Source organism: Micropterus salmoides, unplaced genomic scaffold (genome assembly GCF_014851395.1).
Source record: "Micropterus salmoides isolate LMB-PRFRI ecotype aquatic unplaced genomic scaffold, ASM1485139v1 Ms_hic_scaffold_12, whole genome shotgun sequence".
Lineage (NCBI taxonomy): Eukaryota > Metazoa > Chordata > Actinopteri > Centrarchiformes > Centrarchidae > Micropterus > Micropterus salmoides.
The window spans coordinates 33,750,405-33,821,971 of NW_024040263.1; the positions used below are offsets into that span (position 1 = coordinate 33,750,405).

The window sequence follows — 71,567 nt, forward strand, 5'->3', positions numbered from 1 at the left end:
CGTTTCAGAGAATTTGACAGTACATCTGTATTGGAACCAGTGTATAGGCTTATTTTCTACGTTCTTAGCATCACCTACTGGTGACTGCAAAAAGAGGAAGTGGGCTAATGGTAAATAGTCAGGATGACAGGAAGTAGTGTTGAGGAACTTCCTTTTCCACATGGGCTCTTAGAGGAAGCATCACAGTTTAACAATTCTTGCAATCCTGTTCCTTAAAGTCTACCAAACGGCTTCATCCGTAAGTCATCTACAATATACAGTTGTATTAACACGTTGATGTTATTATTTCTTGTGTTGAGTGTAGATAAATTATTAATGAATATTGGTGGATGATGTTAGTGTATTGTTGGATTGACATACCTATCGTCAGTACCCGTTAACATTCAGTACCCGTTAACAGTCAGTACCCGTTAACAGTCAGTACCCGTTAACATTCAGTACCCGTTAACATTCAGTACCCGTTAACAGTCAGTACCCGTTAACAGTCAGTACCCGTTAACAGTCAGTACCCGTTAACAGTCAGTACCCGTTAACATTCAGTACCCGTTAACATTCAGTACCCGTTAACAGTCAGTACCCGTTAACAGTCAGTACCTGTTGTGTCTGTATTTTTCTCTAATAATGTACCAGAGACATTGGTTAGTACATACAAGGTTCTTACATGTTTGTATTTGTGTCCTTTTTGCAGTTTTACAAATTACATATTTTCCTTCATTAAATCCTGCCAAAACAACAACCTGCCTGTTCCTTGGAGAATGCAATGCTGGAGAATATAATGTTAAGCTTACTGTATAGCTAAAAAACACGTTGCCTGCAACGTCTCTCGTCTGAGACCAGCCACCCGGACAGCTGCTCCAACAATCGGTTTGCATAACGGAAGAATTTCTGCACAAACTGTCAGGAACCGTCTCAGGGAAGCTCATCTGCATGCTCGTCGTCCTCATCGGGGTCTCGACCTGACTGCAACTTTGCACAGCCGTTGAAGAGGAGTTGACCAACACTCCACAGGCTACAATCAACAACCCGATCACCTCTATGTGAAGGAGATGTGTTGCACTGCGTGAGGCAAATGGTGGTCACACCAGATACTGACTGGTTTCTGGACCCCCCCAATACAGTGAAACTGCACATTTTCAAGTGGCCTTTTCTTGTGGCCAGCCTAAGGCCTTTTATTGTGGCCAGCCTAAGGCACACCTGTGCGATACCCATGCTGTCTGATCAGCATCTTGATATGCCACACCTGTGAGGTGGATGGATTATCTCAGCAAAGGAGATGTAGAATAGAGCCATACTATTCAGCAACCCTCTGCCTATTTCCACGGCAAGGACCCACCCAATCTCACCTGATCTCACTCCACCCATTCCCTTTGTTCTGGCTGGCAGCACAAACCACACATGAGGGCCCTCTGTCTCTGTGATTCAGATATACTATATTCTATGGTTGTGCGTGATAAAGCGAGTTTGTTCCCTTTTTCATGCCTTTTTCATATTTGCTGAATCTTAATGGTTATTTGTAAACTTGATGTGATTGAATGCTTGACTAGTATACATATTAGTAGATGGTATATTCCTCAGTTTGATTGTTTGCCTTGAGACTACAGATATCACATTGTGTGCAGTGCACAGTGCACATGGTTTTTTAATTGTAGTTCTTAAGGAAAGGCAGAAAACAGTATAACTTAACTTGATGCATTTCTTATATTATGTAATTGTTAAATGAATGTCTTTGTTATGTAGTGCTTTATAATTTCAGTAGTGGTAGGCCTACCCTTTCACCCCCTTTGGTTAGAGTATAAATGTTTATTGTTTGTTAGGCGCTTAGTTGTTAAGTGTTATGTTATACATTGGTTTACTGTATTATTCTTGTGTGTTTCCTTGTTTATCATTTTGTAGAAAATCGTAACCGTCAATCATCGCCTCATCATCTCTTGTTGCTCTTCATGTGTGAATAGTGGCAATAAATGTATTAAATGGAACCATTTGTCCCCTCTGCATTCTTATGCTACCATGGCTGCAGAATCTCAGCCCCGCCTTCTTGCACTCCACCATTGGTCGGTCATGTACACGCCCCTGAGCTGCAGAGCTGGTATGGTAGGTGCTAGCGACACCCACATTAGCTCCAAAACACAAGATTGCAGCCAAAGGAAAGAGTTCGTCAGTTAAAGGTGCTCAAAGCTAAACTATGTTTTTGTTTGTTTAACCCCCACCACCCTGCCCCCCTCTTGCCCCTACTGTCCCCTTTTTCGAAAAAGACAAAATATGGTCACCCTAGTGAAGGTGTAAAAACAGCTCACAGGGTTTGAGGGCTGTATTGGCTGCACAAACAAGCCTTCTGAACCTTTAAATGACCTTAAATTGATTCAATTTTAAAGTTAATTGCTGCACTGAGTGTCTCAGAGTGTGTTTCAGCCATGGACGTCAGCAAGCATCAAATTTAAAATGACAAACAACATCTTTGTCATAAAACCAGCAACCAAACATAACTGTCAACAGCGGGTGAGAACATGTGAGTGAGACAAAAGTTTCTCATGTCTGATGAAAAGAGAAACGGAAAAACAATTATTTTATAAATGTGAGTGTGTTTGACGCCTGATGAAGGTCCACGTCTGGGAGACTGTGGTGGTGAGTAAATTCAGCCTTTTTCTTTTATACAATTTCATTTTCCTATGCACCTGTCTGCCAGGTGAGCGTTAGGTAACGCTCTGGGCCCAATTTACTAACATCCCGAATAAAGAGAACTAAATTGCGTGTGCATTCTAAAATATTGCACGTGTAACTGTAGTATCTGTTATGGCCGATTTACTAAGAATTATTGTGTAGATGACAACAGGAGCAAACACAACGGAGGTGGCAGTATTTAAATGAGCGTTTTGCGTGTGTTTAGTTTCCGCCATGGAGAGTCGGGAGGGAAAGCAGCCACAGCGTAAAAACCTTGGTTTGTTTCATTCAGTGCGTCCTGAGTATGTGGAAATCGTCTGTTCCTGCCCATCCTGTCTGAGACTGCACTAAGTACTTGCAACAGCACACCTGAAAAACTGCTTTGGGAAACCCCAGCAGAAACAGCTACAGAAAGCTGGAATGACCCAGACGCCAGGAAATGCCAGCAGATCATGCTTCATCCAGCCAGAGGGAACGACCACCGACCGACCGCCCGGACGCTCCTCCTGGCCCTGTACGCCCCAACGCTGCATTCCCCCTCTGATACCTACAACGGGTTGTGTCGCTGTCACGACCGGCGCGCTGTGAACAGTTGGTGATTGTTCCCTCTGGCTGGATGAACTTTACGCCTGATCCGTGCACCGCTGCAGCTGGGGGCTCTCCACAACACCACTACTACTACTTTCTAAACTCTTCCATCTCACGGAGAAAAGAAGGTCGAAACGAAATTTGCTTCATTGGTATGAATGTTCATACAACAGTGTTGAAAAAGCTAAAAGAAAATACAAATAAAATAATAATTCAATTATATAGTTCATCGAATAAATAAAATAATTCTATATATTGGATATAGAATAATCTTATCTAATATTGTTCATTTCTCTGCGTCTTCTTTCATCACGTCTGTGTCTCCTTCTCCAACCATAACAGCAGCCATCTCTGCAGCTTCCTTTCAAACACAGACGCTGCTGCACTCACAGGAAATTGCCTTTAGGCCGGTTGGATCACACTGCGTGTAGTAAATAAATGTATTTGTAAGTTACGCCCCAAACTGCATATTCATTAAGGCCAAAGTAGTAAATGAACAACAGCTGCTGTCTTGCACTTTTGGAAGACGTCATTCATTCATAAGCAGATCAGCTTACGTGTTGATTTGCTGGTGATATCACGTTTGCACACGTTTTTACTCACGCAGACCTTTAGGAAATCCGGCTCTATGAGGTCTTGTATAAAGAACTTCAGGTGAAGTGCAGGTGAGAAGAAAAGTCTTGAATAAACATAACTTATTTCAGAGCGTCTTCTTCATTTCTGAGATTTATTTTGCTTTTCCTTACCTCTGACGAAGTTGTGGAGCTGAACTGTGATTGGTCGTAGATCCAGCCATGTGGACAAGGTGCTGTGCTGTTTCCTTGGCTGAGGTCAAGGGTCAACGGGGGGTCGTAGACTCTGCAGGAGCTGAAGGAGCCGTCATGCTGACGGGGGATCCTGAGGGCCAGCGCCTCGGGGTCGGAGTTCGGCGACATCCCGTCACCGTCTTCCAGGCTCCTGAGGGCGCAGCGGTGAGGAGGCGTCGCAGAGACAAAGTTGTGCAGGAGGAAGTGGAGGGGCAGGATGGCTCGGGGGATGCACAGGATCAACAGCAGCAGGAACTGGAACTTGGAGAAGCCGCCAACATCGTCCAGGATCTCCTCAAACCTCATGGTGACGAGACCTGTGTCTGAGGACTCGTCCACTGTCTGAACTCGCTCTGCTGTCCTCTAAGGTTCCTCTCAGCCTGGCTGAAGACGATCAGCTGATTACAGTCAGGCAGAAAGAGAGGGAGGTGCTGTGTGTGTGTGTGTGCGTGCGTGTGTGTGTGTGTGTGTGTGTGTGTGTGTGTGTGTGTGTGTGTGTGTGTGTGTGTGTGTGTGTGTGTGTGTGTGTGTGTGGAGGTTGTAGGAGTGATGTCAGATCACAGGTCTTGTCAGATGCTAGGAGGCGTTTAAGGTACTGATGTGCATGAGTATTGATTCGACCCACCCCTCAAAAGTGTGTGTGTGTGTGTGTGTGTGTGTGTGTGTGCGTGCGTGATGAATCTGGCTTGTGTCACATGTGGCTGATGGACAGTTGTCATGTGACAGAGCGTCGATGTTCCCAGCTGACCTGCAGCAGAACAAACAGCCTCCAGCGTCTCCAGAAAGCTCCTGAGGAAACATGATGCTTTAGTTTTAGTTCACTTTGTTCACATTCTGCATCAAAATAAAAGAAAACATCCAAACGAATCTCTCAAACGTTCGTTCCACATGCAGCACAGAGAGCCAGGCTGCACGAAGCTGGAGATAAAACAAGTACGTTACGTTAGCAGGTCCTCCTCTTCCTCACCCCTCACTCTTCTTCCTCACCCTTCACTCTTCTTCCTCACCCCTCACTCTTCTTCCTCACCCTTCACTCTTCTTCCTCACCCCTCACTCTTCTTCCTCATCATTCACTCTTCTTCCTCCTCCCTCACTCTTCTTCCTCACCCTTCACTCTTCTTCCTCACCCCTCACTCTTCTTCCTCATCATTCACTCTTCGTAGTCCTCCCTCACTCTTCTTCCTCACCCCTCACTCTTCTTCCTCACCCTTCACTCTTCTTCCTCACCCCTCACTCTTCTTCCTCACCCTTCACTCTTCTTCCTCACCCCTCACTCTTCTTCCTCATCATTCACTCTTCGTCGTCCTCCCTCACTCTTCTTCCTCACCCCTCACTTTTCTTCCTCACCCCTCACTCTTCGTCCTCCTCCCTCACTCTTCTGCCTCACCCTTCACTCTTCGTCCTCCTCCCTCACTCTTCTGCCTCACCCTTCACTCTTCTTCCTCCTCCCTCACTCTTCGTCCTCCTCCCTCACTCTTCTGCCTCACCCTTCACTCTTCGTCCTCATCATTCACTCTTCGTCCTCCTCCCTCACTCTTCTTCCTCACCCCTCACTCTTCGTCCTCCTCCCTCACTCTTTTTCCTCACCCCTCACTCTTCGTCGTCCTCCCTCACTCTTCTTCCTCACCCCTCACTCTTCTTCCTCACCCTTCACTCTTCTTCCTCCTCCCTCACTCTTCTTCCTCCTCCCTCACTCTTCTTCCTCCTCCCTCACTCTTCTTCCTCACCCCTCACTCTTCGTCCTCCTCCCTCACTCTTCTGCCTCACCCTTCACTCTTCTGCCTCACCCTTCACTCTTCTTCCTCCTCCCTCACTCTTCTGCCTCACCCTTCACTCTTCGTCCTCCTCCCTCACTCTTCTTCCTCATCATTCACTCTTCGTCATCCTCCCTCACTCTTCGTCATCCTCCCTCACTCTTCGTCATCCTCCCTCACTCTTCGTCCTCATCATTCACTCTTCGTCCTCCTCCCTCACTCTTCTTCCTCATCATTCACTCTTCGTCATCCTCCCTCACTCTTCGTCATCCTCCCTCACTCTTCGTCATCCTCCCTCACTCTTCGTCATCCTCCCTCACTCTTCGTCCTCATCATTCACTCTTCTTCCTCCTCCCTCACTCTTCTTCCTCATCATTCACTCTTCGTCCTCCTCCCTCACTCTTCGTCCTCCTCCCTCACTCTTCTTCCTCACCCCTCCTGTGTGGGAGTCTGCAGCGTGTAAGAGGGTTTCACGTGATACAGGGCTGAACAGACGTCATGGGAGATTTCTGTGAATGCCAGTGGTGCGTGAAATAACATTATCTCTGTAGAATCCATTTCTCCAGACTCTCAGGTCAGTTTGTGAGCTGAAAACAAAACGGCTGAGGAAAGCTGGAGTTTACTTACAGTTCACACTTCAGGCAGTCGGTATTAAAAGTGACAGAATAATTATAAAGTCTAAATACTTTAAAATAGCAGAGAGTCTGACAGCAGATCCACAGACACATAACACACATAATATTAAATGGCACAAGGAAGTAAACAGCAATATGATCAATCCCAGCAGACTCACGACTCAAACTCTCCTAATGTAAAATATGTTACTTTGGAAAAGATGTTTTAAATTCACCGTCCTTCACTTTCTGACTTTGGGAGCTTTGTTGGTCACGTGGTTGGATAGGGATTATCTGAATATTCAGTACTCCTGGACAGACGAGGAGGAGTCTGTCCTCACCAGAGAAATTATCCATGATGTATTGTGATGTTGTTATTGAGCTGCTAAACTGGATGCTCGTGTTGACCACCAGCTTCCTTTAACCATAAACATGTAGTTTTAGTTGCCTAAATGTCGCCAACGTCTAAAGATAGAGACAGCAGGTCAGAAAAGGATTGTGTTTTTAAAAGTCCTGACAAACCACTTGTTTTCGTGTTCAAACAAAAGAATTGCCAGCTGCTAAACAATATATCTGTTGGCTAAATTATGGAAGTGCAACTAAGTCTTGAAACTGAAGACACTCGGCTGTTTATAACAGTTTTGGATGTTTTTGTAATCAGTTTGTGGGTCGTAATAAATCTAATAGAGTAAACAGGAATGATATATAAATGGAATGATACCAAAGTTACCTCTTTCAGTTATTGCTTAAATATAAATCTTTTTAACGTTAGCATTAAACTTATTCTCCCTAATACCCCATTTACACCTGAAAAAGGTGATCCCGATTTATATCATGTTTTAAGTCCAGGTGTAATTTCAAGAACACAGGTGTAAATGCAATGTGTGCAGTGTGACCACGTTCTACAGAAAAAAATCCACCCAACAAGGTGAGAGGTCGCTTGACTCCACCTCTAGTTACAGGAAGTAGCAGCAGCTAGCAAGTCTTCTCTCTAAAAACTCCGGTCTTGGTCTTCTGTAACATTGTCGGCCTCCTGCCCAGCTTCCAGAGGGTTTTCTTCTCCCGGTTGACCTTCGATCCTGTTTCCTGGTCGTCCTACGGATCGGGTATGACCTTCGGTCTTGCCCTCTCGCCTCCGCCTGAGAGTACCAGCTCCGCGGACCCCCTCCACCCACTTTGTTTAGTTTGGGACTTTTTTCACTAGCTCCACTGCTCCCTTACTTTGTGTTTTTTAAGTTATGTTTTGTCCTTGTTAGTTATTCATTTGTTCCCCTTCTTCTCCGTTTCCTGTTTTACATTGGTATTTTGTGTGGTATTTTCCTCTCGTTTGGGTTCACTTCACTTTCCCCTTGTGTGATTAAGTTCACCTGTGTCTCCTTATCTTGTCCTCTCTGGAGGTTCTAGCCGGTCTGTTCCTCCTCACTCGGTGTCAGTTCATCAGTGTCTTTTGACTTGTGTTCAGGTTGTTTCCCAGCGTTCGGTTTTATCATCTGTGTTTCCCTTTGACCTTGCATGTTTCTGAACTTGACTGAACTGATTTTGGATTTGTGTGCTCGTGTCGGGCTGCTTTCCTGCCTTTTTACCACTCTGTAAGTTTTGGCCTTGCTCTGCTTTCCTGCTACTAACAGCTGTGATAGTTCAGTCCAGTCTGAGCCGGCTGCTCTCCAGTCAGAATTTCCACAGTATTCAGACATGCTGTCACACACACGTCACGCGCATACCTGCAGATTAATATGCATGCATCAGCCAATCAGAACCAAGTATTTTTGCGTGTTTAAGAATCAGCCCCCAGCTTGAATATAAAGTGAACAGGCAGATCTGTGTGATCTGGTTTCAAGTTGCTCATTAGTTTCAGTCTGATGGAGGAGATCTCTGTCCTCAGTGTGACGGCCTGTCATGAGCTGCCATTACAGTTTTTCTCAATGGTTTACAAACATTTTCTGAAAGAACGCCTCATATTCTCAGAAATCTACACACAAATCAAAAAACACACACACAATGAACAAAACCCCTCAACTCACTTTCAAATGAAACTTTATAGTCAAAAAATTGTTATTTCTTCTCAAAATGGTATTTCATATAATGAAAATGGTATTTCCATCATATGAATAGACATCTATAGGAACCAGTTGAACACTGATGTTCTCAATGTAAAACATCCCAACCAACACAAAGTTGCACATACAGTGGTCTACATACAAAACGATATTATGAAAGATATTACTGTATATAGTTACAGTAAAAAAACTAAAAACTATGCTGCATCCTCTCTTCTGTTTCAGTCTGGCCACAGCATCGACATCACAAGCAATGTTTTCCCTGGCCAAAACAGATACAAAGCTAAAGCTAGATATTTAATGTGCAATAGATAATAAAATTAAAACAAGATTAAAACAATACACATCTATCTGTCAAAGTGCATTACATATGTGAGAAAGAGAATAAAAAAATTGAGCTACATTAAAATACTATAAAAAGAGAATGAATGAATGAAATAAAAGTAAAAATTTATATTAAAATAGAAGATTAACAGAGAAATGTATTGGACTGTGCTAAAAACCTTTGTTAGATAAATACGAATTTATAAAGGTTTAAAAGTTCTGAATGTGCTGAAGTTGTTTAATCGCTCTTTTAGAGAAGCCTGTAAAAATACTGTTACAATAATCCAGTCTACTAAAGATGAATGTGTGTATGACTTTCTCAAGGACCTCCTTTGACATTAGATTCTTGATTTTTGATATATTTTTTACCTCTTGATGCCTGAATTTATTTACAATAAAAGAATGTAAAAATATATTTCTAATGTCATTTGCTTTCAAGTTAATGTTAAAGTAGAAAATGTTAATTTGTCTATAGAACATAGAAAAGATATAAATTCAGGTATGTGATGATATGATGTAGGTATGATGCAAATTAGTGACAACAGGCATAAATGAGAATTGAGTGATTGCAAAAGGTTCCCAGGTACGCATCGAATGTGCACAAACGCCATCTCAGCTGCAGTCTGAAAGGAAGAGGTGTGATGCGAATTTGCGACAGTCTGCGTTAAGGGGTCATTAATGAAAGAGATTCGAGATTAGCATTGTCTTTAAGTCTCCCCTCTTTGGCACCAAAGACAATAAGTTCTGTTTTATTGGTATTGAGTTGCAGGAAATTACAGTGCATCCAGTTTTTAATTTCTTCAGTGCATTTGTTTTGTGAATCAATTGGCCCGTGTCCGACGATGTTGTTATTTTGGACAATTTGGATAACTGGCAACATGTACAAACTAAACAGGAGAGGCCCGAGGATCGACCCCTGGGGAACTCCACGTCATTTTTATTCTCTTAGATGTACAGTTGCTGGTGGTCTCTATCTTTAACATAGGACTTTAACCACTTTAAAACTGTGCCAGACAGACCTACATATTTTCCCAGTCTATCCACGAGAATGTCATGGTCTACGGTATCGAGCTCAGGTCCAAACAAAGAATTATTGTTTTTCCACAATCATGGTTAAAACGGATATCATTTAAAACCTTTCTGTGCCATGATGGGAAAAAAATTCCAGACTGGTAGATATTTAAAATATTATTAAAGGTTAAGTAATTTCAGGTTCAGGATGAGCAAATGGAGACCAGGAGCGTCTGCAGCTTCCTCTCACTGACGAGACAGAAAGAAACTGGTACCTACCTGAGCCGTACTTTAATCTGGGTGATGAAACTGCACACACACAGGTTTTATTAGTCATGGAAACAAATGGCGATTACCAGTTATTACAGTTTTTCTCCATTACTTAAACACTATACACGCTTAGAACTTTATCATTTTTCAAAAAGGAAACCCATGTGTGTGGGACTGTACACAACAGAATAAAAAATGTGTGCAGATGTTTACTTTTGTTGTGTTCATCCTGTGAAAAGGTTTTTGAGGGAAAGAACCACAAGCAGAATTACTTATAGCCAGTTATTGTTTCTGAGAGCTTGTGTGTCCTGTCTGAGGGCAAAGTTTGGTTTTTTTCAGCAAGATTGAATGGTTTTGAGTGGAGAGCTTCATTTTGACCTGAAAACAGGACGTTTGAGGAACTGGGTGGGAAGTTTTGGATTTGAGTTCAAATTTACGGGAAAAAGATGCATCAGAACAAACCGTAAAGACCAATTATTTTACTAAGGATAGTCTGTTGTTCTGTGTGTTGTTGTCAGAACTAAAACATGCCAGTGTCGCCACCTGGATGTTTCTCTCTGCCGGTGCACACGCCGCCTCCATCCCTCTTCTTTTTCCTCCAACACCTCTGTTTTCTTTCATCATCATTGTTATTTTTCACTTCTGGAAGACGAGGACAAACACCATGAGAGCAAATAAAAAAAAATCAATCATCTGAAAAGGGTTTTCACATAGGCTATTTAGTGTCAGTCTAAATGTACGTGTCCAGAAAAATAGAGAGCCAAAAACCTAGGCCTAGATTAAAGTGTGAAATTCACAAAAAATCTAAATCACTGGTGTTTTCTACTGATTACGCCCAATCCACGGCAACGTGCATGATAATATAGTGATTGTGGGCTAAACTCAGGTGTATTTCCTCACTGTGAAGTCTAATCTAAGTTTCCACTGCATACCACACAGCAGAGGTGTGTGTGATGTTGCAGCCTTGCAAAGTGAAGCGATGTGGTTCCTTGAAAAAAGACAACACCATTTTTCAAAGCGTTTCTCTCATAAATGTGTGAATACAGTGTCAGACAATATTCAAGTTTTTAACTTGCAGATTTTATTCTCCACACAGTAGCCTAATCTTGGAAATTCTTTCCCCGGCTCCGCCTTCTTTATTACAATGGACATAATGCGCAGTTTTACATCTTAATGATATTATGATATAAGTGTAATGATATATAAAAAAAGACGTCAGTTAACTCTGAGGAGGTTGAACTCTCTTCGTAGGACACTGGTCTGAGAAATAAAACAGACAGAAACCCTGACGCCTTTAGCTGTTTCAGACTTTAAATCTTCATATTAATGCGTTTGTTGTATAAGATGTGAGTATTTGACAGTGAGAGAGAGCGAAAAATCAAACATCCAAAGATTGTCTATTGACATGATGCATCACTGTGTAAAGAAAAACAACGACATTAGAGCCCTAACTGTAACCCTGACAACATAAAAGACTGAACACCTGATCACTAATCATTAAGAATGGACGCCCTTCTTCTTCACTGTTAAACAAATTGTGTTGCTATTTTTAATCATGTAAAAAAAAGCTTCCAAACAACAACATCTTCAGCAGCCGACATCTCAGCTGTCAGAGCGTCCGTGAACGCACCACCGAGGAAGACTGGTGCTTTAATCTGGGTGACATCGACCACAGGATGAAACCCAGAAACAAAGTAAAGGTGATAGATTATCTAACGTCACAGCTGCACGGAAGGAAGTAGAAATGATCTGCAGCGATGTAACATTTAAATGTGATTAACAGAAAAAGCCTTTGGGAGTGTCTCTCACACCTGATGACCTTAATGCAGAGGAAACAGCTGGAGAGAGACGACTGCTCTGTGTCCTCATTTCACTAACTCTCTCCTCTCGTTCAGACCTCGCCCTGATTGCTTTGGGATAAAGTGTTCAATGGATTTTTATACACGTTTTAATAACAAAAATAAATTCACAGGTGTCATTTACACTGTAGACTTTTTAAAAGCATTTGTTAAAAATGTTCTAAAAATAGCAACAAGAAATGAAACTGCTTTGAGAAAGGTTTATTTGCACAGTAAGAAAACATGTAATAAAAGAAAGAAATGTCCAGAAAAAGTAACTCTTTTACTGGAAGTTTTTTTTTTATATTATATTTTTACATTTTTAAATTATCACCTGCCGCCATAACCTGGAGCAAAATAAATGTCTCCAGAATGCAGAAAATCAAGTGTTTATTGCTTAAACTCTTCTGGGGGAGGACCACTCATATATTTCAGCACTGAACATTTCTTCAAAACAGTGTTAAAATATATTTTCTTCTGGTTCTCGTGACCCCATGCAGTATATCACACCTTTAATCTGAGCCCTTACATCGCCAACACTTTTCAACACAAAGCGTAAAAAAAAAAAGAAGCAACAAAAAGTCCTGCAAGCTCAAGTCTGGTGATATTTTTCTTCTTTTCATCAAATATGGATTCACCCGCAGCTGAAAATAGTCCCCAATGAATGCTCTATTTCCTCCTGTTTGTTTGATGAAAGCAACTGTTTCAGGAAACTACTGAGCCTTATCGGGCTTCTACGCGTGGGAGCTGCTGACAGTGAGGAAAATATAGAATAACAGCAGCGTAGGAGCCGTTTATGTTCAGCAGTGTTATAAAAGTGTTTTCTTGCTTTTGTCATGTATTTGTTTTGTGTTTTATTGTTTTTACACGTGTTAAAGCACTTTGTAACCTGTTTTTGAAAAGTGCTCTACAAATAAAGATTATTATTATTATTATTTCAGACACAGTCTTTAGATGCACAGGGTTGTATATGTTGGGGCATCTAGGTGACAGGAAATGGTAGGCACAGGTAAGAGGAGCGCACACAGTCCTCACCAGACCAGAAGAGACCAACAAGCTACAACCTGTAACCACAGAATGGGGAACAAACAGAGTATGAGACAGTACTGCACTAAACAACAAACTTAACCAGAAATAACGAGGAGAAACCTTTTCTCTCTGGGTACGAGTTCAACAACATGCTGATGATTTTTCAACATGTTGGATGTCCCGAGGAGAGGGTTCGTCCTCTGGGTGCAGAGATCAGGACCAGGTCTGTCTCTGGACTGAAGGACAGCTGAAGCTACTCAAACTAAGGGCTCAAATGAGGGGCGTGACCCCACACTTTGCTCATGAGATGATGACAATAGTTGGTTCACGAAAACAAGACGAGAAGATATTTTAACACTGTTTTGAAGGAACATTTAATGGTTATGCAGCTATGATATGCAGATATGGGAAGTTTTGAGCATTAAATACTTAACTTCCTGCATTCTGGAGAAACTTTCTGCATCAATTTATGGTGGAAATGTCTTTTTTATGTAAAGGGAAAAACAAAACTCGGGTGGTTTTTAAATTCAAAATTTAAAAACGTGATGGAATAATAATAATATAATGCAGGAATCAGTAGCTTGTTTTTTTGGATTGCATTGCATGTTTTCTGTCCCCAGAGTGAATGACTCCAATGCCCAGTTCATTTTTCAATTTGTAGTCAGTTGAGAGTTTGGGGGCAAATATATGTGATGCAACTTACTTATTGACGTGTATTAAAAAGATACCAACAATCGCTGCACGCGGTCAAGGCTGAGGCTGAACGTGACCTTCAGTCAGCATTTTGTGACAGAGTGAGACGTCTGGGATTTCACCTATCTTTGGAGTGAGAGAGAGAGAGAGAGAGAGAGAGAGAGAGAGAGAGAGGTTCAGTCCTGCCAGGTGTCTCAGTCTCCGTCAAACCGAAAATCTTCATCCGTGGATTCACCGTCTCTGATGGAGAAGAGCGAAAACGGAGGAGGAGGAGGAGGAGGAGGAGGAGGAGGATACCACCGGGCGGCCAAGCGGGTCCGGACGGAGGAGAATGCCGGCGCGGAGGAGCTGGAGGACGGGGAGGAGGAGCAGGAATCCACCGGAGAGGAGGCAGCGGGGAGCGGAGGCTCCGACAGCAGGAGCCGGAAGATCGGAGGGAAGGTGGGGGCGGTTTATCTGCGCTGCTGTCTCTCTCTGTTGGAAACAACAAAACGCGTCTGTTTGTGTCGTTTCCACCGTCTGACATTTAGATTCATGTGATGGAGAGCACACACACACAGATCTGTTGGTGTTTTTCCTTTTGTCAAACTGTGTTTTATATTTAAATCTAAGTTTGCAAGTGTCTCAGGGTGAAACATCAGAAGCTCTCTCTGTTCTTATGATTTAAACCTCTGTGAGGACTTTATTATTATTTATTTCCTCCTCTTCACTTCATCCTCTGAGAGACATTCAGTCTTTAACAGTTACTCAGAGTCCTTCAGGAGTGTAAAGATGTTTTCAGGTTTTCTTCAGTATTTTAAGCTTAAAAACATCCACTGCAGCAGACGGTGTGTCACTAAAGCACAGTCTTATCATGCTGTTGATGGTGAACAACTGTTCAAACTTTTGATAATGAGCTAAATTGGAGGTCTTGGAAAGCTGGAGGAGGTTCTAGGCTTCATTTAGGAGGGTTGTAGTTATAAAGCGAAGGCCTGCGGCTCGGGTCTCTGTTAGTCACAGGGTTGTTGGTTTGAGTCCAGCTCCACGTGTCAAAGTGTCTTTGAGCTAAACTCTGCACCCACGTTGCCCCTGATTGACTCAGAATGTTTTCTCTGTTAGAAAATACATCTGAACGTACTCTGGCCTCCTTGTTGTAGCTTCTCTTAAAGTTTCCCATGAGGTGAAAATCGATGTTCAAGTGTTTTTATGTGATTTGCACTAAACGTCACCAACACATCATCTCTGGCCCAGCAATGACAGAAACGTTGTTTTGAAGCTGTTCTTGATGATAAAACACCATCAACACCATCATGACCGTTTGTCATTTTCTGGAAAACAATTTTGAAATGTGGGTGACTCATCCTACACTCAGAGCGTATTAATTTAGCGCCCAATGAAAAACATTCTAAATTTTTTTAAAGCCACCAGAGCAAAGTGTTTCAGGGGGCCAATCAGGCCTCACTGGTGACTGGACAAAAACACAAAGTTTATTCACTGATTTTGTTGAAACTGCATCAGATTTGATGGAGAAAAGTTTTCTCTCTGATGTTCCCCGGCTGCTCTGCCTCAACCCTCTTTTTGATTCAGTTTTCTGATGTATAGGTAGCTTCACTTGCTGCAGAAGTAGCTGCTGCTGCTAACTAGCTGCCATTTCTTAATAGCTCAGTTAGCGGTGCAGCTAACACCTCTACTCTAGCACTGGAGGTTTTCAGGCACAGGGGCGGGGAGACCCGGCAGGGAATGATGGTGCTGGAATGAACACCAGAACCTACGCAGTTCTGGGTGTGTGGTTTGGAAGTGGCGCTCCAGGTCAAACTGAAGTGTGTTTTGTTGCAAAGAATCTGTAGAGGACAAATCCAGCATAACCTGAAATCCTTCTCTGCTCGTACGGTTCTTAGTTAGACTCTGACTTGGACTCCGTCCGTCACAACCTTGTTGGATTAGAAATTGTTCTGTTTTTAATAATATGCTAGCATGTCAGCTAGCATATTATCCAAACTAATAACACGGCTACACGAGTGAGCAGTTGTTGCCAGACGTCCTTTAATTCAGCTGCGACATTTAGGAATCAAGTAAAATTCCAAATATACACAAAAAGGTTGCATGCTTACAGTGCCGTGTGCTGTTCTATTATTGTCTCATCTTTTACTGGAATATTATTTACCCGTCCGAGATCACCATGCTGCTGCAGAGGGTTACTGGAACCTGCAGCACGGCAGGTCTGGTCCCGTTTGTAACTTTTTAGTTTTAGTTTAGTTAGTTATGTGCATTTGCTGCCATGAGAGCCGAGAACACTTCCTCTGATAACACCTCTAACCCCTAACATGCACTTCCCGTGCTCTTCTTCTTCTATCCCCTTACAGTTCTCTTGTATTGATTGCATTTGTTAATTCTTCCCCTAGGTATTTACCTTATTGGCGCTGTATGCACTGTTAGCTCTTACTAGTATGTATTGTCACTTGTAGATCTCTTTCTGTATTGATGCTTGGTTGTTCCTCAAATGTAAGTCGCTTTGGATAAAAGCGTCTGTCGAATGGGTGAATGTAAATATGATTAAAGCTTGGTGAGCTGCACACTGAGGAACAATCTTTTAAGGAGGTGACTTTTGTAGCTCTTAGATATTTGGATATTGGCGTATTATCTTTCATGCCACAGTATGGAACTTAAACAGTGTCAGTCTGGTCTTTGGTCTCTGGCTCTGATCCTCTGCTCAGTGAGAAAATATGGCCTCTGAGGTTTTGGCAGGAAGTGCCTGCTGCGCTCAGCAGGAAGTGAGGTTACCTTGATGAATGAGCCTGTGCTATTCTGAGTGATGCTGTAACCTTCTTAGTGGTCAGATGAGCTCAGAGTAAATTATCAGGGCAGACAAATGCGATCAACACATCGAGACACAGAATTGCATGCACATCCAGGGCACGAAGCTCACGTTCCACCACATCCCAAAGATGCTCTATTGGGTTGAGATCTGGTGACTGTGGGGGCCATTTTAGTACAGTGAACTCATTGTCATGTTTGAAATGATTCGAGCTTTGTGACATGGTGCATTATCCTGCTGGAAGTAGCCATCAGAGGATGGGTACATGGTGGCCATAAAGGGATGGACGTGGTCAGAAACAATGCTCAGGTAGGCCGTGGCATTTAAACAATGCGTAATTGGCACTAAGGGGCCTAAAGTGTGCCAAGAAAACATCCCCCACACCATTACACCACCACCAGCAGCCTGCACAGTGGTAACAAGGCATGATGGATCCATGTTCTCATTCTGTTTACGCCAAATTCTGACTCTACCATCTGAATGTCTCAACAGAAACCGAGACTCATCAGACCAGGCAACATTTTTCCAGTCTTCAACTGTCCAATTTTGGTGAGCTCTTGCAAATTGTAGCCTCTTTTTCCTATTTGTAGTGGAGATGAGTGGTACCCGGTGGGGTCTTCTGCTGTTGTAGCCCATCCGCCTCAAGGTTGTGCGTGTTGTGGCTTCACAAATGCTTTGCCGCATACCTCGGTTGTAACGAGTGGTTATTTCAGTCAAAGTTGCTCTTCTATCAGCTTGAATCAGTCGGCCCGTTCTCCTCTGACCTCTAGTATCAACGAGGCATTTTCGCCCACAGGACTGCCGCATACTGGATGTTTTTCCCTTTTCACACCGTTCTTTGTAAACCCTAGAAATGGTTGTGCGTGAAAATCCCAGTAACTGAGCAGATTGTGAAATACTCAGACCGGCCCGTCTGGCACCAACAACCATGCCGCACTCAAAATTGCTTAAATCACCTTTCTTTCCCATTCTGACATTCAGTTTGGAGTTCAGGAGATTGTCTTGACCAGGACCACACCCCTAAATGCATTGAAGCAACTGCCATGTGATTGGTTGATTAGATAATTGCATTAATGAGAAACTGAACAGGTGTTCCTAATAATCCTTTAGGTGAGTGTATATGTTGTTGGTCTGTGTTTGTGTTTTATCTCGACACACTGAAGGATGTAAGAGAGTTTGGAGAGATCTGATTAAACAGTTGGCTGCAGCTTCCTCCCTCCTCAGCAGATCAGTCAGCGCTCTGCAAACAGAGAGCATCATGGGAAACAAAACCACAATGCATCTCCCATCGGCCTGAGACACCAAACAGAGGCTGTCAGTTTGAAGCTGGTAATGGACAGACCGTATCCTGCTGACCAGTTTTACATCTTTAATTTAAATGCTGCTGCTCCTGGTTTTTAAATCAGCCTCCTCTCTGATGGAGCGAAGCTCTCGAACGTGGACTGACAGAACGAGATTAAAAATTAAAATAATAACCAATTAAATTTCAGTTCATGTGTTTCTAAACACCAGTCAGAGCATTTAAATCAACCCCAGTTTTTATTTTTCTGCCAACAGTGACTGAGTTACTGATGTCTGCAGTGGATTATATTCAGGTGGAGCTCTCTCCGCTACAGCTGACTTCAAAGCTTTATTGTTATAACAGAGATCAAACAGAAATCACCTGTCGAGGTGTGAAGCCGACCCGAGTCATTCAGGAAACCAGCTTCTGGAGAATCAAGTGAAAAACTGCTTCAGTTTCCTTCATTAACTCAGGTAGCTGATCTGAATGTGACACTACATCCATCCATCATCATCCAGTATACATCCATCCATCCATCATCATTCATCATCATCCAATATACATCCATCCATCATCCATCCATCCATCAACTATCCACCCATCATCTATCTATCCATCCATCATCTATACATCCATCCATCATCCATCTATCCATCCATCATTTACTATCCATCCATCATCCATCCATCCATCATCCATCCATCCATCCATCCATCATCCATCTATCCATCATTTACTATCCATCCATCCATCCATCATTCACTATACATCCATCATCCATCCATCATCCATCCATCCATCATTTACTATACATCCATCATCCCTCATTCACTATACATCCATCCATCCATCATCCATCTATCCATCCATCCATCATCTACTATCCATCTATCCATCCATCCATCCATCCATCATTTACTATACATCCATCATCCCTCATTCACTATACATCCATCCATCCATCCATCATCCATCTATCCATCCATCCATCATCTACTATCCATCTATCCATCCATCCATCCATCCATCATTTACTATCCATCCATCCATCCATCCATCATTTACTATCCATCCATCCATCATCTACTATCCATCTATCCATCCATCCATCCATCCATCCATCATTTACTATACATCCATCATCCCTCATTCACTATACATCCATCCATCCATCCATCATCCATCTATCCATCCATCATCATCTACTATCCATCTATCCATCCATCCATCCAACCATCATTTACTATCCATCCATCCATCCATCCATCATTCACTATACATCCATCATCCATCCATCCATCCATCATCCATCTATCCATCCATCATCATCTACTATCCATCTATCCATCCATCCATCCATCCATCATTTACTATCCATCCATCCATCATTTACTATCCATCCATCCATCCATCATTCACTATACATCCATCATCCATCCATCCATCATCCATCTATCCATCCATCATCATCTACTATCCATCTATCCATCCATCCATCCATCCATCATTTACTATCCATCCATCCATCATTTACTATCCATCCATCCATCCATCCATCCATCATTCACTATACATCCATCATCCATCCATCCATCATCCATCTATCCATCGTCCACTATACATCCATCTATCCATCCATCTATCATCTACTATACATCCATCCATCCATCCATCTATCATCTACTATACATCCATCCATAAATCCATCCATCATCATTTACTATACATCCATCATCCCTCATTCACTATACATCCATCCATCCATCCATCATCCATCTATCCATCCATCCATCATCTACTATCCATCCATCCATCCATCCATCCATCCATCATCTACTATCCATCCATCCATCCATCCATCATCTACTATCCATCCATCCATCCATCATCCATCCATCATTTACTATACATCCATCCATCCATCATCCATCTGTCCATCCATCCATCATTTACTATCCATCCATCCATCCATCATTTACTATACATCCATCCATCCATCATTCACTATACATCCATCCATCCATCCATCCATCATCCATCTATCCATCCATCCATCATCTACTATCCATCCATCCATCCATCCATCCATCCATCATTTACTATACATCCATCCATCCATCCATCCATCACCCATCTATCCATTATCCATCCATCTTCCACCATCCATCCATTGATCCATGTTGGTGATTGGCCATAGGCCGACCCTCTGTGTGTCCTGGTTGTGATCAGGTTTGTGGACTGTCCCCTTTGTGTTGCATATGGAAACACCACATCCTGGTGTCCAGTAGAACCTGTTAACACCAGATCCAGGTTTCTGGCTTACGCAGCAGTTGGTCACTAAAATAATAATGTGTGTGTGTGTGAACGTTGTGATGGCGACTAACCAGCTGAGTGTGTAATGCATTATAAAGCAGCTTGTGTTTTCCATTAACCCCGAGCAGCAACGTTCAAGAACACACGGTGTGTTAAACCTCGTTCACACATCAGAGACCTCCGTTTACAGGAGCGCCACGGGGACGCACACCAGAAAAACACAACAAGACATCTCCTCCTCATGTCCAGGCTGCGAGGTTTATAGATGATGAATCATTCTCCCTCGTTAGCCTCGTTAAACGCTCGTTAGCTCAGCGGCTGACCAGGCTAATGTTGCCAGTGAGGCGTCAGGGAGGAAGAAGAGGAGGCGATGAAGATGAAGGCTGCAGGAGGAGGAGGAGGATGAGCTGGGCCACAGAGATGCAGTGGCGGCCTGACAAGAAGGAAGCAGCTCACCACTGAGCGCTCAGCCTCAGGCTCACACACGTGCACACGCTAAATAGACATCCACCAAATAAAATGCTGAAGCTCAGTCACCATGGCGACCGGGCCGTGTGTGTGTGTGTGCTGCACCTCCTCTGCATGAGCGCAGAGGAGGTGCAGCTCCAACACAAACACATTTCCATCTCTGTGTTGTTTCACCGCTGACTCATGAGCACGCCGCCGCCTGTAAACGAACCTCTTTCCCCTCTTTTTCGACGTCGCCGTTGCTGCGGTAACCGAGCCCGGCGCAGGTGCGGCGCAGCGTGGCGCCCGTGTGAACGCGCTGAAGCGACAACTTTGAGGTTAATGCTCGCTGCCATCTCAGTCTGTCACTGCAGCCTGGAAAAGAAAACAAAATAGGCCAAAAAAATGTTTTGGCACGCGAGCTGAAGTGGGACGACAGAGCTGCCGCCACAACGCTTCACTGTGCTGAGAGACACCTGTCACTCAAGGAAAACTTGCCCTAAAACTTGTACAGTTAGCGTGCTGGGATACTCCTCTGTCTTATTTCCCTTTGTCAACATTATTACTGATAGAAATGATGGTGAAAAGTTACTAAACTGAGACCACAGCTGTGATAAACTGCAAGAAATTGCCGCCGAGCAGAAGATTAAAATACCTGAGACGAGGAGTTTGTGGAGACGTGGATGATGTACTGAAAGTAATAGCAGTAAAAGTACACAAAAGTACCATTCCATACATTGAGTATGACTTTTACTATTGGTATTTTATGGTATGGTATATTTTGATGTATTTTTACACTGTGGCTTTGCTACTTTTACTTAAGTAAAATATCTGAGTACTTCTTCAACCACTGTCTGAAATTATTAGATTGTTTGAGCAGCATTTTACTGTTGTAGCTGCTCGATATGCACCTGACGTTGTGACTGGAGTTGATGAGTCGCTTGTGATGAAAAGTGGTGGAGCGACATCAGCGCTCGGATTAGACGAGAAGAGTATATTAGAGAATTAGAGAATATTAAATGCTGAAATATATGAGTGGTGCTCCCACAGAAGATTTTAATTTCCTGCATTCTGGAGACATTTTCTGCACTGATTGAGGGTTTTTTTATTTATTTATATGAAGGGAAACACAAAATTCAGGTGACAATTCAAAATATAAAAATATAACAGAATATAATGCAGTAATCAGCAGCTTTAGTTTATAAGTTCAGTGTGCAAGAATTGGTTCCAACCGCGCAGGAGAAGCTACGGTGGCCGACTCTGTTGGCTCTTGTGCTAAATAATCAGTGTGGTCCTCCATTTGTCCAAATAAACTAGTCAACTACTTCTACAACTGCTTCTTCCTTCTTCTTCGTATGTATTCACCATAGTGAGGAAACACATTCTATAAAGCAGTTTGTCCTTTTGGGCTACCGTAGAAACATGACGGCGCAACATGGTGACGTCCATGTAAGGGCAGCCGCGGTGTCTGTAGATAGAAATGTCTCATTCTAAGGTTATAAAAACGTTCACTATGTGAGGTCTTTATACACTAAAGAAAACATAGTTATGGATATTTTATTGCATTTCTGTAAGTAGATAGAAATATTACACACTGCAGCTTTAAGTTGCTTTTTTGGAAAATGCACATTTGTTTCTTTTTGCATTGCATGTTCTCTTATTGTGCAAAATAAACAGTTCTCAAATCATTTTCAGTTGTTATTTAACATTTCTTGTTATCCCTATGTGGTGGAGGCGTCTTTCGATACTTTGGGAAAAACAGAACAAAGTTCCATTTGAAGGCAGAAAATGATGGATTTTAAACATATCATCATATTCCATTAGTTGAAAACAGTGCGTCAGCCCAGACATTCAGATCCAGATGTCCACAGAGTGTTGGACTGATGCCGCGAGTCAGATCTACAGATCAGATCATTTAGTCGAGGCGTGTTTCCTGCACCGGCGTGAAGCTTCTGAACCTGCAGCCTCGACCTGCTGCAGCAAAAAGGTCAGGCTGCAAAAGCTGCTACGCTTTCTCAACCTCTTCCTGAGAAACACAGTCAACATGTTTACGTCGTCTCTATCGGCGTGAGATCTTCCGACTAACCGTCATGATTTGTTCTCACCCTCAGCTGCTCGCTGACACCTTTGCACCTGCACACAACACTGACAATCTATTAAAGACCAGAGTACACAAGTACTATCAGCTTCATGTACTTAAACTATCAGCTCTAAGAGTACACAAGTACTATCAGCTTCATGTACTTAAACTATCAGCAGTAAGAGTACACAAGTACTATCAGCTTCATGTACTTAAACTATCAGCAGTAAGAGTACACAAGTACTATCAGCTTAAACTATCAGCAGTAAGAGTACACAAGTACTATCAGCTTCATGTACTTAAACTATCAGCTCTAAGAGTACACAAGTACTATCAGCTTCATGTACTTAAACTATGAGCTCTAAGAGTACACAAGTACTATCAGCTTCATGTACTTAAACTATCAGCTCTAAGAGTACACAAGTACTATAAGCTTCATGTACTTAAACTATCAGCAGTAAGAGTACACAAGTACTATAAGCTTCATGTACTTAAACTATGAGCTCTAAGAGTACACAAGTACTATCAGCTTCATGTACTTAAACTATCAGCTCTAAGAGTACACAAGTACTATCAGCTTTATGTACTTAAACTATCAGCAGTAAGAGTACACAAGTACTATCAGCTTCATGTACTTAAACTATCAGCTCTAAGAGTACACAAGTACTATCAGCTTCATGTACTTAAACTATCAGCAGTAAGAGTACACAAGTACTATAAGCTTCATGTACTTAAACTATCAGCAGTAAGAGTACACAAGTACTATCAGCTTCATGTACTTAAACTATCAGCTCTAAGAGTACACAAGTACTATCAGCTTCATGTACTTAAACTATCAGCAGTAAGAGTACACAAGTACTATCAGCTTCATGTACTTAAACTATGAGCTCTAAGAGTACACAAGTACTATCAGCTTCATGTACTTAAACTATCAGCTCTAAGAGTACACAAGTACTATCAGCTTCATGTACTTAAACTATCAGCAGTAAGAGTACACAAGTACTATAAGCTTCATGTACTTAAACTATCAGCAGTAAGAGTACACAAGTACTATCAGCTTCATGTACTTAAACTATCAGCTCTAAGAGTACACAAGTACTATCAGCTTCATGTACTTAAACTATCAGCAGTAAGAGTACACAAGTACTATAAGCTTCATGTACTTAAACTATCAGCAGTAAGAGTACACAAGTACTATAAGCTTCATGTACTTAAACTATCAGCAGTAAGAGTACACAAGTACTATCAGCTTCATGTACTTAAACTATCAGCTCTAAGAGTACACAAGTACTATCAGCTTCATGTACTTAAACTATCAGCAGTAAGAGTACACAAGTACTATCAGCTTCATGTACTTAAACTATCAGCTCTAAGAGTACACAAGTACTATCAGCTTCATGTACTTAAACTATCAGCAGTAAGAGTACACAAGTACTATCAGCTTCATGTACTTAAACTATCAGCAGTAAGAGTACACAAGTACTATCAGCTTCATGTACTTAAACTATCAGCAGTAAGAGTACACAAGTACTATCAGCTTCATGTACTTAAACTATCAGCAGTAAGAGTACACAAGTACTATCAGCTTCATGTACTTAAACTATCAGCTCTAAGAGTACACAAGTACTATCAGCTTCATGTACTTAAACTATCAGCTCTAAGAGTACACAAGTACTATAAGCTTCATGTACTTAAACTATCAGCTCTAAGAGTACACAAGTACTATCAGCTTCATGTACTTAAACTATCAGCTCTAAGAGTACACAAGTACTATCAGCTTCATGTACTTAAACTATCAGCTCTAAGAGTACACAAGTACTATCAGCTTCATGTACTTAAACTATCAGCAGTAAGAGTACACAAGTACTATCAGCTTCATGTACTTAAACTATCAGCTCTAAGAGTACACAAGTACTATAAGCTTCATGTACTTAAACTATCAGCAGTAAGAGTACACAAGTACTATAAGCTTCATGTACTTAAACTATGAGCTCTAAGAGTACACAAGTACTATCAGCTTCATGTACTTAAACTATCAGCTCTAAGAGTACACAAGTACTATCAGCTTCATGTACTTAAACTATCAGCAGTAAGAGTACACAGGTACTATCAGCTTCATGTACTTAAACTATCAGCTCTAAGAGTACACAAGTACTATCAGCTTCATGTACTTAAACTATCAGCAGTAAGAGTACACAAGTACTATAAGCTTCATGTACTTAAACTATCAGCAGTAAGAGTACACAAGTACTATCAGCTTCATGTACTTAAACTATCAGCTCTAAGAGTACACAAGTACTATCAGCTTCATGTACTTAAACTATCAGCAGTAAGAGTACACAAGTACTATCAGCTTCATGTACTTAAACTATGAGCTCTAAGAGTACACAAGTACTATCAGCTTCATGTACTTAAACTATCAGCTCTAAGAGTACACAAGTACTATCAGCTTCATGTACTTAAACTATCAGCAGTAAGAGTACACAAGTACTATAAGCTTCATGTACTTAAACTATCAGCAGTAAGAGTACACAAGTACTATCAGCTTCATGTACTTAAACTATCAGCTCTAAGAGTACACAAGTACTATCAGCTTCATGTACTTAAACTATCAGCAGTAAGAGTACACAAGTACTATCAGCTTCATGTACTTAAACTATCAGCAGTAAGAGTACACAAGTACTATAAGCTTCATGTACTTAAACTATCAGCAGTAAGAGTACACAAGTACTATCAGCTTCATGTACTTAAACTATCAGCTCTAAGAGTACACAAGTACTATCAGCTTCATGTACTTAAACTATCAGCTCTAAGAGTACACAAGTACTATAAGCTTCATGTACTTAAACTATCAGCTCTAAGAGTACACAAGTACTATCAGCTTCATGTACTTAAACTATCAGCAGTAAGAGTACACAAGTACTATCAGCTTCATGTACTTAAACTATCAGCAGTAAGAGTACACAAGTACTATCAGCTTCATGTACTTAAACTATCAGCAGTAAGAGTACACAAGTACTATCAGCTTCATGTACTTAAACTATCAGCAGTAAGAGTACACAAGTACTATCAGCTTCATGTACTTAAACTATCAGCTCTAAGAGTACACAAGTACTATCAGCTTCATGTACTTAAACTATCAGCTCTAAGAGTACACAAGTACTATAAGCTTCATGTACTTAAACTATCAGCTCTAAGAGTACACAAGTACTATCAGCTTCATGTACTTAAACTATCAGCTCTAAGAGTACACAAGTACTATCAGCTTCATGTACTTAAACTATCAGCTCTAAGAGTACACAAGTACTTACTTTATATGGTTAGCTAGTTTTAAGTATTTTATTTATATCTACCTAGTTTTAAGTATTTTATATATGGTTAGCTAGTTTTAAATACTTTGTACAGCTAGTTTTGACTTCAGAATATACAGTTAGCTAGTTTTTAAGTACTTAAGTACAGTCAGTTTAGTCCAGTGGTTCCCAAACAAGCGGTCAGGTCTGTCCAAAGGATTAGCAGATTAATCTGCACGTCTGTTTTCAGTTATTGGACTTTTCTTTTGAACAGTTATTAAAATGAAACCATCTGCGACGTTTAGAGGAGAAGTGTCTCCTTGGTGGAACCTTTTTAAACAGTCTATGGGTCGAACTGATAACAACTCAATGACTCTAAAACATGACGAGGAGACACACTGATTTTGAAGAAGACGTCACACAAGACAAAAAGATTCAGAACCTGGTTTAATTTCTAAGAACGTGTTGCTGTTTTTTCCAGAAATCTGTAGAGCAATACAAGTAGCCTACAAGATTTCCCTCTGAAAAGGAAATACTCAACTAATAATTGCATGTCGGTACTTAATCATAAGTTAATTTCCACCATTGGGAAAATGAATATCCGGATTCCATCCAACTGCTGCAGCTGATCATCAACAAACCTGCAAGTTTGTTTTTCCCTTTATTGACCTCAAAACCTTCATTGCTGCAAACACCAGAGCGCAGAACAGGCTGTGGTCAGTGTTAACCATTCTGAGCGGACCGTATGGCTGAGAAAAGAGTATTCTTACTTAGTCGCCACCTGCACTGTGACAAACATCTGCTTTGATGCTGTAAGCTAGTTTGCACATTTGTTGCTGCACAGAGATGACTCTGTGATGCAGAGGAGGAGGGGGGGGGGGCATCTGTCTCTGTTATCTGCCTTCCTGTCCTGACTTCTCAGATCTTGTTTCACAACAGATGCTCGTGTGTGTGTGTGTGTGTGTGGTCTTGTTTTTCTATCTTTATGGCGCCAAACCAACACCAGGTCGCAGCCAACGTTCTTTTCTTGGAACCACCTGTTAATGCACCTTCAGAAGCTTTATTTGTACAATTTATATATATGTATATAATATTAATTAAGGAAGACAGAGCAGTTCTACAGTGAAAGAATGAACAAATTATTTGATTTAATTGTTAATTTTATATCTGAAAATTTTTAGTGACGTAAACGTTGTTTTTAGCTTTGACGGTTTGCTGCTTACTTTGGTTCCATTTAAGGATTTTCACTGGACTCACTGGGGGAGCTATAAAACCTTTGACTGGTAGTGTAAATGTAAACCGTTACTGGTGATATTGATATTCCAATCATCATTATTAGTAGTCAGACAGGAATGTATAGTGATTTACTTTATAGACAAAGTGTGTCACAGTTACAGATGAAATGAAAGCAACATGGACGAATAAAGAAGAAATAAAATGATTCTTCCGTTATGAAACACAGACACACCTGGTGTCTAACTAAACTAACTAAGGACTTCTCTTGTCTCTGCAGGATGGTGCGGGGGACAGCCACCGCATCCCCCCGTCCCCGGTCGTCCACGTCCGAGGGCTCTGCGACGCCGTGGTGGAGGCTGATCTGGTGGAGGGACTCGACAAGTTCGGCAACATCTGGTAACATTTTAAATTACTGACTACACGTTCCTTCACCTTTTAAATACTGACATGCTCGACACAGATGAGGCAGAAATAAAAGGGGCGCTCAGAGGAAATGGCTGCTGGGTGTATTCACCAACGGCTGGTTGTTATTTAGGTGCACACTGTGCGGTCTGCTGCGTTTCTGCTGACCTTCAGAACAACCTGGTTTAGACACACTCACCACAACAAAGCCTCTGCTGCTCTGTCTGCAGCTAATCTGGTTTTAATGCATCTCAGCACCTCTGCTGCTCTGCTTTGTCTGAAAACCGTCATCATACAAATCCTCATGATCACAGTGTCATCATGTTGAACAGATCATTGAAAGACACATTGTCTTGGAGGCTGCAGAGGCAGAGTGAAGAGGATTATATAAACACTGGCTGAAATGTTTGTTGTTTTAGTTTATCATTGTCATCCATACATTTATCATTTTCTACACAACCTGGTAGGAAAAAAGTGTTTCTGAAGACTCCAGTAACAAACCCTGGGGACTGTTTCCACATATGGTGGTGCTGGAATGACTCGTAGGTTTCAAAAGGTTTTGAATCTCTGTAAACGCTTCAGCTGGCTGCAGTGGCTGAAATGTAGGGGAGAGCGGGGTGAGTTGAGCCATTTTTTACTTGATGTGTCTTTAAAGGGAGGACATGACAGTAAGATCTGCAACTAAAATATGTACATATATTTTAGCATGTGGTGCATCCCTGGGAATAATAAGTTTAAATTTAAAATAAACGTTCTTCAAAAAATCTGGCTTTCCAAAAAGAAAGTGGACTCTTGGCTCAACTTACCCCTCATATGAGGGGTAAGTTTACATCAATGGCATTTTATTATGCAAACTCAAACCCCAGTTCCCAACATTTAATTGCATTTAGCAATGAAACATTGCAGCTATGTCTCCTAGTTGTTTCACTTCATTGTATCGCTTTCAAGTCACCCTGTTTATCATATGTCCTGCACCACCTGATGAATGGACTTCCCGTTTTGTATCTCTCCCACTGCTCTGTCCAAACCCACAATGGGAGTTGAAGCCTGTCTGTCTTCCATTCATAGAAGTATGACGTGATGGTTTCTGCTCTAAAATGCATAATTTCAGTGATGCATAAAGGTGCGTTCACACCGAAAGCGAATCCAGCGTTTTGGGCAGCTTGATTACACACAAAATCAGTGCAAAGACGTGTATTCCTGCGAATTCACTCTGGGTGGCGCGAAAGAGGTGTTTGTCCCAACATTCGCTGGTTCGCGCGAGTTCAAATTCACTTGACGCGATGTTGCGAACGCCTATTAGCGGTGAGATTGTCTAGTCACTTCTACAACAAAATATGTGAAAAATTCCAAAATTACCCTTTAAAACAAGATATATATGTGGGGGGTCATGAGATGATGAGAAAGCAGAAAAAATATATTTCTAATTCAAGTGTGTTTTTGTTGCCTGGAATAGCAGTTAGCTAACAGATTCCTTGTTTAATTATAAACTTGAAGCAGTTAGATTAGCCTATCTGAGAACAGAGCACTCAGCACTCTGTGGAGGAAGCTTCATTGTATTCAGCACAGAGACCAGAAACCAACCAGTACTGATCTCTGGGATAGCTCCAAGTCCTGCTCCATGTTTTCTGTGTCTGTTAGTTTGTGGTAACTTAAATCTAATATCTGGGAAAGATCAAGTATAAACTAAAGTGATAAAGTTGATGGAGACACCACAGGATACTGACCTTTAGTGGTGCAAACTCTCAAATACATTTCCACTGGTAACCTTGACTTGTTTGAAATCATCATTTTGGTAACTTCTGATGGTAATTTGTAAATATTATGTACAGTAATTAATAAAAAAAATGAATCAATAGTCACATCAGTGCTTTCAAAACAGTAAACAAATCAACTACTTTTTTTTTTGCAAAACAGTTTGAGCCAACTTTGTAAAAGTCTCTTTTAAAGCTTCAGAAAACAACCACCCCCATCGTTTTTCAACACAAAATGACGCCCTTGCCTGTATGTTAAACGCAGACACCTGAGCTCCTCCCCTGTCTGCTCGCTCTGTCTACAGCTACGTGATGATGATGCCGTTTAAGCGCCAGGCTCTGGTGGAGTTTGACAGCGTGGAGAGCGCCGAGCGCTGCGTGTCGTCTGGAAGCGTCTGTATCGCCGACCAGCAGGCCTTCTTCAACTTCTCCACCAGCCAGCGGATCACCAGACCCACCAACGCAGACGACCCCACCAGCGGGAACAAGGTTCTGCTGCTCTCCATCCAGAACCCGCTGTACCCCGTCACCACCGTAAGTCTCCTCTACCAGAACTTCCTTTACCTGTTTCACAGATGTTAGAACCTCCTTCACTTGAACTATTTCCACTCCGCCTGCGTAAACTCTGCAATTAGTTTGAAGAAAATCTGCATTTGGTTATTCTTCCTGTGTGATGTACTGGCAGTCATAGCTATGGTCTCTCTCTCTGTCTCTCTCTCTCTCTGGCAGGATGTCCTGTACACCGTCTGCAACCCCGTCGGTAGCGTCCTGCGCATCGTCATCTTCAAACGCAACGGCATCCAGGCCATGGTGGAATATCCTGACCGTGTGTGTGTGTGCACTTGTACATATGTTTGAAGTATTTCTCAGATCAGAAGAGACGTTTTAAAGTTCAGTTTAGAGCTGAACTTTACCATGATGATGAGCACAGGAGGGTTAACAACACGTTCTCACTCCAGACTCAGCACATATGGATGCTTGGTCAACACCCCATGGTGTTGCTTTTTGACGCCCTGGGTAACGTTTAGCATAGCGTAACAATACATATGCAATGTCCAGTTATACTCTAAAATAAAAGTACATGTTAATGTTATCAAACAGAACGTTGTTCACGTTCTAAAATGTTGTGAAACGTTACAATTTGGTTAGGTTTTAGGTGACGTATTAGATAATCCACCACCATGGTCCTGTCTCCACTGTTATGCTGATGACACACAGCTGTATCGTAATAGCGCCAAATCCACTCAGCTCACCCCTCAGTCACGTGTTAACTGTCTGAATGAAATAAAAACCTGGATGTCATCTAACCTACTCAAACTAAACAGAGCTAATGGTGGTGGCTCCCAAGCTGCTCCTCCAGAGGGTAGGTGATCTACTCTTCAAAGTGGATGGTTGCTCCATCTCTCCATCCCAAGAAGTCCGCAACCTTGGTGTCATTTCGGACTCCACCCTCTCATTCCAGTCACATGTCAAACTCATTACAAGGTCTGCCTTCTACCACCTCAAAAACATCTCCAGACTTCGACCATCACTCTTAGACTCTGTGGCAGAGATCCATGCCTTCATCACCTCCCGCCTGGACTACTGTAATGGTGTCCTGTATGGGGTACCCAGCAAGGTCCTGGACAGGCTGCAATATGTCCAGAACTCGGCTTCCCGGGTTCTCACTCACACTAGGTCGTGGCAGCACATCACCCCAATACTCACTCAGCTTCACTGGCTCCCGGTCAAATTCCGCATCACCTACAAAATCCTACTCCTCACCTATAAATCTCTCCATGCCACTGCCCCCCAGTACCTACTGGACCTTATCCACCCCTACTCCCCCTCACGGAACCTGTGGTCCACCGACAAGGGCCTGCTCTCTGTCCCCCACACCAGACTGCGGACTTTTGGGGACAGAGCCTTCGGCGTCGCAGCCCCCACCCTCTGGAACTCCATCCCCACAGAGATCCGAAATGCTCCCTCTCTGGACACCTTCAAAAAACTCCTAAAAACCCACCTCTTCACAAAGGCATTCAACCCTGAATGACTTTTTGTAGCTCTGTCTCTGCAATTATGTGTAAAGTGTCCTTGGGTCCTGTGAAAGGCGCTATAAAAATACTATCATTTTGAAAAACATTGTTACTTACGTGACTTAACTGACGTAAGTTAAGGAACAATTAGATTTTTTGTTTCACACGGGAAACGAACACCGAACTCCTGGTTGAAAGTCCAGTTTCTGGCCACCCACCATAACCACCTCCTTACTCTTTACTGTTACCTACGCCTACCTTTAGCGTGAAAGAACAACGCTACGAGGTTTCCCCCAGTGCGTTACAAACTGACGGCAGCTGGTCTTGATGATGCGTCCACATGTGACGACTTGGGAGTGAGAACGGGTTGGCATTAAAGCTTAATGGACTTCAAGATCAAATTTAGATTAACTCCAGCTGACCTCCTTGAGGATGTTGTTGTTGGTCTTGTTTCTTTCCTCTGATTGGCTGCTTTTCCAGTCATCCTGATGAGTCATCCTTAATGAGCTCGTTAACGTTTGAGTCTGTGGAGGACGCCATGAAGGCCAAACTGGCTCTGAACGGAGCCGACATCTACGCCGGCTGCTGCACGCTCAAGATCGAATACGCTCGGGTAACCACACACACACACACACACACACACACACACACACACACACACACACAGGGCTCTGGACAAACACACACTCAGGTGCATGCACACATACACACCCTCACTCTCATGCCCACGCACACACACCCACCCAGAGGTGCTGTGCTCTGTCGCCCCCTGCAGCCCAACAGACTGAACGTCGTCCGCAATGACAACAGCAGCTGGGATTACACCAAACCCTTCCTCTTGCAGCGAGGTAGGACAGCACACACACACACACACACACACACACACACACACACAGGTGTTCTCAGGTGTTGTTCAGGTGGGCGGAGCTATAATGGGAATAATATGCTTTCACCATGAGCTCCATGAAGGTGCAGGCTGTTCTGCCCTCACAGGAACAATAAGTGTTAATCCCCAACACAGATGGGGGTCAAACCCCCGATTTAAATTGCGTCACCTGGTGAGTGATTGAGAGCAAGAGGCTCCAAGAGCTCCAAACAGGGATGTGACAGCACTTTGGGACATTATCACGTTACACTGACGACACAGCAACATGTAGCACACTTTTTATTTTTATGTTTTTTACTTTCTGGCTCTTGCCCTACAGAGTGGACGGGAGGTAATTGTCAATAATTATCTATATTTGTCAATAATCAATGCAAAATTGTCGGTCAGAACAGCATCATTAAGCAGCTGGGATTACTCTAAAGCCTTCCTCCTGCACACTTAACTGTACCATCAGTTGTATCGTCAGCTCTCTGTAGATCAGCATATGTCGTTGTCTGTTATCATGTTTCTTTGTGTTTTATTAGTCTATCATTTGGTTTCTTTGTGTCTCTGTACCTATTTTTATTAAGGTCTGTTGTTGTCCTTTGTCTTCCGTCTTCTGTTTATGCTATTTATCCCCGTTCCTTCCAGGAGGCCTAAAAAAGAATCTTTTCTTAAATAACTTGCCTGTTAAAATAAAGGTATTGCTGTGTGGAAAAACCTGCATGTTTTGAATGTAATGCACCCTCGCAGGTGGTGCAGGTCTTTTATTATTACTGGTCAAACTCCTTAAGCCCTAAAAAATATGATATTTCAGCCATGTTTTAGTCTTGCTGCTTTTTGTAGAAAAAAACCCTAAACAAATTGTGATTCAGCCCCAAACTTCAACACGTAAAGTCTTGAGCTCCATCCTGCTGACATGTGACCTCTAACATTTATCTCGGTCAGTCTGTGGTAATGATGATGTTACAGATGGACTGTTGGAGTTGGTGTTTGCTGTTGCTAAGGGTGAAACACATTCGCATCCTGTTGTAGCCTGAAGCATCTGATTAAATGAGCTGCAAAACAGCGAGACTGACAGTCAGTCAGGAAGTACTAACCAGGGCTGCACGATATATTTTTTTCAGCATTGCAATGCGTATTAACTCCAAGAATTCAACTTTTTAATTGCTTGAAGTAGGCCCCGCCCCCGTTAGTGTTCAACGAAAACTTGAAAATGAGTGAGGAACAGGAGAAAACCACCGAAACAAACTCAAAGATTAAACTGCAGCCTGGAGGTGGTGAAGCTGCTGAAGCTGCTGAAGCTGCTGAAGCTGCTGAAGCTGCTGAAGCTGCTGAGGCTGCTGAAGCTGCTGAGGCTGCTGAGGCTGCTGAAGCTGCTGAAGCTGCTGAGGCTGCTGAAGCTGCTGAAGCTGCTGAAGCTGCTGAAGCTGCTGAAGCTGCTGAGGCTGCTGAGGCTGCTGAAGCTGCTGAGGCTGCTGAGGCTGCTGAAGCTGCTGAAGCTGCTGAGGCTGCTGAAGCTGCTGAAGCTGCTGAGGCTGCTGAAGCTGCTGAAGCTGCTGAGGCTGCTGAAGCTGCTGAGGCTGCTGAGGCTGCTGAAGCTGCTGAGGCTGCTGAGGCTGCTGAAGCTGCTGAGGCTGCTGAAGCTGCTGAAGCTGCTGAGGCTGCTGAGGCTGCTGAAGCTGCTGAGGCTGCTGAAGCTGCTGAGGCTGCTGAGGCTGCTGAAGCTGCTGAGGCTGCTGAGTAGGCTGAAGCTGCTGAAGCTGCTGAGGCTGCTGAAGCTGCTGAGGCTGCTGAGTAGGCTGAAGCTGCTGAAGCTGCTGAGGCTGCTGAAGCTGCTGAGGCTGCTGAGTAGGCTGAAGCTGCTGAGGCTGCTGAGTAGGCTGAAGCTGCTGAAGCTGCTGAGGCTGCTGAAGCTGCTGAGGCTGCTGAAGCTGCTGAAGCTGCTGAAGCTGCTGAGGCTGCTGAAAATAGATTTTCAGGCTCATCAGAGTGTGAGCGCTCACTTTCACCTCCTGCTGCTCCGGCCTCATGTGGGTCACACTCTGCTGAACTTCTGTGTTTGTGTGTTGCAGAGCGGGGAAAGGGGAGGCAGCGGCAGGCCATCCTGGGAGAGCATCCATCCAACGGCTACGGTAAATCTGCCTCCCTCGTCGAGCTGTGTCATCATCACCGACCTTTGGTGTTTTTAATCAGTGTTTGTGTCTCTCCAGGCCAACACTGCCCCCTGCTGCCTCTGCCTGCTAACAGCAGGTACAGGAGGAGCAGTGAGGAGGTGCAGGACATGGTCTCCTACCCGCTGCTCCTCCCTAAGACCTCCTCCTCCTCCTCCTACTCGTCCTCCTTTAGGGGCCACGCCGCCTCCAGCTCAGTCGCCATGGTGAGCGGCCTCCATCCCGCCAAGATGAACTGCAGCTGCATCTTCAACCTCTTCTGTCTGTACGGCAACGTGGAGAAGGTGTGTGTGCCGGGACAGGCAGGAAAAACCATCGTGTTGACGTGTTGAGTCACCTGACCCCTTTAAAAAAAGCTGAAACCTGATTGGTTGCAGGTGAAGTTCATGAAGAGTGTTCCCGGCACGGCGTTGGTGGAGATGGGAGACGAGTACGCCGTGGACCGAGCCGTGACTCACCTCAACAGCATCAAGGTGTTCGGCCAAAAACTCAACGTCTGGTGAGTGCTGATAACTTTCAGACAACAGTTAGGACACAAGGTGGGGGCCGGGGGCCGGGGCCGGGGGCCGGGGGCCGGGGGCCGGGGTCAGGTGGCGACAAGATCACTCAGTAACTGCTGCTGATATAAGACGTTTCAGATTGTCTGTGAGATGGTTAAAAGATAGGAAATAATTACAAAACACTGACTCACATTGTTGTTCATAAAAAACCCTGAACGGAAACACCAGAAAAACAATCAAACCAAGAGCTTCCTGTTGTCTGAGTTGTGAAAGACGTTTGTGGATAAACAGAAACAGCCTCGCTGGATAAACGTGCACGAAGCAGAGCCTGAAAGTGAAGAGCACATCACCTGAGTGCGGAGCGATGACGAGGCTGTGACCTTCCTCACGTTCACACATGAAGCTAATAGAAACATCTGATGCCATCATGTTCTCCACATCCCGTCGTTTGACACTTTTAATGACGTCACCTCGCTGTGTCAGCCAATGAGCTCGTGTTCTCACAGCAGCAGCAGCAGGTCAAATTCTCTTCTGCCTGATCTTCTGGAAATGTGCTTAAAGGTTAAAGCAACATCGTATAAGATGTCTAGACTAGTCCAACAGAAAGAAGTCCGGCTCTTTTTCTCTTCCTCCTCGTCTTCTTCGGTCTCTTCAGCGTCTGCCATGATATCCACACTGAGAATACCGAGCTAGCTTCTTCCAAAGATCTCACACTGTACATTATATACTTGCTGCTTGTGGCTCGCTGAAGAGTCGTGTTGGTGCCGTAAAGCGTCACTCTGCTGCCGTGATGAATGTCCTGCTGGGTTTTCCAGTGTTACAGAGCGCAGTAGATGGCGCTCTGAGCCCGGAGAGGAAACGACAGAGACGCCATTCACCCTGTTATAAGTCAGTGTAGCATTAAAATGATTTTGAAGCTGTTATTTAAGATAAAACATGTAAACTTGACTGCCTCATTGTGACAAACGAAAACTGCGTCCTCAGACCACTCAGCTGACAGGACGCTGTGTCGACTGTGCTCAGTAAAACTTCATTCTTAAAGATCTTTACATTTGCCTTGTGTCAACCCCCCCCCCCCACTTCACCTCTCAGCGTGTCCAAGCAGCAGGCGGTGATTCCCAGCCAGGTGTTCGAGCTGACCGACGGCAGCAGCAGCTACCAGGACTTCAGTCTGACCAGAAACAACCGCTTCAGCAGCGCGCAGAGCAGCAGGAACATCATCCAGCCGCCCGCCGCCGTCCTGCACTTCTACAACGCCCCGCCCACCCTCAGCCAACACCAGCTGCACAAGGTGAGGTCACACCTGCGAGAGGGGATTCAACAGAGGAAGATTAGCTTTGATGGGGCCCAGTATATCTGCGGGACACCTTCGCTGAGGAGACATGACTTTACTGGCGTCTTGTCGTGTTGAATATTCAGATATTGTTTTCTCTGCATCACGCAGGTCTGTGAAGTGCTTCTCATCTCCAGTGGTGGACGAAGTATTCAGATCCTTTATTTCAGTAAACTAACTAACCACACTGTAAAAATAGTCTGTTACAAGTAAAAGTACTGCAGTGAAAATGCTACTTGAAGTATGTAATTATAATGCAGTAAAATGTCCCCTGTGATTCTATTATTATTAGTCCTCATCATTTATGTAAAGCAGGATGCTGTTTAGACTTTTAACTCTGGATCAATCTGCTGATTATTTTCTCCATTAATCAATTTATTGATTGTAAAAACAATGTTGTCACAGTTCGCAGAGCCCAAAGTGACGCCTTTACAATGATTTGTTTTGTCCAGCCAACAGTCCAAACCTCCAAACATTCAATTTTTTTTAATAATTCAAATGAAAAGCAGCAAATCTTCACAGGAAACGTTTTTACATGAAAAGTGACTTAACAATCAAATTAGTTTTAATTTTCTGTTTCAGCTGTACTTGGACTACTAGACTGGAGTTTAATTTATAACTAAACATCATATTTTATAAACTCTTCATGTGTTTTATGTGTAAAAACTGAAGCTGTCAGATAAATGTAGTGAAGTAAAAAGTACAACATCTCCCTCTGAGATGCAGTAGAAGTAGGAAGTGGCGTGAAAAGAAAATACTCCAGCAAAGTACAGGTACCTCATATTTGTACGGTACTTGAGTAAATGTACTCAGTTACTTTCTCATCTCATAACCAGCTTCAAATCAAGTCCTCGCCAAAGATGGATGAGGTAAACTTTCCAAATTATGAAACATAACAGACCATATTCACATTGGTTCAAGGAAACCTCTGACATGTTTCCCATAAATGTGTCTGCTGTGGCTCTACGGTTCACCCTGACTTTGCACTCACCACCTCCACCTCTCGATACTATACTGCCGGGTGGAAATAAACTGGAAAAGGAGAGAAGAGGAAGCAGAATTTCTTTAGCTCATTAAAAACAGCCTCTCTTATCTCTTTCTACTCTGCAGCTCTGTACTGAACACAACGTTCCCGCCTTCACCAAGTTCAAGGTGTTCGACGCCAAACGTGAGTTTAAATAATTACACAGCAGACCAGGAGCTTTAGAAATAAACACTTCTACTTCATCATTTTCCTCCCTCCTCATCCCAGCAGCCAGCTCCAAGACTCTGTCCGGTCTGCTGGAGTTTGACAGTAAAACTGAAGCTGTGGAGACTCTGACCGTCCTCAACCACCACCAGATCAGAATACCCAGTAAGTGCTCAACAGACCAATCAGGGCGAGGCGATCAATCAAATCAACTTTAAAAGAAAAGATCTTGCATATCTCTAAGTGAATATGTAGAACTACAAGGAACCAAGAGTTCTTTCAGATATGGAGGATAATCGAAATAGGCACATTTGAAAATGAACAGGAATGAACGTACCTGCACTCTCCACTAGATGTCAGGCGTTCACCTGATGTTTGTTAAATACATTCATCATGTTTATGACTGCAGACTGACAGTGTGTTCTCTGACCTGCAGACAGCTCCACCCCCTTCACCCTGAAACTCTGCTTCTCCACCTCCTCCCATCTGTGAGCCGGAAACAAGATGGCCTCCAAGGGCCCCTCCGGTCCTGCAGGAAGAATCAGAGAGGACGTTCTAAAAAGAGAGAAGGAGGGACAGAAGATTTGAGTGTGTGAAGGGATGACGTTAGTGTGTTTGCTGTTTGTCCGACTCACAGTGGAGCAGGGAGCGATGGAGTCATGGACTGAACGAAGAGGACTGAGCCTTTTTCCTGAACGACGTCAGCAGCCTGAGAGGAAACCTTCCGACTCCATCCTCCACAAAACACCCTGAAGATAAAGATATGTAACTCTGTAGGGAAGGATCGGGATGTTGAACAAAACTCAGGGAGGATTCAGTAAAAAGTGTAAACCAATCAGAAATCAGCCATTAAAATAGAGAGACTGTTACCACAAGATATTTGAACAATCAACATGTTTTTATTTTTATTAATATGGGATTTCCTTTTTTGAATTTAAAGTAAGTTAGTGTGACTTCATTTAACTTGCAGATACATCAGTTTATGTTGTGACGATGTAATTAGCTCCAAAGTTAGATTGACTCATCTGAACCTCCGTTTTCTTGTAATCGCAAAGACATTCGTTCAGTTCAGCGTGTCTTCCAAATGTTTTAAATGTTTGTGTCTCCTCTGTAACTGAACTTGTTTCTGAATTACTTTTTGTTTTTAGAATAGTTTGATTCTCGGTTGATGAGCTGACTGATACCATCGTAGTTTGTGGTGAACTCTGCAGTTTTCATTCTAGATGTGTGAACAGACTTCAAAGCACAAGATTATTCATGGTCAGTGTTCAACCCGCGTTTACACGAGAAATCCACTTTGAGGATAAAACCCTTTTTAGTTTTAGTTGTTTGTGACTTTTTAAGTAACAACGCTTTTTGTTCAACCCGTTCTCACCATCCCAAGATCAAGATACCCTAAAGGTAGGTCTGGGATATTTAACAGAAAGGTCTGAGTAAGGAGGTGGTTGCGTAGGACGGTGGGCCGACTTTCAACCAAGCGTTCATTCGGTGTGAAACAAGAAGTTAACATTGAATGTTTTTATTTGAAGTTACGTAAGTTGACATCCATAATGTAGTTATTTTAACCCAAACCATGATCATGAGCGGAACTCGCTCTAGACTTAAAAAAGGAGATTAATGGCGGGAATTCCTGGAGCTGGACCGCAATTACCAAGATCTTTATGATGTCTTATTAAAATCACAACCTGCCCGAGTGTCGCTATGTTTGCTTTGTTTACAAATTCGAAGGTTGTCAAGGACTATGATCCGGTGTCAGCGAGGGGTGAGCCGGTCCTGATCTGCCCCCTGGTGGATTCACGTTTAATCCTCCTAGTACGCGCAAAGTACTCGAAGCATGTGAACAATTCTGTTTGCAACAATCTCGTTTGCAACGCTGACGGGGGTTCGAATCCACTGCGAGACACCAATGTGTCCCTGAGCAAGAAGACGCTTAACCCCTCGTTGCTCCAGAGGCGTGTGACCTTTGACATGTATAGCCATTGTAAGTCGCTTTGGATAAAAGTGTCAGCTAAATGAATAAATGTAAAGTTATCGACGTTTAGGGCTCTGCAGTCAAGTTTGCAACGGTTAGCAACAATAAATATGCAATAATAACGTCCGGTTAGACTTTCAAAATAAACCTTTAACGCTGCTAAACATCGCCATCTTGAAACGGCACGTTGTGAAAATTGTGAAATGTTGCAATTTGGTTTGGGCAATAAAAGTACCTGGTTAGGTAAGATAATGGTTTGCGTTAAAATAACAACGTACGTCAGTTAAAATGTAAGTGTATTACATGTTACTCTGTCCTTTCTGTTAAATATATCTTTACCGCTACAGGGCTTCCCCCACTGCTTTGAACTATGACGGTAAGGGGCTCCCTAGCGCGTTATGAACTGATGTCGGCGGGTCTTGACCATGCATGTGACAAGTTGAGAGTGAGAAGGGGTCGACCACTGCAAAATAGCGATGTTTCGTGACATTAAGTACTTTCTTTTTAAAGTCTAACAGGATGTTGCATATTTATCCTTGCTAACTTGACTGCAGAGCCCTAAACGTTGGAAAAGAATGCTAAAGAGTACACAGGGCGTTCAAAAGCGACGCCCAGGGGTCTGACCAAGCGTCCGTGTGTGAGGGGTCGGCAGTGAGAACGTGCTGGGTTCTTTTTGTACTCACTCAGTTACAGTTTTTCTCATTCGCTTTGGTGCATTTCTTGAGTCATGCGGTGGGTTAGACTGTAACTGGCTTAAAATCCTCTCAAAAGTACATCTTTGTGTCAGTGTTCGTGTCAGTGCATCAGAATGATGAGTCCTCGTGTGATTGGTTACAAACAAGTGACCCAAAGTGTTTACTGTGTTGTCAGTATCACAGTGTACTCTGTAAGTGTTTTCTGATTTATCCTTGAAGTTTGGATGACAAGGCTGCACTTTATTCTGCATACATTAATTTCAACAGTACAAAGGTACACATTGCAAGAGATTGGACAGGATTCACAGTTAATGTTTTAAAATGTACGAAACGTGATGTTTCAGATAATCATTTGCATTAATGTGCTAAAACATTTGCAAGTGTGTGACGAGGTCATGATGTGGAGACTGAACAAGTACTTTCACTTCTGATCTGAGAAATGAACCAAAGCGACTGAGAAAAGCTGTGATTTGATTCTCATGTGGTTCCTGAAATTGATTATAGCCTGCAGTATCTGTGACTGAAGAACATTGAATCCTTGTAGCACCATGACTGACTTGCATTATCTGATTTGTTTGGCCACTGGTGTGTGAACACAACATCTTCATCAGTTGCCTCCTTCCACATCAGGTGAACACGAACACAGCTTGGACGGGATGCTCGGTGTCTGCTGCATGTGGAAGAAAGCAGCTGTTTGATGAAGATTACTTTACAAGGTTGTACTTTCAGCTGGTTCTGCAGCGTGCAAGCTGCCAAAGAATATTTAAGGAGGTGGTATTCTGCTCATTTTCAGGTTCAAAATCCTATTTAGGGGTTGTACCAGAACCATACTGCACATTGCTGCAGCTCCTCTTTTCAGCCTGTGTTGAAGGCTTCGTTTTAGCTATGGAGTGATACATCTAGTCTCTAAATGATCTTTGTTGGGAGTTCCTAGTTAAGGATTACTAGCCAATCAGAGCAGAGTGGCTTTGGTTCAGCTGTAAAAATAAATCTAAATGTAAACTCATTTCAACAAGTCATAGTTTTTTATTTTTTTTTATAATATTTCAATGGTATGGTATATTATTAGTCATCATACTATGTCAATAATTTAAAACAAAAACTGACCCTGGTTTTGCCATAAACGTTTAGGACTATCTGGGGACCTCTGGGTTCAGGAGTAGGAGGTGATTTTTTTGGACAACACACAGTTTTCTTCTATATTTACATTGCATTGCAGGCTTATTGTGCAAATAAACCTTTTTGGTGCGAGCTATTTTTCAGAACATTTTAACAAGTGTTTTCAAAAACGTCGGGCACTGCAGGTGATGGGCATTTGCCCGATATGCCAGATTACCAATCCAGCCCTGCTTTTACTCAAACGGCAGATGCACTCCCAGTGAAAGGTTTGGACACACCTTCCCATTCAATGTTTTTTCTTTATTTCTATTATTTTCTACATTGTAGAATTAATACTGGAGACATCAAAACTATGAAAGAACACATGGATTTATGTAGTAAACAAAAAAGTGTTCAAGTAGTTCTTCAATGTAGCCACCTTTGCTTTGACGACAGCTTTGCACACTCGTCATTTGTCATAACGTAGTGGATGGGACGGCGTGGATGGGTTGACCCTGGGCAGTTGAAGACCAGCTGGACTGCTGCCTTCAGGATAAGCTGCAGAAGTCGGATGGCACATGCTGCAGTGGTCTAGCCAGAAGCTGATAAGAGCCTGGACCAGAACCTGCTCTGCCTGCTGAGTGATGTTGTGGAGGATGAATCTGCAGCAGCAACAGAGTTCATGGACAGGAGACGACTTCCCTGGAAGGAGGAGCTGCTTGGGGTTGTCGAGGTTGAGCTTCAGGTGGTGAGATGCACTGAGAGATGAAATTGAACCATTTCTTTTTTATCAACGTTGTGTTGTAGTGATGCAATTAGCCAATCACAGCCCAGCCTGAGACACTCAGGTTGCTTTAAATAAAGTGTAAGTAAATGGCTGTTGCAGCGTGTTTCAGTTGCAGATATCTGCACGTACGATAACTGCAGCTCAAGTTATTAGCCTGCTTTGTTTTACTGCAGAGAGCCAGTCTGATCGGCCTGTCATAAGATAACACTCAACACACCACCATCCAGGTGTGAAGACGGATTGGTATCTGATCAAACCAGCTGCAGAGGACGCCTTGCGACACACAGCAGGGAGGGAACCAGGTCAAAGTTTGAACCTGCAGCTGCTTCTTCTGTTTTTATAAAGAAAGAAATGCTCAGAAATCCCAGGACAGGAATCAGGACATTTATCCCTGACAAGTGTCTGACAGGAGGGAATCAGCTGACTGAAGTCACAAGGCTTCAGGATTGGATTTTTACAGTGACTTACTGTAGTTCCAAGTTTCAATGAACTGAACATTAAAACTATGGGACGAGAGGGGGCTGGTGACCTAGTGTGAATTAGAGCACATAGCTTTAAAAAAACAAAACAAATACAATATAAAACTTCATTTAACAGCCCCAGGCGTGTTGTGCAGACAGATGTGACTCTGAAATGAATAAAATAAAAATAAAAATTTGGTAAAAGATCATGATTTACCCACTGATGACAGACAGGTGACTTCATGAACAAAAATAATTAATTTTAGCTTTGTGTTTTGATTTTCATGTGTGTTAATGTTCATTGACACTGAATGTACCGGTAGCCACGCCCCCTGCCCCTGTCCTGAATTTCACCCATTCTCGTCTGGTCACCCTAATTTGAATATTTCTATATACATTATTTACATGAGACTACATCCAATTCATCGATAGCTTTTGATTCAATTTTCTTACTGAATTGTTGAAATTTCATTCATCCACCACATGATTACACACTCATTCTGATGACGAAAGTTAGCTTGGTTATCAAGGTGCATCCATAATTCACGTTAACTGTATTATTAGCTGGGATGCTAATTTCGGCTAGCAACAAACAGTCTTAAAACAAAATGTGCAGACTGAAAAATGACCAGCCGACTCCTAATAAGCTTTTTCAGCGGCGCTGGTTAAACGTACACAGAGCAGCGGATACGAGTCGCCTCTATCCTGATTGACAGGTTGTCAATCAGCTTGTAGCCCCGCCCTAAAGCCTCCCCTGCTTCCTGGTCTCTGTTCCTCTAAATGGGACCATAATTTACTAAATGAACATCATGCTGTGTTGAAGAAGACTTGAAACTAGAGACTGAGACCATAAACTCATCAGGAAAGTGTTTACTGAGGGAATAAATCAGCTGACAAGTAGAAACATTTTCTCACAGACTTCTATACAATCACACTTCTTTCTGCAGCCGCTGGAGTCGCCCCCTGCTGGCCGCTAGAGAGGACGCAGGTTTAAGTCGCCCCCTGCTGGCCGCTAGAGAGGACGCAGGTTTAAGTCGCCCCCTGCTGGCTGCTGGAGAGGACGCAGGTTTAAGTCGCCCCCTGCTGGCTGCTAGAGAGGACGCAGGTTTAAGTCGCCCCCTGCTGGCTGGTAGAGAGGACGCAGGTTTAAGTCGCCCCCTGCTGGCCGCTAGAGAGGACGCAGGTTTAAGGCGCCCCCTGCTGGCTGCTGGAGAGGACGCAGGTTTAAGTCGCCCCCTGCTGGTTGCTGGAGAGGACGCAGGTTTAAGTCGCCTCCTGCTGGCCGCTGGAGAGGACGCAGGTTTAAGTCGCCCCCTGCTGGCCGCTGGAGAGGACGCAGGTTTAAGTCGCCCCCTGCTGGCTGCTAGAGAGGACGCAGGTTTAAGTCGCCCCCTGCTGGCTGCTAGAGAGGACGCAGGTTTAAGGCGCCCCCTGCTGGTTGCTGGAGAGGACGCAGGTTTAAGTCGCCCCCTGCTGGCTGCTGGAGAGGACGCAGGTTTAAGGCGCCCCCTGCTGGCCGCTAGAGAGGACGCAGCTTTAAGGCGCCCCCTGCTGGTTACTAGAGAGGACGCAGGTTTAAGTCGCCCCCTGCTGGCTGCTGGAGAGGACGCAGGTTTAAGTCGCCCCTGCTGGCCGCTAGAGAGGACGCAGCTTTAAGGCGCCCCTGCTGGCTGCTAGAGGGGACGCAGGTTTAAGGTTCTTCAGCCTTGGCTTTACTTTTCAGATACGGAGGTTCCTGCTTGGTCAGAACTGCAAAGAAAAAGTCAGGCATCGCAAACGAGAGAGTTGGCGGCGTGACCACAAAGCTGACAATGAGAGCAAAAGTCTGATCAGTGAGAAAGCAGCAGATGGAGCTGTAAACAAAAGAGCTTTTTGTCAAAAAAGTAGAAGACCAACAGTTTGTTTGCAAGATATACGTTTATTTTTTAGATTCTTTTTAATCAATTACCTTATTGGTCCGAATATAAGACAGTTTTTTTCCCCTGGAAATATGTCTTAAAAACTCACCTTGTCTTATTTTCGGGGAGCTAGGACATGTTAATATTGGTGCTGGGCAATGATCGCGATTAATCATGTTCAAAATTTAATAATGAATTCTAAAGTAGTGTATTGCACACTTTTAATTTAAATGTACTGCTATATACACAAAAGTGCAATAACATGTGGTTTGCAAACACCTTAAACAAATAAGTTGCTTTTTTATCACCAGTATTTCCTTTGAACAGTAGCAATATAATGTTTATATATTAACATATATTTATAAATCTCAACTTAAACATTAATTTAATCAAATCAAATGTAAAACCAAAGCTATCTGACACTGCCAGGGCATTACCTTTAATCTAGCTTGTTAAAACAAGTTACCATCAGAATCCAATTTTCTTGTTTTCTTTCAACAGGTATCAGTAGAAACATTTTTCTTTGATCAGGGAGCAGCAGAAACGGTCTGTGTTCAATCAGTTTCCCTGTTAGAGTGAGGTGAAGTGGTCGAGCACAAGGTGTAGCGACAAGTATCAGGTAAAGTTATGTAGCCTTTAATTTTAATTTAGGTTAAATTGGAAGGTTAAATGACTGGATGTGTATTCAGAGCCAGTGAGCAACGGACTTTCAAAATAATAATAATAATAAAAACTGGCGTTAACTAATTAATGCGTTAACGCGATAATAACGCGTGTCCAGCCCTAGTTAATACTCACCCACAACAACAGATGGCGACAACCATTGGCACAGCGCATGTTGCCCTCCTGACTGAAGCGTGTCACCATCCAACTAAAACATGGAGAGACACGGCGATTGTGTAGAACGTAGTTCAAAAGTAGGTAAAGTTAACCAACAGCTAAGGAGGAGTTATGATGCCAGTGGAGGTTGTTGTTTTTAACATGTAAATACATATAAATACAATAATGTTTTCAATATATTTTTAAAAGTAATGGTCACATTTAAATGACATTGTACATTTATATTTAGAAGTAGTTTAAATGTGACCATTTCATTTAAAAAGATATTGAAAATGTTTTTATTTATTTAAAAGATGTTTAAAAACAACAACCTGCCATGTTTTATTTATTCAGTGTGTTTAATTAGAATTCATTTTCAAATGAAATTATTTTCTTTACAAAACAAGATTTGGTCTTTATTATTCTTGAAAAAGGGGGTGTCGTCTTATAGTCAGGGTCATCTTATATTTGGACTAATAGGGTAGTTTTATGCTCTATGAAATTATTGTTTTTGTTAGATTTTTTTAGAAGTTAAAATTGTTTGACTAAATTGGCACAAATCTGATTCCATAGGTTCACCAGGGGGAGGGGTGGGGCGTACTTTAGGACCGCGCGGACTCTATGACGTCAGGGCAGTCTGCCGCTATCAGCAGGTCAGGAAAGAAAGATGGCGGCGGAGGAGAGCAGGTTGAAGCAGCGGAATCACAAAAACAGCATCTTTAAAGAAGGTAATCAAACATTTACAGAGAGTGAAATGATGTTTGTGACTCGACAGGGTGACTGCGGGCTTTTATAGATAATATGTGACCCCCGCCGCGGCTTGTTTTGCACACGGTGAACGTAATGACACCGCAGGGAGCGCTCCGCTCCGCTCCGTCGAATAATCGGATCTTCTGTCGCGAATTAGCGATATTAATAAAATATCACTGAAAACATGTCTGTTTAATTGCCGGTGAGAGTGGCCGTGCGTGTCTGACCCGACTGTCCCCGCCGTGCAGGGTGTTTTGTCATGAAGTGTTTGTTAAGCCGTTCATCGGTCCTCACCTTCAGCTGTGTTTGTTGTTAGCCGACCAGCTAACACAGCTGCTAGCCTCTTCCAGCCAAGTCTTCATTGTTCTGTTGTTTTGTAAAAACAAGGTGTTAAACGATTTCGACACCAGCAGGCGATTTGAAGATAACACTAGTAGCCTTCAGTAAACCTTTCGTGGTTAACCGTGTGAAGCAAGCTAACTTCAGTGCCTAGTTTAAGCTAAGCCTAGCACACCCTGCAGTGGTTCAACAAAACCGGCTTTAACGTTTTAGAAATAAACTTCGCTTCACATGTTAGTTTAACGATAACACAGGAGACTCATACATTTAACTAAACGCCGGATTCTGTTGAAGAAATCGGCGAGTTAAGCTAACGTCTCTCTTTTATTGGCAAGGGTTCACAACGCTAACGTTAGCTCTTAACTCGAGAATATTTCTTTATTATTGGTCACAACTTTTTGTTTTGTGTGGTCGTGCAACGTTAACCCAACGTGACCCAACCACGGTCCAGTCAGTTCTGATCCCTACTAGATGGCTTTGATGGATGCCAGCGTCTATCAAGGATTGTTTTGTCATATAAGCACGGCAACGTTAAACGGGGTGTTTTTTGAATGGGGTTTGGCGTGTAATATCTCTGTCTTTAAGGAGGACACGTCGCACTGTGATTGGCTGTAAAGTGTTTGGGTAAGGTAGACTCCCTCAGTAAGCTGCTATAGCCGTCCGACTACTCTGTTATTGTGGCACTTCTGCTACACTCCCTGCAGTGACCATCTGAAACTAGCTCATCATTTTCACAACCAAGTCCCAGGTGATCTTCCCGGGTAACTGGCAGTGGGTTCATCTTTCTCACCTGCTAGCTAGATACCTGCTGGGAAGGTAAACTTACAAGCTGCAGGTGAAATGTAGGAAAATTTCATATTATGAAAAATGACACTTCATATTGTAAATATTTCCAAAAATTACAGATACACAGTGAAATCATCTGACTAAGTTTTTTATATTGAAAATATAATTAGTAGCACTGTGCACATTTTGTTTATTAACATAATAAAATTGCACACCCAAACACATCAAGTGTGCTTTAACATTAAAGATGTTGTGAAGTGATCAAAAAGATGATTCCCCCAAAAACTAACACACTGAAGACTCTGGCTGTTACTCTGGCAAGTTCGGACTTCTGTACTTTAAAGCTCGGACTTGGCAAGTTCGGCTCGGGAGTACAAACTCCCAGGAACGGAGCACGCAGTCCGTCATCCAGCAATTGGAACAGCAGCGGACTTGATGATTAGCGGGCGGGACCTCACAATTTTTTAAAACTAGCTCTGTCTTGAGAAATCAGCCACGTATTTGGAGTTTAAACAACTATATTCCCGCATTAAATTCTTAAAACACAGAAAAATCTTAAAACTACTATATGTGACACGAGAACAGCAGTATCATAAGTTACAGTTATGAGTTTTCTCGTCCGACATTTCCACTTTTTGGCGACTAAGTGCATCCACACAAGACACCAAACGGGCAGAGCGAGAACGCATGCGGGTATTTGACTGTACTTTGCTAGATAAGTGTCTGAAATCACCCACTACTCCCTACATAGTGGACTTTATAGTGAGCTCGCCACTTTGTAGTGCTGTCCGCATGTATAGTCAGAATTATTATACCCTATATAGTCCACTCAATGTATCCTCTTATAACTCCTAACCTCTAACATGCACTTCCTGTGCTCTTCTTCTATCCCCTACAATGATCTTGTATTGACTGCACTTTTTTGTTAACTCTTACTTCCTTCCCTCGGTATCTACCCCATTGATGTGATATGAACTTTGAGCTCTTACTAGTATGTGTTGTCAGTTGTAGATCTGTAGTTGATGCTTGTATGTTGTTCCTCAAATGTAAGTCGCTTTGGATAAAAGCGTCTGCCAGATGAGTAAATGTAAATCCCTACTTTTGAATTGGAACAGTACTTTGGCTGCGACTTATGACGTTTTACAAGTACAGACAAGAACGCAGATTGAGAAACGGCTCCAGTCCGTTTTCAGTGTCTGGGAGACGGTTGCTAACTTTGATGCTGGAGAGTATTTAAGACATTTTAAATCACGATGATTTAATATAGAAATGGTAATACTGTCTGAAATGTTACCATGTTTAATCCCTATCACAAGCTGTCTGATGATGAAACCTCAGGCTCGCTGTTTTTCCAATGCTTTGTCAGCAGCGTGACACCTGCAGGAAGCGTTAACAGCTGCTACAGTCGTGTTGGAATATGTCTGACTGGGTCTCAGCCGGTGATCCATTACAGCAGTTTATCTCAGGCTCAAGTTTCCCTTTTGGTGAGCGAGTGCTGCTCGTGTTGTTGCAGCTGCAGAGAGCTCCGCTGACCTGATGTGTGGAAAACTGCACTCTGTGTGCTGCTCAGACCAAAGTGGGGCATAAGACCGAGCCACGCGTCATGTGATGTGAACGTAATTCTGCTGGTGTAGTTATCCTCTTACTCCAGATTCACAGTTTGAGCTCACACTTGGGTCTTTAAACTACACACTGCTGCTGCAGAAGGATTTGCCCCTACACGGTTATACTTGCAAATCTGTTGTATTGCCGAATCAAAACAGAGATTTCTGAGGCTCACTATTGTGTTTGTGGTTCTTCTCTGAGAAGGCAAGGGCTCGAATCATCGAATGGATTTAAGTTTATTCTGTCTAAGTATAGTTTAAACCTTCTCCTCACAGCTGGCAGTGTTGACTTGATGTTTGTCCTTTTCAGGCTTCTGTAAAACATTCAGTCTGGACAACTTTTAATCAAAGAAACGTGACGGCAAAGATCTCCCTGCCCATCCATGTGCATGCATGTCAAGCCCGAGGCAGAGAGCAGCAGTAAAGACCCCCCCGCTACAGAGCAGGCACTAAAAACAATGGCTACAGGCTAACGGCTAGTCAGTCGCTGCTAACGTTAGCTCTCAGTCAGCCGCCAGTGGCAGGTTGCTGAAATAGAGTCCAGACTCTCATCACTACACATTTGTCCTGCTGGAACCCTGAAATGCTCCAGAGTCGCATGTGAAGGCTCGATCTGTCCAAACGGTACGTCGCGTCTGCAGAATGAGGAAGAACTGCAGTTTTGCCTCGTTAAGGAAAACGTTTTGATGCTCGGATAGAACTTCAAACTCCTTTAGTTTTGTGTTCTTCTGTGTTTAGGACATGATGAGTACAGTAAAGGCTGATTTTTGCTCCTGAGTGAAAGTTGAAGCAACCTGTTAATTGACCTTCGCTAAGCCACACCCCGAACACACAGCTGACCAGTCACAGCGTAGTATAGGTCTCGCTCCAACTGAGGTCTGACACTTTCATGGCTGCGCTCCATTGACTCTAATGCAGAAGGAGTCGTTTTCTAGCGTTTGGGGGGGGGGCTGTATTTTTCCAAGATGTGGTCAAACGCTGATCCTGGAGCATCCTGTAACAGTTACAGCAGCTACCCAGACAGGCTGAAAGCAGAAATACGATTTATTCTCTTTCCAAAACCTAAAATAAATCCAGAAAAATGTGGATTATTCCATAGTGTGATGTTAGTTAGTTAATGCCAGAGGGCTCTGGCTAACGCTAGCTAACTTCCTGCTGAATGTAATGGTGTATACATTTTAATGACTGCAATAGTGAATCGAGGCCCACCCAGCTGTACAGGAACAGTGTTGATCCCTGATATCCTTGTCTTTTGTCTCACTTTGTGATCGGTAACCTTTAGCTAATGTCTTCATTTGTTTAATGTCAGTCTGACAACCTTCACATGCACAATGAAACGGCAGAACTTCTTTCTAAGGTCGCTTTTCTACAAATTAGACAACATTTCAGTGCAGTTTTAGGTCCCGATCATTGTTTGAAAGTGAGAGTTGTACAAAAACGCAGGAGAGATGGAAGCGAAGATCTGTGTGGGATCCGCTGGCCCAGGAGCTTCATCTTAATGATGGTCGGTTCAAGGCGTATTTCAGGATGCGTCGGGGACAGATTGTTGCCGTCTCTGGAAAATCCAAGCAACTGTAAACTCACTGCCAACAGAAAACAATTTTAAAAAGCGCCTCTCACAGGAAAAAAAACGCCTTCGGTCTGATCCAGGCTGTGATGTGATAAAATCCGACAGGTTCGACAGTTCGTCGGACTTAGCAACAGTAACTAAGTTAGGGGCGTGGCTTAGCGAAGGGTCAGTTGTGGTTTTAAGCTTTTTTTTTCAGTCCTTTTTCCTCAAAGTTCTAAATTGGGTATGATTCAGTGATTTAAAATTAAATATTCTTGAACGTTTGTTATATTATTGAGGAAAAAATTATTATTGTGATCGTTCTGTTGTCCAGCCTACCCCCACCCTGCTCATGAGTCCCTCACATGTCCTCAGGTCGGTAGGTCAGCTGTGCGGGGATGGGATGCCTGTCTGCTGTGAATGCAGCCTCTGAGGGTTGAACATGCAGAACTGGGACCAGACTCCTGCTCTGCTGTGAGAAATGACTGTACAGGAGTCCACTGGCCATCCTGACCTGTTGGATAATCAGCAGAAGATGCTTATTCACGGCTGGAGTGTGTCGTAATAACGGCGAACGTGTGTGTGTCGGCTTCTTATCAGGGAAGGCCGCAGTTCCTTCTGCACGATGTTGTTTGTTGGATAAGATTAAGCTAAGGATGTATTACCCCGACATTTAAATAGCCCGTGATTTATATTTAACTTTAGCAAAAAGACTGTTTGCAGCATAATCCTCTGATCAGTTATTATAAAGTTAGACATGCTGGAGGCGAGCGACAGGTCCCTGTGCAGCTGTGCATTCAGATCAACTAACACACATTTTCTGAACTTACCACAGTTTAGAGGACATTGCCTCAAACTTCTGCTGCTATTGGAGGCTGACGTAGATCTCTTCACAGCAGGCTTTGGGTTTATTAAACCTAACAGTGAACCTTTTGTTCTGCTCACTCACAATGTTTAACGTTAGCTTGAGAACTTTCTCAAAATGGGCTGTTCTCTATTTCACTAAGTGTTTCAGCTTTATGCTGCACTGGAGAGGTTTTTGTTCCTGCGGCGGTTCATGTGCTGCACAGAGAGAACACTGAATTAACCGGATCACTGGTCGTCTTAACGGCCTCAGTTAAAGCCCACATCATTGTCTAAAAGGCCTCTGGGGACCTGGACGTTATGTCTGCCTTCCCGGGGATGCCGTGGTGTTGCGTTACTGCCTGCGACGCTCTCACGTGGCCTCGACGAGCTCCACTCTGCCCTGAATGAAGGCGCGTCTTCCCCACGAGTCCTCAGGCTGCTCGCTTATGATCTGCGTTTCACTAAATTCCAGAGCGGTGAGCAGAAGCCCTCGCTCTGACCTGTCGGACGGACGCTAAAGCACTCGGAGTCCAATATGTTTTGGTACCAGAGCTGCAGGTCAGAGGAGTGGAAACGCCGCCATACAAGGAGCTTCACAGATCAAAACCGCGCTGACCCACGGCTCGGTCCGTTTACTGTAAACCTCCAGTCGACCCCGCCGTCCTGTAATGGCAGTGATTCCCTTTGTGAAGCTTCACTAACTGCAGGAGGTCAGGACACGCTGTCACTTCTGGGAGTTTGATCCAGAGCGCCGTCCCAAAATGATATCATCTATAGTTGTTAGTGACATAATAAACACACCATTAAAATGCTGATGAAATGAATAACTCCTCATTTTTGCTCCATTCCAAGAACGGGCGGGAAGGCGAACTGTAGATGTTATCTGTTGGGCTAAATTAACTCCTTTTTTAGCTCCTATGTTTCACCAAGTTTTTCACTCGGGTTCAAAACTTTCTGCACATTCAGAATCTGTCCCACATGTCTGCGTCACCGCTCTGCTGCCCCTTCAGACCGTCTGACAGGCACAGTTTGGGACTGGTCAGCAGGCAGAAATCTCACACTAATCCACCAGGGCTGAACGATTTGGGGGGAAAATCTAATTGCGATTGTTCTGCCAGATTATTTAAAAATTTTTCTTATTATTGAAGTTTTGCATAAGTTCAGTTGTTAACGCCGGGCTATTTTTGGCTGAAGCCGTGTGAAGCAGCATAGAGCAGATGAACCAGGCAGGAAGTCGGACACAGAACGGCATAGAGAATCCGGTCAGTTTTCAAAATAAAACACCTTTTGCAGATTCCCGATCGTACAGCAACACTAAACACAGTTAAAACAAACAGAAACACTTTAACTACGTAGCTACTTAACCATAGTAGAAACACAAAAATCAAGGACAACTGAACAAGTCCGCAAAATCAGGCAGGCAAAACGCTCTTATTCTGAAATACTCCATGTGGATATGTACGTTAGCCTGCAGAGAGTGGAACGGGCTCACAGAGAGCCGTGTGTAGTTGAAGCACGCAAAATGACAAATTAACGACATGTTAACATGTAGGCTAAACGCTTGAAACCACCTTCTGATATGTGGGCAGGTGATGAGGTCACATTTCAGTCTTTCACCATGTTTGTGCTTCGTTTTATAACATGAATGGATTTTTTGCTTCCTGAGTTTTAATTTAGAGCAACGTTTGGAGTGCGTTAAATGAATCGGTCAGATGTGCGAAGTGGATCAGGAATAATGATGATAAATTGTTAGAGAAGCCAGATAACGAACAGATGTCCTGGCGTGAGTTTCACTCTCCGTCTTGTCAAACTCTTACCCACGACTTTCCCTCTCAGGTGGCCACGGGTTGAAATCTGACACGTCCCCGATGAGGCGCCAGGAGGAGGAGGAAGACGACCTGCTGGAGGAGGAAGTGGGCGTGGCCAGGCCTGTGCAGATCGTGGTGGCGGACGAGGAGGAGCACTCGTTCTCGCTGCAGGAGGAGGCGCTGGAGCGGCTGCTGCTGCAGGAGGAGGTGCGGGACCTCCACGTGGTCGTCGTCTCCGTGGCCGGGGCTTTCCGGAAGGGCAAGTCGTTCCTGCTGGACTTCATGCTGCGCTTCATGTACAAACAGGTACGCTGTCCACGGGAAACTCAGAGCACGCCATGCTGACGTGTGTTCTGACTCTGATGTACGCCCTGCAGAGTGACGGCCAGGTTTCAGTATTTAGTAACGTCAGATTTGATGGAATATAATGAGAGACACACAAGTCTTTTAGGGTGAAGCTGCTTTATTCAGTGTCTTTAATGTTTTAGCTTCTACTTGACCGATCAAGCAGGTTCCTGTACTTTGGGAAAGTACAGGAACTTGTAGGGGTAAAACAAAGTCCCCAGAACTTAATTTAGACCCTGGTCACTGCGGAGTTTCAGGGTGAAGTTCCTGTGGTGGAAACGCAGCTGAAGGTTCGGTCCAGACGGCCAGAGTTTGAGGAACTGTACACACACACGAAACCATGAAAATGTCTTTTGGGAAGCTGGACATTTTTTCCTGCAGTAGTTGTTGAAACGGCGACTGACCTTTTGGCCGTGCTAATCTACGGTAAGCACTGAGGAACATTCTGGAGGCTTGCATCGCGCTGTAAAGAGGATTTCAGGCCGGCACAATGGCAGCTCTGTGGCTGGGCCTCCTCAGAGCTCACTGCTGCTTATTCCACACATAAAGGCCATCTTTATGCATAGAATAAGCCCCGCCCACACGGATCGGGTCACGGCGAGGGTTTGCTTTTCACACACACCTCATGCACAGGTCAGAGTTTGGAGGATGGGATCGGCCTGCGTGAAGGACCTCATGTTTTATCTGACTACACAGTCTGTGTGTCAACGACAGGAAGAAGAAGTCGAGGGTGACGAATATCAGAGTCTACAGCGCAGGAGGCGCCAAGGTCTGTTTGAGAGACATCAGAGGCGCCGCTGGGTCTAAAAATCATGACCTCAGTTTTACTCTGGTTGAATTTAAGGCTGTCCAGGCTTTCATAGCGTTAATGGAGGACAAACTCTGACAAAGTTCAATGCTTTACCATGAAGACGCCGTCTGTGTGTCGAGAGCTGGAGGCGGGACCAAATCTAAAAACCCTGATCCTGTATTTAAAAACACCAACCTTTTAAAACCACTGAGGTCGTTCTCCTTTTGGTCCTTCCTGTTTGTGGCCCCCACAGCTTCCTGTTTCTACAGTAAATGCTGTTCGTTACGTGAAGTAAACTTAATTCTGCTTCAGAGTTGAACAGTGTGATATCCTCTCCCCCCTCCCCTCCCCGGTCTCTGTCCAGGCGTCTGGTTCGTGGGTCGGCAGCGAGGAGGAGCCTCTCACCGGCTTCAACTGGCGGGGCGGCTGCGAGCGTGAGACCACGGGCATCCTGGCCTGGAGCGAGGTGTTCGTGGTGGAGAAACCAGACGGCCGCAAGGTCAGTTCACATGCCGGGTTTCTGCCCAGGCAGCGAAGTACCACACTAACACGCGATGGCGCTGTCGTGACATGAATGTGCTGCTGCTGTCGTTGCAGGTTGCAGTTCTTCTAATGGACACACAGGGGGCGTTTGACAGCCAGTCGACCATCAAAGACTGTGCCACGCTGTTCGCCCTGAGCACCATGACCAGCTCAGTCCAGGTCAGCAGTCCACAAAGCGTCATGGGTCAAGGTCATCAACCTGTAGAGGGCTGTAGCTGAGCCGGGGGGGTCAGACCAGGTCTGCTGCAGGCTAAACAACCGCACAGAGACCTCTTTAAGAGGGAGGGCGTCTCCAAGTGGACTCACATAGAAGCAGATATGTGAGAAGCTGAACTATTAATAACTCTAAATCCATCTCATCTGTGTAAAAGCAACGTTATGTCACCTCAGCGCGTTGCATTTTTAGCTGTTAAAACGCTCTGCTCGCGCCGCCTCAGGTCATTAAGTCCATTAAAACATGTGCGACAGCGACTCCTTAGTAATGAACCTCGAATAATTTCTGTACAAATCTGTGTGGTTCCTTCTCTCATTATTTAGTTTCAAATACTGAATTTGATATTTAATGAGTCCTATTAGTGCAGCTTTGTGTGTTACACTTGATAAACCTGCAGCAGATACACCTGGGCGACGGCGGTGCCTGATTTAATGTAATTAAGATGAGCTTGAACATCGACAGGTGGGTTTTGAGTTAGAAAAACAAGAGGCAGTTTGTAACTCACTAGCAGCTGGGACTTTCCTGAGAGTCCTCCGCTTTCTTCAGTTTAAAATTAATTCGCTGATAGTTGTCGGTACAATCAACGGTACGCAGCAGACGTGAACTGTTATTAGTTAACTCTGCGAGCTGTATTAACGAATCATTCACGGTTTAAAGGTTTCGGGTAATTTTTGTTCAGCCTCTCTGCAGCTGTTTCCACCTGACCTTTATTTTCTTTGTGAGATGGAAGGATTTAGAAAGTTGCTGCGGAGAGCCTCCAGCTGCAGGAACACGTGGATTATGTATAAATCAGGAGCTCAGCTTCATCCAGCAGAGGGAAGTGCGCCGGTTCCCCTGGCAACACAACCCATAGTCTATTAGAGGGGGAGCGGGGGCGCAGGAGGTCGCACACGTTAAGCACAAACTGCTTTTATATTGTGAGAAATAACAGGAAGTCATCGCTCCCAGTAGCGCTAGCTTCGTAGCGGAGCGTTCAGGCGCAGTCAAATCAACGCAGCAGCTGGTTTATTAATCCAGCGCCTGTGTGAAAAAACAATGAGAGGAGAGGCGACTGCTGGAAGTGGAGGCGTCGTGTTAAAGTTCACGATCTGCTCGCTCAACAATTATTTGATAAATGGTTTTAAAACGCATCAAATGATCCATTCTGATCATTTTGGCGCTGGTGATTTCCCTTTGGCGCTCGCTAAAAGCTTTTCCCCTGGTCTGGACCAGATGAACGGAGCTCCAGGTGCGAGAGCAGCCGGTCTGTTTCCCTCACGGCCCCCTGGATGTAAGGGCCCACAAGAGGTTGCCCAGCTGACTAACGGGCTCAGGTGTCTTCTTGTTGTGTGTTTCAGGTGTACAACCTGTCCCAGAACGTCCAGGAGGACGACCTCCAGCACCTGCAGGTCAGGACTAATCAGATATGCAGACAGTAGTTTCTGAGCTTCATGACTGCAGGGTTAGATTTTAATCTGCTGGCTGTTTCCTGTCCTCAGCTGTTCACGGAGTACGGGCGGCTGGCCATGGAGGAGGTCTACGAGAAACCCTTTCAGGTGAGATCTGCAGAACGCGTTCAGAGTTTCATTTACCAGATGACCAAACCAGCTGGATTCTTTTAGTTTAAAGGCGCTGAATCGGCAGAAGCTCGTGTTCCTTCACGCTCCTCCTCTTCTGCTTTGTAATGTAAACAAATCTAAAGCCTCTGACTGTGTCCCTCCGTTCAGACTCTGATGTTCCTGATCAGAGACTGGAGTTACCCCTACGAGCACCCGTACGGTCTGGAGGGAGGGCGGAGCTTCCTGGAGAAACGGCTGCAGGTGAGCAGTGAGCCTCTGCAGGGCGGCGTCAGTAAGGCCGGGCCAAACGGGCAAAAATGTTTTCTCAATAAGAAAGATAATCGATAAAGTTCAAATCATGATTTCTTTCAAGTTTAAAGGCTGATTTTTGCTCCTGAGTGAAAATTGAAGAAACCAGACGGTTAAACTTTTCTTTATGGTCAGAATGGGACAAACAAACACTTCACACGTCTGAGGGAGAAATATTATAACATGTTTTCACTCCCTTTTCCTCAACATGATAAACATCTCAATAGAAAATTAAGTGCTAATTTGTTAGAAATTCAAATGAATTAAATCAAACATTTGACGATATATTGAACATTGGTTATTTTTGTTATTGAGGAAAATTATATTGCGATAAGTATCTTTATTGTTTTATTTCCCGGTCCCAAGTGGAAAGTATTACTACCGTAGTTGTTTTGTTTAACAGACTCATTTATTATAAATGAATTAAATTTGGTGCCACAAGTATTTCAGTATTGCGTTGATGGCGTCTGTGTGTTCAGGTGAAGCAGAACCAACACGAGGAGCTGCAGAACGTCAGGAAACACATCCACTCCTGCTTCTCCAACATCGGCTGCTTCCTGCTGCCTCACCCCGGCCTCAAGGTGGCCACCAACCCTCACTTCGACGGCCGGCTCCGAGGTAGAACGCTAACGTTAGCCGCAGCAACGAGCCGCCCCCAGCCACGGCGAGACTTTAACTTTAATAATCAAATTTAACGATGTGCGTTTGTGTCTCAGATATCGATGAGGATTTTAAGAAGGAGCTGGTGAACCTCGTCCCGACGCTGCTCTCCCCAGAGAACCTGGTGGAAAAAGAGATCGGCGGAGTCAAAATCACCTGCAGAGACCTGCTGCACTACTTCAAGGTGAGTTCATACCTGAGTGTGTCTGCGTCGCTTCATCTTTCACTCTCTCACTGCGTCGGAGGAAGCAGGAAACATTCATGTTCTGGATCCATCGTTTCTCAACTCGTCCCCCTCAAAGATCTGACGCAGTCGTTTCCTGGAGCTTTAAAAGTCCTGATCAGACAGAAGTTAATAGTATTTTTTGTTTAGGAGTACTAAATCATTATTTAATAATGCAGGAGCTCACAGATCACGACATGGACCTGTGAAGTGCACAAATGGCTGTAAAGGCAGCTTATGTGTCTCCATGAGTGAATGAATGAATATACAGTATCTCACAAAAGTGAGTGAGTAAAGAGTAATTTTTCTAAATATTTGATAAAATCTTTTCATGTTTCAACACTGAAGAAATGACCCTTTGCTCCAGTGTAAAGTAGTCAGTGTACAGCCGTTAATGTCTAAACCGCCGACAACAACAGTGAGGACACCCCTAAGTGAAAATGTTCAAATTGGGCCCAATTAGCCATTTTCCCTCCCTGGTGTCATGTGACTCGTTAGTGTTACAAGGTCTCAGGTGTGTTAAATCTGGTGTTATCGCTCTCATACTGGTGACTGGAAGTTCAACATGGCAAAGATCTCTGAGGATTTATATCAAGATGTGTCGACCTTCCATCAATATTGCATATTATGATAATTAGCATATTGTTTTATAATGTTTCTATAGTATTTTTTATTTTTTTGTAACTTTCATTGTTGTGGTCATTTTTATATTGTGTGTTCTTGACTGTTACTGTGCCTTTAATGTGTTTATTGTATTTACCAAACTGACAAACCTAAAACGTATTCTGATAAATCTGAAATATTGTAAATGACAATAATTTATTAAATAGTACAGAAATGGTAAATGGAGCTTCCTGTCACTGGTTCACATGGCGGTCACACCAGAAACAATCAATCAACATCAATTGGGGTCATCGGCGGACAAAGAGTTTAACGCTGCGTTCCAGGCAACTCGGAACTGGGAAATTTCCGACCTCCAACGTGGAAAAAGTAGCACGGAACGCAAACCTGAAGTCAGATTTCCTACTCGTGAACTCGCAGAGAAAATCTGTACCCCGAGGTCACGAGCAGCAGCTGAATGACGTCGCGGCAGCTCCCCTGGAAGCGCACGCTGTAGATTTATCACTTGTTTTTAATAAAAACACCAAGTGCAGAAACCTGCCATAGAAACACAAGTTTGTCACAGTCCGCCATGTTTGTTGTTTATATTTAGCGTCACGCACCTGGAAATTTCCCAGTGCCGACGGGTCCGGAACGAGGCGCGAGTCTGGCGTTCACTCCGAGCCGGACTAAACTGGTTGAACCAGCAGCAGATGTTTAGAGTTTGGCTTCGTCCTCCTGATTGTTCCTGTTCTGTCTGTGATTTCAGGCTTACATGAAGATCTACCAGGGAGAAGAGCTTCCTCACCCCAAGTCCATGCTGCAGGTTAAACGGCGCCGCCCGCTGGACGCTTCGTGATATTTAGGTCCTCAAACTGTTTAGAGTCACGTGCATGTTGAATTTGTGTTTTTGTCATCTGTTACCTAGGCAACAGCTGAAGCCAACAACCTTGCAGCTGTAGCAGGAGCCAAAGACTTGTACAACAAAAGCATGGAGCAGGTAACGCATCACTTCCTGTTCGGCCGGCTCTAATTGGACATCGGCGCCGCAGCCCGTTATAACATCTCCTGTGTTCCGTGTCAGGTCTGCGGCGGCGACAAACCCTACATTTCCCCGACGGAGCTGGAGCGGCGCCACGCGGAGCTGCGGCAGGCGTCGGTGAAGCAGTTCCGCTCCGTCAAGAAGATGGGCGGCGAGGATTTCTGCCGGCGCTACCAGGAGCAGCTGGAGGCGGAGCTCGACGAGGCCTACGCCAACTTCGGCAAGCACAACGACGGCAAGAACATCTTCTACGCCGCGCGGACGCCCGCCACGCTGTTCGCGGTCATGTTCGTCATGTACGTGGTGTCGCTGGTCACGGGCTTCGTGGGCATCAACTCCGTGGCCACGCTGTGTAACCTGGTGATGGGCGTGGCTCTGACGGCGCTCTGCATCTGGGCTTACGCCAAATACTCCGGGGAGTTCCGCGAGGTCGGAGGAGTCATCGACCAGGTGGCCGAAACCCTCTGGGAACAGGTGAGAGTGAAGGTTTTCTCTCGCAGTCGCAGGTGACGTAGAGTTTGTTTCGACGATGAAACGCTCCGTTAATCTGCTGAAGTGTTTTTAGAGAGATTCAGCTTCCTGTGTGGTGCGAAAGATGCTCGCGGTTAAACGGCGAGATCACAACTCTTACATGACACCATCAGGACCCACCGAGTCATTAGGTTTATTACGGCTGAACGTACGATAGGCTCGATCATTTTTAGAAGTAATTATAAAACGTGACACAAGTGGACGAAGGCGAAACTGACAGGTTTTAATGAGGCTCGTTAACGACGGGGTCTTCCTCACTGAGGACGGCCGTCAAACAGAAACGTGTCGACAGAGCGTCACATTGAATTCAGCTGTTCTGCTCTCTTTCATCCTCTTTATTCTCTCTCTTAATGCTTCCAGAGGACTCCACGGAAGGTGAGGACAAATTCAGCTAATTACCTGTTTGTTGCGGATGTGTCCGTATATAAAACCTCAGACTCTGGATCAGTTAACTGGATCGTTTCCACCTGGTATGAAAATTATGGATGCACCGATCCGAAACTGTAAATCTGTCAGACACCTGTGACGGCCTGACGTTGCCTTTTCTCAGTCCCTCCTTGCACTCGTATCGGTTCAGTAGTCAAGTCCTGTCAGTGCATCCCTAATGAAAATGTCATCGTCTGCTCTCACTCCTCCACCTGACCGCCTCTTCTTCCTCCACCAGATCTTCTCCAAACTCTTCGAAGTGGCTCGGAGTCGAATCCCGTTGGGAAGCCTGATCCCAGCGCCGCGGCCCCGGCTCGCCTCAAACAACAACGTGAAGAAGAAAAACTAGCGGCACGTCACTCTTACCCCCCCCCCCCCCCCCCCCCCCCCCCCCCTCCTCCTCCCACCACCACCTCCTCCCTCTGCGGCGTTTGGAAACGGCGTTTTTAGGACGGTTTGATGGTGTAAATCACTTTCTGTTCTGACTGTAGAAGGTTACCTCGCCGTGCCGGCTGTAGACCCGGATGAAGCAGTGATGTATTTTATTAGTTGTCAGCGGGCGGGGTTACGGTATTTATTGGTGGGCGGGGCCATTAGTCTATCACTCGAGTGTCGTCACAGGTGTGCGTTCACCTGCCGGCTGACGGCGACGACTCGACATTATTGATTCCCGTTTTATGTGAATGTATGAATGAAGAGCATGACCACAGACCCTCCTCACGGCTCTCCTCCTCCTCCCGTCGACTCCGTCACGAGGAGGAGGAGGAGGCGGAGTCACAACCAAAGTTTACAGCTTTACCTGACTGAGGCGCTCAGACCGAGCGGACTGACAAACGGGCACGACGCCGTTGGGAGCGAACGGTTTCAGGGACTTTTCACGGTTACCCAGAATCACAAACGCATGGACGGCCTGCGAACGGGTTAGCTTAGCTTCAAGCCTGCCGGGCTGTCGGAGGCACAAATCTGAAAAACAAACGCACGGGCATTTAGATTCCTTCTGGAACACGTCTGCGTTTAAAGATTTTTAGAATATTTACCACAGCGAGTCTGTGGAAATGTCTGACCAAGATTATTATTTTTTTTTTTTTTATTCTGTGCAAAAAGTAAACGTGTGAGATCATAAAAACTCCCTGCTGCTGGATATCACGCTAAAATGAACGTTTACTTCCCCTCCTCCAAAGAGACGTCTGTGTGACCAAATCAGAGTTGTTAGCTTAGCATTACTTGGTTTTCATGAGCAGTTAACAATGTTGTTTTTATTATTTTAAAAACAGGAGTTTTTAAATAAAACACAATAAACAAACATCAGGGATGTAAAGAAACGAGACGGTTCCTGATGACGCTGATCCAGCAGAGATAACCTGAGCTGCAATCAGTCAGTAACAAATAAAAAGACAGGAATCACGTGTTTTTTAAAAGTTGTTATCTCCGTGTTGCCGCTCCTAACGAGGCGTCCATGCGTTTGTCTCGACTCGGGGGGCGGAAATAGAGCTGAAAGTAAAATAAACTGAATTTCCTCCAAACCAGTCGAAGCTAAGAGCGTCTGTAGTCTGTGATTTTTAGACCACTTAATAATTTAATTTTATCTTTATTATCCGTAATGATGTGATCATGACTTTCAGTATTGCCCCTCTTCTTCAGACCGACCTCGTTTAAAGTCCAGAGCTGGAACCCCGGGGGGGGCGACGAGGAACCAGCTCTGTACTGAACGCACAAACGTGAGGCTTGATTTTTAAAGTTAAATGCTCCTCAAGTCTTTAATTTAATCCGGGGATTATTATTTTGGGACGGTGATGATCTTCAGTCCTCTTGATCTGACTGCCAAGAGAAGCTTTCAATGTTTAGTCCAGCTGAGACCTGTAGATAGTATTTAAATCTGTTATTTATCTCGAGTGTTTCTGTCACCTCCTCCCCCTCCTGAAGGAACAATCCTCCTCCCTGTTTTTTAAAAAGCACCACAAGCCGTTTAGTGAAACACTAAAAATCCTCCACGTAAGACGAAGACGGTGTTTCTGTTTTAAAGCCAAACTTCTGATGACTGAAGGGTTCATTCCATCACGTTTCCTATTTATTTTAATTGTCATTCCATCCACACCACATCTTCACCACCACCGTGTGCTTTTTGTTTTTGTACAGTTTAGTTTTTTACAGCCTCCTCCACACACCGGGCATGTGAACCAACTCTATACATATATAAATATACATTTTTCTAGACCTTTTTGTAGCTGGGAGAACAAACGGTTCGGGGCGGTTAGACCAGATTCAGCTCACTGGATGTGAAGGAATGCTTTCGTGATTTGTGGATATGTCTAATAAATTCCTTTTTTTTATATATATATTTGTAAATTTAATCTTACATGAGCACTGCGATTCCCCCTCCCTGCTCTGCTGGCGAAGAATGTTTATAATGTTTTTCTTTTCTTGGTCTTTTTGTTGCATTTCAAAGTTATTTTCGTTAATTTATTTTTCAGTACAATATTAAACCAAACTCCTACAACACAGAGCGGCATTGTTGTCTTTTTTTTATTTTAGTTTGAGATGTCTGGGAGGCAGTTTTCAGATGAGATGGACTCACACTGGTGAAACTCTCTCTGTTACAGCAGCTCCACATACAACAGAGAGGAAAAGAAAAAAAAAATGGAAATAAAGCTGCAAGCGACCATTTGCGAGTTCAAACTTTTTCAAAATAATTTGTTACGAAACACATCTTGTGACTTTTGTGATGATAAAACAACCTGCTTCTGATTTATAGTCTGATCTGAGTCATGCTGCGCCTTATTCATAGCGCCCCCTAGAGATCACTTTGGATGAAACTTTCAGGGGATGTTTCAGGCACTTGTGTGATTTCTAAAGAGGTGGTATTCTGCTTTTTGGCTTTTCCCCTCTCCTTTTGTAGAGTTATATTCCGTTTGTGCATGTAACAAAGTGGAAAAAGCCCAAAGGGCTTGTAGTCCAGCCTCATAACACTTTCCAAGCGGCTACTCGGACACGCCCTCAAAAACATTGGGTGCTTCTCAAGTCTCTTATTTGTCGTTTACTTGCTTGAACCGGAAGTTGTTCCGCTCGACCATCTTGCAGACCGTCCCAAAGCTCTTATTTGCGCTCCGAGGATCGATCTCCGAGGAGCTATGAGCGAGGATACACCAGTGCACCAAGTCTTTTATTGACCAACATGCCCCCTTAATGGATCGCAGTTCCCGCAGATGCATCAGGACAAACATTAAACTCAACTGCATCACTGCAAAGTCTATATTTGATTTTTTTTTTTTTTTTGATTCTCCGTCTAGTTAAAATCTGAGTTAAGTAGGTCTGAACAACAAAAGCACAACACACAACCTTCTTCATTTAAGCACATTGGAAACTTTATTTTTTTCCCCAATCAACTTTTATTATGGAGACAATTAGTCAGTCTGTCAGCAAGAAACCTGTTTTACATAATTTATCATCATTCACATGAGGCTGGTCATTCCTGTGTTTAGTCCAAATAGATAAAACATAGTAGCCTAAACAAGTAATGAGTCGGACAAAACTAAACTGCACTAAAGTCTCTAATGAAGCAAGCAAAGGAAAATAAATCTGTTCATCCAGCCATCAGCTGATGAAAGAATGAATGAAAACTGCTGTGGAGTGATGGACCCCTGACAAGTGATGTGACTTGCATAAATTAAATGTAGGCCTGTGCAGTAGGCTACTGTTAAAGGATATCTGAAGAGGAAATAAACTGAGCTAAAGTAGACTTTGATATGAGTGACATCTTTTCAATTTCCCTGACACATTTTGCCTAATAAATCCCAAGACATCATATTCTGGGTTATTCAATAACGAATTCAGAATCTATAAATGATATAATATCAGCATTGTGCCAGTAGAAATGATCCCATGCCTCTGAGCAGGACACAGTACATGTGCAGGTGTTAAACAGGTAATGGCTACTGAGAGACTTTTAGTATCAGAACATTGCACATGTGCAGACACAAACTCCATCAAGTCTGTGCAGCTGTTAGAGCCGACTGACAGATCATGTAGAGACAAGATGTATCACTCCATAGCTAAAACGAAGCCTCGAACACAGGCTGAAAAGAGGAGCTGCAGCAATGTGCAGTATGACAAAAAATATTTATTAAACCATGGAAACCTGTTCTGGTACAACCTCTAAATAAGATTTTGAACCTGAAAATGAGCAGAATACCACTTATTTAACTATTTATTATTTATCATTTAAACTTAAATGAGAGATGAACAAGCTTTATACAACTTTTGATAAACTTTCCAGTGTTGATCCACCAACTGTTTGATGGCAGTCAGATCTACGGTCTCGAAGGAGATGTCATAAAATGTGTTTAGGACGTGGCCTTTCAAAAACCTTTCATGCTTATTTACAGCGCCACCATGTGGCCGGTTGGGCTTAGATTTCTGTGGAAACGCATGCACACAATCTCCAGTTATTTCCTGCAAGTACCTCTGGGGGTTCCCGGTCCCCACTTTGAGAATCAGTGGAGTAGGTTATGGGGCCACGCCTTCTTGGAGCTTTAAGCTGCATCTCATGATGACGTGGTGATCACGTGACGTGAGATGTGGTTGAGAGTTCTGGAATAAAAAGCCAGTAAGTGGACCTTGAGTTAAACACGTGTCTGGACTTCTGCTGCTTTCTCTTCTGAGCATCTGATTCGTCCTGAGAAGAAGGTGAAACGTCTGTGAGCTCGTCAGGTCAGTGAAACCTGTTACAGCCTCCTCAGACCTTCTGTCTCAGGAGACAAAATCATTTAGGTAGAAAATGGATGTTGATGGTGTTCAGCAGCGCTGGGCTCCAATAATAATCATCTCAGTGATGCGCTGAACAGTTTTAACTTTGTATTTTAAATCAGGAGGCAGTTGATTAATCTTAACATGTCTTAATAAATTTACAAGATGTGCTGTTTGTTGTGCACGTGAGTTGAAGTTGCATTAATCTGAACAGCTGCAACAGAGCAAAGAGACCACCAGGTGGCAGCAGGAGAAAACAAACTTCAGGCTTGTGAAGACAAAACATTCAGACTTGTAATTAAAACTTCAGATTGAGATCACAACAACGGGACTATATTCTATTAATCTATAATCATCTTTATAATAGAAATATTATAGAAACCATAGATTCATTGGGAGAAGCAAAGTATTGCATGTAGCTTGGACAGCATCCTCTTTGATCCAGAATTTATTTTTGAAAAAGTAGGTGGTGTTGAATTCCAATGCAGTTTGGACATAAATGTGATCCCTGCTGCTCCATCCAGTTATCATGAACAAGCATTATTGTCCTGGTTAGTTATTTGATTATTTTAATGACATAATTGCAAAATGAAAATGGACTCTTGTTTTCTTATACAGAATTCCAGTTAAAGGATTTTCTAGTGTTTGTGATGCAATGCCTTCTGGTCTTTTGAGATTAATACAAGGAAGGAGCACGTTTATCTTCCACAGCTTAAAGGTCACAGATAAGAAATGTACCAGTAATTTTCTAAGGAGACTGTCGGAGCCCACAACTCCTGTCAAGAATAGAAAATATTAAATGGAAGTCAGTTTGGAATGTAAATAAGAAATATTCTGTGGCACTAGCAGAATTAGAAAAGTTTGATCTGAAATTATACATTTGATTTATGCTGTAAACCAGGTGATCTCAAGGTTCATGAACGATGCTGTGAAACAGTGAGGCTGAAACCATTTGTCATTTATTTTATTGATTGTGTTTGTACCAAATTATTTTGGTTAGATTTGGAATATCTCTTTAAGCAGTGACTGGTTCAACTATTATTTTGCAGAAAAGACATTATATTTTTTATGACAAGAATGATATTAATTGTGAAAGAAGATATATTTTGAGCCTCTTTGTTTGTATTAAAATTTTACACTCAAAAGTGCAAATGGTCGAAGAAAAAAACACAATTGCCACTTTTTAAGATAGAAATTAAGCATTACATTAAAACTTTATTTGGTTTAAAGAATGAAAAAGCGTCAAAACAGTTAAAATGTGCAAAGATCATTTAGAGACAAGATGTATCACTCCATAGCTAAAACGAAGCCTTCAACACAGGCTGAAAAGAGGAGGTGCAGTATCACAAAAACATAACCATGTAAACGTGTTCTGGTACAACCTCTAAATAGGATTATGAACGTGAAAATGAGCAGAATATCACCTCTTTAATGGCATCGCAGCTCAACGTTGTTAATGAGAATTGATCCAAAGAAGAGTCTCAACAAGCAGGTGAGTTTTTACCCTCTGAGGGCCGCACAGCGACGCATGCTGCCCCGAACACACCTGCTGTTTCTACATTCTACTTATTGATCACACAGACTCGGAGCCGGAGACACAGTTTGTTAAAGTCAGCTGTTCTGACGGGAAAAGAAAAGAGAGGATCACCAGACAGTCGCTCTGTAAAAATATCCAAAGTGCTGCAACATATCAGTTATCTGATAAACTAATAAATGTGCAGCTGTTACTGAATCTGATTCTAAGGGAGGAAAATGATGAACATGTGGGATTATTTAGGACCAAACTGTGTTCTCTGGAGACATCAGCTGTACCACAGGTTTCTGAGGAAATCTGCTCCACAGGGTTTTATTGAAAGACGACTTTACTTTCACTAAATTTACAGCACTTTGATAAACTCTCATTATTTACATCCTTAAAACTCAGGAAGTCTTTAATTCACTGGTTCTCTGTCAGATCAGATATGACAACTTCATGTTAAACACATCAGCAGAAACAACACAATGAAAACTACAGCATTTAGTCGTCACCATCAGCAGCAGCAGCATCTACAGTCACAAAGACCTTCGCTGGTAAAACCTTCAGTGGGAGTTCATCCACAGTGCCAATAAATGGAAACATCCTGTCAGTGAAAGTGTGTGTGAAGGTGTGTATGTGTGTGTTAGTATCAGGATCAGAGAACGACAGCTTTCCTCTGTTCCAGTCCAGATTCACTCTGATCCTCTGGAGCTTCTTCTGAACTCTGAGATCAGTGGATGGAGCTGATGGTGACTCTGCTGAGTATTTACCTCTATAGAACCATATTCCCCATAATCCAGACTCTATGTCTCCCTTCCTCTGGACAGACTCTGCTAACACACCCAGTAACCAGACTGTACTGTCTCCAACCTCGACATCCCAGCTGTGAGTCCCTGAGTTAAAGCCCTCAGAGCCCAGGACAGAGTAGGAACCATCAAACCTCTCTGGATTGTCAGGAAGCTGCTGTTTCTCTCTCCTCGTCTCACACTGGTCAGATCTTCAGACAGGATGAGTCTTGGACCAGCAGTGTTTGGGTCCAGAATGAGAGGAGTGTAGGAGACCGTGTCCTTCATCTTGTTCCAGATGTTGAAGGTCAGGTTGCCCAGGTGTTTGGCCTGGTCTATCAGAGCTCCTGAGGGCAGCTGTGGATCATCCAGCAGGGGGCGCTGCTGGACTCTTTCCACTGCAGCCTTGTAGTTGAGCAGGAATGAGACGTCTTCAGCTCTCAGCTCCTCCTCTGTGGCTCTGACTGTGTCTGAAAGAGCTGCTATCTCTCTGCTCAGAGCCTCCATCTTCTCCTTCATCATCTGACTCTTCTGCTCCTCTTCCTCCCTCAGTGCAGCCATCCTGGCCTCCTCTTCCTCCTCTAGAAACTGCTGAAGCTTCTTAAACTGCTCCTTAATCTGCCTCTCTGTGTGTCGGGCCTGGACCTTCATGTGTTCTGCTGTTTGATCAAACTTCACTTTAACTCGTTCACAAACCTTTAACTTCTCCTTTAAGGGCTCCAGAGTTTCCTGAAGTTCCTTCTTGTGTTGTCGTGCAGCTTCATCGACGGGTCTGAATCTGTGGTTGATGTGTTTTTCTGAGTCTCTGCAGATGAGACACACTGGCTGCTGATGGTCCAGACAGAAGAGTTTGAGTTTCTCAGAGTGCAGACTGCAGAGAGCCTCTGAAGCTCTCTGATCTCTCTCCTGTAGGAAACTCTCACACAGGCTCTTTAAAGCCAGATTAGGAGGCATGAAGTCCTTTGAATGTCTCCTCTTACAAACTGGACAGTCCTGACTTCCTCTCTCTGTCCACCAGCTCTGCAGACAGCCTTTACAGAAGCTGTGGCAACATGACAGGATGACAGGATCTTTAAAGATGTCCTGGCAGACAGGACAGCAGAGATCTTCCTCTAATCTGGAAGCCATTTAGTCTCTGAGTGAAGCTGAAGTCACAGCAGCAGACGCTCAGACAGGAAACAGTCAGCCACTCCCTCCTTCAGTAACGGCCCTGAAAGTTACCTTCACTTTGAGTCTTTGTTCTCGTCAAACTCTTGTTCAGTTTGTGGATTCATCAGCAGGTTGAAGGTCTCGTATTCCCAGTGTTCCCAGTATTTCCAGTATCCCTCCTGTAGCTGTCCTCTCTCAGTGGAAGTGCTGGTTCTGGTCTGAAGGGGAGTCTTACCGTCTGACTCTCTGTGTGTCTCGTCTCAGTGAGGCAGAATAACAACCTGTTTCCTGGTTTGTCTCAGGTGAGTCAGGTGAGGGTCAAAGTCTCTATATACAGTGGGTACGGAAAGTATTCAGACCCCTTTAAATTTTTCACTCTTTGTTTCATTGCAGCCATTTTCCAAAAATCAAAAAAGTTCATTTTATTTCTCAGTAATGTACACTCAGCACCCCATCTTGACAGAAAAAAAACAGAAATGTAGAAATTTTTGCAAATTTATTAAAAAAGAAAAACTGAAATATCACATGGTCATAAGTATTCAGACCCTTTGCCGTGACACTCATATTTAACTCAGGTGCTGTCTATTTCTTCTGATCATCCTTGAGATGGTTCTACACCTTCATTTGAGTCCAGCTGTGTTTGATTATACTGATTGGACTTGATTAGGAAAGCCACACACCTGTCTATATAAGACCTTACAGCTCACAGTGCATGTCAGAGCAAATGACAATCATGAGGTCAAAGGAACTGCCTGAAGAGCTCAGAGACAGAATTGTGGCAAGGCACAGATCTGGCCAAGGTTACAAAAAAGTTTCTGCTGCACTTAAGGTTCCTAAGAGCACAGTGGCCTCCATAATCCTCAAATGGAAGACGTTTGGGACGACCAGAACCCTTCCTAGAGCTGGCCGTCCGGCCAAACTGAGCTATCGGGGGAGAAGAGCCTTGGTGAGAGAGGTAAAGAAGAACCCAAAGGTCACTGTGGCTGAGCTCCAGAGATGCAGTCGGGAGATGGGAGAAAGTTGTAGTAAGTCAACCATCACTGCAGCAATCCACCAGTCGGGGCTTTATGGCAGAGTGGCCCGACGGAAGCCTCTCCTCAGTGCAAGACACATGAAAGCCCGCATGGAGTTTGCTAAAAAACACCTGAAGGACTCCAAGATGGTGATAAATAAGATCCTCTGGTCTGATGAGACCAAGATAGAACTTTTTGGCCTTAATTCTAAGCGGTATGTGTGGAGAAAACCAGGCACTGCTCATCACCTGTCCAATACAGTCTCAACAGTGAAGCATGGTGGTGGCAGCATCATGCTGTGGGGGTGTTTTTCAGCTGCAGGGACAGGACGACTGGTTGCAATCGAAGGAAAGATGAATGCGGCCAAGTACAGGGATATCCTGGACGAAAACCTTTTCCAGAGTGCTCTGGACCTCAGACTGGGCCGAAGGTTTACCTTCCAACAAGACAATGACCCTAAGCACACCGCTAAAATAACGAAGGAGTGGCTTCACAACAACTCCGTGGCTGTTCTTGAATGGCCCAGCCAGAGCCCTGACTTAAACCCAATTGAGCATCTTTGGAGAGACCTTAAAAATGGCTGTCCACCAACGTTTACCATCCAACCTGACAGAACTGGAGAGGATCTGCAAGGAGGAATGGCAGAGGATACCCAAATCCAGATGTGAAAAACTTGTTGCATCTTTCCCAAAACGACTCATGGCTGTATTAGATCAAAAGGGTGCTTCTACTAAATACTGAGCAAAGGGTCTGAATACTTATGACCATGTGATATTTCAGTTTTTCTTTTTTAATAAATTTGCAAAAATTTCTACATTTCTGTTTTTTTTTCTGTCAAGATGGGGTGCTGAGTGTACATTACTGAGAAATAAAATGAACTTTTTTGATTTTTGGAAAATGGCTGCAATGAAACAAAGAGTGAAAAATTTAAAGGGGTCTGAATACTTTCCGTACCCACTGTATGTATGTATGAACACACAGGATTGGCTCTTATTTTTCCATCTGCAGTAACAATAAGCGTGTCGCAGCGCTCAGTATATTCTGTAGTAACCAGTGTGTACTTCATAGTATTAGTGACGTGTTTCCAACCAGGCTGAGTTTTGAAATTATGATTTTAGAAAATTGTTAAATGAGAAAAGTCAAAATAGAGAGTTTAAAGAAATTAATATGTAGTTGGGTGGGTAAATACTTTTCAGTAATTCTCCAGATGGTCTGTTGTGTTTGTGAACAAGTGTATTGTGTGTTTGTTCCTTTCTTGGTTGATGCTGCTGTTTCTAACTGTGGACACGAGGTGGCAGTGTTCAGAGACACTGCTGTTAGTGGAACATGATGAACAGTGCTGTGACTGCTAGAAGGTGGATACTTCGACATCTGCTTCAAATATTCACCTAGAAAAGTATGTAACTGCGTATCTAGCTATCTTTTCAATCAAGAAATAAATCAGAATTTATTTATATAGATCTTTTCATACAAACAGAAAACTCCCCCATCCACACATAAAACAATAAATGACTCAGTGATTACTAAAGGAATAAAACCAGAAACTGAGTAAATGTTATCATAAATCAAATGAATTTGCACACATTAGATAAAAGGTCAATGACAAAATTATAAAGAAAAAGTAAAAAACAGGAGAAGAGTGAGTAAAACCAGGAAAAAAAAAATCTGAGTAATGATTTAAAAAAATTAAGAAAAATAATGGTAATAAATACATAAAAACAAATAAATAAATGGATTTACAAAGAAATGCAACTAATCGAAATACATAAATTAAAGCCAGATTAAAAGGGTAGGCAGAGAGTCCCAGAGGGAGGGGGCAGCACTGGAAAAGGATCTGGTCCTGAGTAGCAGAGACAGGAGGTTGGCGTCAGTAGAGCGGAGGTTACAGGAGGGAGTGTGGTGGTGGAGCAGGTCGGTGAGGCAGGAGGGGGTCTAGTTGTGGAGGGTATTATGAGCGAGGAGAAAAACTTTAAATTGGATCCACTGTGTGACAGAGAGCCAGTGGAGGTTCTGGAGGACAGAGGTGATGTGGTCACGGGAGTGGGTATGGATGAGCAGGCGAGCAGCAGAGTTCTGGATGTGCTGTAGTTTATTTAGGACGTGGTAGAATGGTGTAGTTGATGGTGTCAAAAGCTACAGTAAGCTCAGTAAGGAGAGGAGAAAGTCGTTGAAGAGGCCTGTTTCCGTGCTGTGTTGTGAGCAGAAACTAGATTTAAAAGGTTCGAACAGTTCGTGGGAAATTAGGTGGGCTTCGATTTGGAAGGCAACAACCCGTTCCGGTATTTTGGGGGGTAAAGTCCAGGTTTTCTTGCAGATAGAAGATACTGTTCCTTGTCTGTGGGGGTTAATTGTTCGTGTATGTTTTGGTAATGCCTCGGGGCTCCAGTAGGGGGATCGCGCTTCACTTCCTCA

The 71,567-nt window shown here is 43.5% G+C and overlaps 3 protein-coding genes and 1 pseudogene across 4 annotated transcripts in view; 2 read left to right on the forward strand and 2 right to left on the reverse strand.

The window, feature by feature from the left end:
- Positions 1-4,482, reverse strand: part of slc22a7a (solute carrier family 22 member 7a) — a 14,921-nt gene extending 10,439 nt beyond the window's left edge. Inside the window, exon 1 of the mRNA XM_038714789.1 lies at positions 3,993-4,482. Within this exon, the coding sequence (XP_038570717.1) occupies positions 3,993-4,358 (366 nt within the window). The 5' untranslated portion in view covers positions 4,359-4,482. The remainder of the gene's footprint in view (positions 1-3,992) is intronic.
- A 9,340-nt stretch (positions 4,483-13,822) lies between these two features.
- On the forward strand, positions 13,823-40,535 carry LOC119899957 (heterogeneous nuclear ribonucleoprotein L-like). Of its 2 annotated transcripts, none has more exons than XM_038714787.1 (13): positions 13,823-14,083; positions 27,362-27,480; positions 29,546-29,774; positions 29,970-30,055; positions 31,772-31,868; positions 32,031-32,103; positions 34,196-34,255; positions 34,334-34,578; positions 34,672-34,793; positions 35,887-36,085; positions 37,238-37,295; positions 37,380-37,481; positions 37,753-40,535. In XM_038714787.1, the coding sequence occupies exons 1-13, from the start codon at positions 13,886-13,888 to the stop codon at positions 37,806-37,808; spliced, it is 1,644 nt and encodes a 547-aa protein (XP_038570715.1). In that variant the 5' UTR covers positions 13,823-13,885; the 3' UTR covers positions 37,809-40,535. The 2 variants fall into 2 exon arrangements, with proteins under 2 accessions (XP_038570715.1, XP_038570716.1); XM_038714788.1 differs by having other exon boundaries at positions 37,383-37,481.
- Positions 40,536-45,687: 5,152 nt separating this feature from the next.
- Positions 45,688-62,450, forward strand: LOC119899955 (atlastin-2-like). The gene is made up of 13 exons (XM_038714784.1): positions 45,688-45,774; positions 52,757-53,034; positions 54,228-54,362; positions 54,461-54,565; positions 55,958-56,008; positions 56,099-56,155; positions 56,327-56,419; positions 56,947-57,085; positions 57,184-57,311; positions 58,720-58,776; positions 58,879-58,950; positions 59,035-59,466; positions 60,188-62,450. The coding sequence occupies exons 1-13, from the start codon at positions 45,714-45,716 to the stop codon at positions 60,296-60,298; spliced, it is 1,719 nt and encodes a 572-aa protein (XP_038570712.1). The 5' UTR covers positions 45,688-45,713; the 3' UTR covers positions 60,299-62,450.
- Positions 62,451-66,033: 3,583 nt separating this feature from the next.
- Positions 66,034-68,402, reverse strand: LOC119899961 (annotated as a pseudogene).
- Positions 68,403-71,567: the final 3,165 nt, after the last annotated feature.

What these genes read in the sequence shown, in the direction of transcription:
- LOC119899957 (XM_038714787.1), top strand. Translation starts at nt 13,886, where the DNA reads ATGGAGAAGAGCGAAAACGGAGGAGGAGGAGGAGGAGGAGGAGGAGGA. An exon ending in GACAAGTTCGGCAACATCTG is followed by an intron (nt 27,481 to 29,545) that starts GTAACATTTTAA and finishes CTCTGTCTACAG; the next exon opens with CTACGTGATGATGATGCCGT. An exon ending in GCATCCATCCAACGGCTACG is followed by an intron (nt 34,256 to 34,333) that starts GTAAATCTGCCT and finishes GTGTCTCTCCAG; the next exon opens with GCCAACACTGCCCCCTGCTG.
- LOC119899955 (XM_038714784.1), top strand. Translation starts at nt 45,714, where the DNA reads ATGGCGGCGGAGGAGAGCAGGTTGAAGCAGCGGAATCACAAAAACAGC. An exon ending in ACCTGCTGCACTACTTCAAG is followed by an intron (nt 57,312 to 58,719) that starts GTGAGTTCATAC and finishes CTGTGATTTCAG; the next exon opens with GCTTACATGAAGATCTACCA. An exon ending in ACCCCAAGTCCATGCTGCAG is followed by an intron (nt 58,777 to 58,878) that starts GTTAAACGGCGC and finishes TCTGTTACCTAG; the next exon opens with GCAACAGCTGAAGCCAACAA.